This window comes from Panthera pardus, unplaced genomic scaffold (genome assembly GCF_024362965.1).
Source record: "Panthera pardus isolate Hobbes unplaced genomic scaffold, ASM2436296v1 HiC_scaffold_27, whole genome shotgun sequence".
NCBI lineage: Eukaryota > Metazoa > Chordata > Mammalia > Carnivora > Felidae > Panthera > Panthera pardus.
Window position 1 is genome coordinate 112,311,453 of NW_026526843.1, and position 72,089 is coordinate 112,383,541.

Sequence of the window (72,089 nt, forward strand, 5' to 3'; positions counted from 1 at the left end):
ACTGGGCAAAACCTTTGGACGAGGCAAAACAACAGTTGTTCTGAGCAATTGCTTGAGAAGTCAGTGAGAGAATCAAGTCTCCTGATCAGTGGCCTGATGGATGTGGGCTTTTTGAAGGTAGAATCAGTAGTTAATCCATGTATAACCCCGAGTTGCTTAGCTTATTAACACCCATAGCAAAGTTTTTCTTTAACTCATGTAACTGTTCCCCCTCCCTTTTCCTCATAGAAACCCCTTGCTTTTATTCTACAAAGGGGACACTATTTGGGTTTTTATCTGATTCTGTGCTCCCCAAATTGTAATTCTTTACTCCCAAATAAATGTTCGTTTGCTTCTCATTGCACCTCTTTATTTTCAAGTTAACACTCTTGATCAAGAGTCATTTGGCGGGATAGTATAGCAATTTTATAATCAATAAAAATATTTTGGGAATATTTTCCCACTCTAGTTCATCATGTGCCATTTTGAGAGCTTTCCTTCTGGTAGCACAATACATATGTCCTCTTCCCCTTGTTTGTGATCTCAGTTTCAAAAATCAATGCATTTTTGATTGAGATAAAGATAAATTGAATAAATTGATATAAAGATCAGAATAAAGGAAAAGCTGGTCCATTTTATGATGACTTCCCACATTTAAAAGAAAAGATCAGATTAAGCCATCAGAATAGTCAAAATCTTAGAGGATGGCAAAGGAAATTGGGCTTTAGACCATTTACACTGACTATATGGGGCATTTTGCTTTGAGCAGAAAGTACACAAACAAGGCTTATGACTTATAAATGAATAAAAAACTTATATTGTAGGCATGGACTAGGAAGTAACAGCTTGGCAGTATGTTTTTGAGAAATTAACTCGGGAATGATAGCTGCATTATTAAGCATGAAAATAATTTTCATGAGGAGCAAACACATCTATTTTCCTGCATTTTGAAAACTTTCTTCATTAGTGAAACAGCTCATTTAGATTTCCCTGAAGAAAAGCCTGCTATGCAAACTTCAAGAGTCAGGCTTGCATTTCAAAATTCTTAAAAACAAGCCCAAATGATAAAGAAGATGAATCACCCTCATCCAGTGAACACCAAGACAAAGGTGAAGCCAACAGGAAAGCTGGAGGGGGACCACAGGAAGATTGAAGGCAAGTTGAAGCTCACCATCAGGTGCCCGTCTCCATCTTATTTTACAGTGTTACCTTTCCCTACCACCTCCTGCCCCAAGACATCCCCCCAAACTTCTCAGTCCCCAGACATATCCATATGCAGTAGGAATAACACCAAAGGCCTAAAAACCTTACCCTTGGAAATGCAAGACTTTCACTTGCACCGTGCATGTCATGAAAAAGATGGTTATCAAGCCTTCTATATAAATAGAGTTGTTTGAGGGGCACCTGGGTGGCTCACTAGGTTGAGCGTCTGACACTGGCTCAGGTCATTATCTCACGGTTGACAAGTTCGAGCCCCGCGTCGGGCTGTGTGCTGACAGCTCAGAGCCTGGAGCCTGCTTTGGATCTGTGTCTCCCTATTTCTCTGCCCCTCTCCCACTCATGCTCTGTCTCTCTCTGTCTCAAAAATAGATATAAATATTTTAAAAATTAAATAAATAGAGTTGTTCGGGGAGAATTGAGTCCCCTGGGATCTCTGGGGGAAAGGATGGAGCTCTTATGTATGGAAAATGCATATTCATGAGGGCTCCTTAGGACAGTTAATGGGCAAAAATAATTGCAGGTGACTGATGTGAGTGGAGAGCCTGTCGGGATGGCCAAGTCCTTGAGCATGTGGATTAACACTCAAGACAAAACCTAAGCAAAGTATGGGCACCCATGATCAACAGTTCCCAAGACTGATCCCAATGCCACAAATGCAAAATTCCTCCAAATGAATCAAAGATCTCAAAAATATCTTAAAAGAAGACAATAAAAACATGGGTGAATTCCTTTATAACCTGGGAGTGATGAAAGACTTTCTAGTTATGACTTGGAATCTAGAAGCCACAAAGGAGAAGATTAGTTTACATATTAGACTACATTAAAAAAAAAAAAACCCAAACTTTTGCCTGGCATAGGACAATATAATATAATATATTAAATATAATAATAAATATAATAAAGCATAGGACTAATGACAAACTGGGAAAAGCTTTTGTAACTTACATGTCACAAAATAAAGGGTAATATCTTTCCTAAGATCTATATGAAAAAGACCAAGTGCAGAATAGAAAAAATGGGCAGTATAGCAAAAGAAACGTAAATAGATGACCAAGCTCTCACCAGTAATAGCGAAAATACAGATTAAAATACATCAAGTGACCAATTCGCACCTACATATTCCAAATGAGCAAGTGTTTCAGCATTTGACAGCACACACTATAGTCAAGGCTGAGAGGAAACAAACACTCATAAAACATTGCTGGTGGGAAGGCAAACCATAACTTGTATGGAAGGGAGTTTTGTAATGTCTAATGAAATTACAGATGCATTTATTCTTTGAGCCGGGAACCCCTCTTCCAGGAGTCTATCTAAAATATATTTCTGAACATTTATGAAATGACAGATGCACAAGGTTATCGATTGCAGCATATTATTTGTAATAGCAAAAGATTAGAAACAACCCAAACATGCATGATACAGGACTAAACTATTGTGAGTTCATGCCATGGGGTTCTATGCACCCATAAAATGGACCAAGAAAGATACTGATCTGGTGTGGTCTCCAGGCTATTTTGTTCAGTGCAAAGTTGCAAGATGCAGAACCATGTAGCAGCAAGCTATGTTTTGTGCATTTCAGGGGTGGAAGATGAGAATACATCTATACATTTGCTTCTATTTGTAGGAAGAAATGCTGGAAAGATAAATAAACAACCTATTAACAGGTTAGGGAGTGGGAGGTGGAAGGAAAGAGAATGGAGGAAGGAAACAAGACTTATCAGAGTTAACCTTTTCACATAGCTTATGCTTTGAAACACATCAGTGTTTTACATATGCAAAAGATAAAATTAATTCCGAATGTCAACAAATGCCTAACTTGAAAATAGAAGGAAACAAGTGCTCTAACTCAATATCAAATTGATAGCATAGCTGCAGAGAGAAAATATCTTCCAAGAGACTTTAAAACATAGAGCTTGTGCTGCACATCCTCAGTGTACATTCTTTGTCATGTTGGAGAAAACAAGGAGAGCATTGACAAAATGAAGTGTGATTATCAGGATGAGCATATTTTACGAGAGACGGTCCTGGTAATTTTTGTGGGGCCTGAAGCAGAACTATTACGGATGCTTAAATACCATATGTCTGAATATTTGAAAGTTGTCAGTCAAGCTAACAAACTTAAGTAAAATATGTTCTCTCCCTCTATTTTGATAGCTATCCTTTTGTCATGAGCAGAAGGCCAGGTTGGAATGTAGTATTCTTGGACTCCTTGGGTACCACGTCATATTGTGGCAGCAGAGAGGTTTATGCCCTTTCTCTTCCTACTTTGGGATCTGTCCCATGAGAAGACTCCCATGCACACATATGAATACCCCAGTCCACATATTAAGGCTCCACCCACTCCTTCACAACATGGAGCAATTCTTTGGCCACCTCTAGAGCTTAGCTGAGTCCCCACTAGCTGAGGAGTCTTAGGCAAGATGTTTGCCCATACCCTGGGAGTAGGCTTGAGGCCTTTTGGGCAGGGAATTCTAGGATCTGGGGGTCTCCAAAACATGGTCTAGAGCAGGGAGACACAGGCTCTGAGTGAGCACATCCTCTTGACCCTCCCTTAGTCCCCTTGCCTCACGATTGGGGGAGAATATGGCAAGATGATTTATTATGTATGAAGTTTTATTTATTCCCTTTATATTATCCATTTCTTTTCTTTCAAATGAGCCCTAGTATTTCCTTGCCTCAGGGACTTTTTGCAGCCCAGAAAATTTCAACTTGCTCATGTGAGGTAAGGAGAAGCAGGGAGAAATAAGTGTTTTTGAGGACAGCAAGAGGGAGAGGTAGAGAGATTTGCTGTCAACTAGAAAATGGCTGGAAGTTGAACATCCTGGAGGAGTGGGGATCTGTTAGGAAGAAGAGGAGAGAGAAGTGTGCTGAGGTTATCATCTTGAACTGTCTGGTGATAATTCTCAAGGCTGCTTAGAAGGCTAATGGAATATGGTTTTGAATTTGGACCATTTGATAATGGAACTCATAGTAATAGGTAGCAGCTTGGAGGCTTGGTTCTAAAGAGAAAAAATGTATGACCGTCTGCGATAAGATTTATGCTTTCAGTGTGCTTACATTTTGGTTATTTTAATTAGTACTACTTATATAATCTGATCTTCAACTCACCATATTGGCAGCATGTGAGATGCCATACATATATGCAGGTAAATATAAGAGAAAATTCTCTTTTTGTTTCCCCACTGAAAATACTTCTGATATAAATGGTCTTACCTACTAAACAAATAACTCTTTTTTTCCTTGGTGTTACCCATTCCTTCCTAGGTTTTACTTGGGGGATAACGTCTAGTAAAGTATGCATAGGAGTCTTTGTCTGGTTACATAGTAGCTTAGAGTAGTGCCATACAAGTGCAGTCTCAAAGTATCTGTGGACTAATGGTGGTACACTAACTGTAAGTTAACACTCCCAGCAAGTAAATAGATCAGGAGGAACAGCCTTAGAAGCATTTAAAAACGACAACATGAATGAACTTTGAAAACAGTTCAAATAAGTGAAATAAGTGAAATGAGCCAGACACACAAGGACAAATATTGTATAATTTCGCTCACATGAGGTACCTAGAACAGGCAAATTCATAGAGACAAAAAGTAGAATGGTGGTTACCATTGGCTGAGGAGAAGAAGGAATGTCAATGGCCATGCCAAAAATGGTTAAAATGGTAAATTTTATGTTATATGTATTTTACCACAATAAAAATTATTTTTTTAAAAAAGCAATGTACAGAAAAATTTTGTTTATTGAATCTAATAAAAATCTAGTAAAAATCTCATAATAAAAAAGAAAATAAGATAAATAAAAATTTAAAAATAAGCCAGGTCTTGTGGTTTGCACGTCTTTAGGTTTTTTCCCCCGATTTCATTATTCTAGGGATTCGTTTCTCTTGGAATTGTACAAAAGTTTTGGTCCACAGCAGATTAAACTTAAAAACGATACCAACAAAACCAACTTAGTCCTTCAGTAGGGATACTTTTGCTATGCACTATGCTATATACTGGACTGTGTTGAAATCCTAACCGCCCAGGATGGCTGTATTTGGATAAGGAAGTCCTTAAGGTTAAATGAGGTGTAAGAGTAGTGTGTTGATTCAATAAGAGAAGACACGAGAGAGCTGGCTGTCTCTGTCTGCCCTGTGAAGGCATAGTGAGAGGGTAGCCATCTACAAGCTAGGAAGAGATCTTACCAGGAAATGAATTGGCCAGCTCATTGATCTTGGACTTCCCAGCCTCTAGAACTGTGAGAAAAGAAATTTCTGGTGTTTAAGCCACCCGGTTTGTAACATTTTGTCATGGCAGCCCAAGCTGACTTATAGCCACTGGCTTAGAGGATCAGTGTGAAGTCGCTGGTACTGGCATGTGATCTGCCTTCAACAACAAGGGAGCCATGTTGGAGGTGGTGTGTGGAGAATGAAAGAACAGCTCAGTTCTCTAAGATTGAAAAAAGAAATGTCTCTGAAGTGTGTTGATGCTATTCTGGGTCTTAACTTCAGCTTCAAGGGAGAAGTATACTTGGGTAAATTGAGAATATTCAGTGTTTTAAATAGGGAGAAGTGTACTATTGAATAATAACTAGAAGATGTTAACAAATCCTAGTCTTTTAGAAGGCTTGTAATCCTCACTTGAACCAGTGTTTGCAGAGGTTGAAACAGTGAGCTTTTATTTAGGCTGAATGGAAAACAAAGTTATTATTGAAAAATTGGCTGCAATTCTAGAATAAGACATATACTATTATGTGTCACAAAGAAAGAAGAGAAGAACAACTTCTATTTTGATCAAAAGACTCAGGGCACTATGAAGTGATTTAATTTAACTCCATACTGTGTGCATTTGATTTAAAATTGAATGTGAAAATTTCTTCTTTTGGAATCATTTTAGAGTGATACATTCAAACTGAGACCCTGATGACCCAGGGAAATAAAAATGTGTAGTCCGTTGTCTGTCAGGATGCCATCAGAGTAAATTTCCTGAATTGGTCCAAGGTTTGGGGTTCTCTTGATCCTTTTTCCCCTTCTAGCCTGGTCCTCCCTGTGGCCTGTCATAGCATCCATAAGACATTCTCTAGAATCAGGGTAGAGTCTGTAGACAGGAGATAGAGCATTCATTTCACTGCTGAATAGCCTTCCATTTTATGTGCATATATATTATGATTTATGTACCCAATTTACCATATTCATGGATATCTGGATTGATTCCTTTATTTATTGTGTATATAAACATGATTCTATTTATATGATCTAAATGTCTCCTAGTACACATGTACAAGAATTTAACCAGATATATTTCCAGAAATAGAATACATGGGTGGTGGTACATTATACATATGTTTATTTTTAGTAGGTAATGCCAAAGAGTCTTCTAAAGTGGAGAGTTTAATTTTTTTTTTTTTACATTTATTTATTTTTGAGAGACAGAGAGAGAGCACAGGTGGGGGAGGGGCAGAGAGAGAAGGAGACACAGAATCTGAAGCAGGCTCCAGGCTCTGAGCTGTCAGCACAGAGCCCGACGCAGGGCTCGAACCCACAAACCATGAGATTGTGACCTGAGCTGAAGTCGGACGCTCGACCGACTCAGCCACCCAGGTACCCCTAAAGTGGATGGTTTAAAGACTGTTAATTCTTATTATCAATCTGTAAATTATTTTAGGATTTTTTTGTGAATAATAAATAACAGTTTTTCTAAATCCTTACATCTTTGAGTCATTTGCCTTACCTTCCTGCACTGGCTAAGGACCTCCAGTACAATGTTAAGGAAGTGGTAGTAATGGATCCCTCTTGTGCTCTCATAATAGAGGAAATACTTTCAATATTTTGCCATAAGTGTGATATTTGCTGTAGGTTTGTTTTTATAGAGATTGATTATCAGGACAAAGAAGTTTATTTTTATTCTTATTTGCTAAAAATTTATGTTTTCATTTTTTATAAACCAAAGATTTGTCATTTTTAATATATGATACATATTTAGTATCAGTAATTTAAACCATACAGAGTAGTATGAAGAATAATTTTAAAAATTATTGTATTCTCCATCACCAAGATAACTCTGCTAACTTTTTTTCATATTTTAATTTTTGGTATGAAAAAAAAACATAAAGAAAAGCAGACAGAATAGTTTAACGAACCCTATATAGAAATCATGTCATCTGATTGGCATTTGACATGTTAGTTTCATCTGTTTTTAAATTCTGAAGTATTTTTTAAAAAATTTTTAATGTTTTATTTTTATTTTTTGAGAGACAGAGACAGAGTGCAAAGAGGGGAGGAGCAGAAAGAGAGGGAGACACAGAATCCAAAGCAGGCTCCAGGCTCCGAGCTGGCAGCACAGAGCCTGATGTGGCGCTCGAGCCCAAGGATGCAGGTCGTGACCTGAGCTGAAGTCGGGCGCTCAACCGACTGAACCACCCAGGCACCCCTAAATTCTGAAGTATTTTAAAGTAAATTTAAGATATTATATGGTGTTTCACACTTAAGATATTTATTTTGTTATCCAGCCCTTAAAAATAATATTTCATATAAGGCCACAATACCATGATCACTTTTTTTTTTTTTAATTCTTTTTTTTAACGTTTATTTATTTTTGAGACAGAGAGAGACAGAGCATGAACGGGGGAGGGTCAGAGAGAGAGGGAGACACAGAATCTGAAACAGGCTCCAGGCTCTGAGCACTCAGCACAGAGCCTGACACGGGGCTCGAACTCACGGACCGCGAGATGGTGACCTGAGCCGAAGTTGGACGCTCAACCGACTGAGCCACCCAGGCGCCCCCCATGATCACTTTTAGTAAAATTAGCAGCATTACCCTTAATACAATCTAAGAGTTCTTAACAGGTGAAAATTTTTTCTTGGAAGTGTGTGTGATGAGTATCTTACTCTTTTTAAAGCACAGATATACACTTAGTACATACACAGAAATGCAGTATGCCTGTGGTATTAAAATTTCTTTTAGGGGACAGTTAGGAAAACAATGTCTAAAAAAGTTCCTTGTGTGGGTTCCTGTCCAAATTTCCCCAGTTTCCTCCAAAAGATTCTTTCAGCTGATACTTAGGTATGTTGGATAGAAGTCCTTAGTGAGACATATATTGCAAATATATTTTTATATGTCTTGTTTTAGCCTTTTGATTTTTCTAATGGGATACTTTAGAGAAAAAAATAATTTTGATGAAGTTCAGTTTATCAACTTTTTAATATTATGGTTTCTTCTTTTTGTATCCTATTTAAGAAACATTTGTGGTGCACCTGGGTGGCTCAGCCGGTTAAACGTCCAGCTTCAGCTCAGGTCATGATCTCATGGTTCACGAGTTCGAGCCCCATGTTGGGCTCTGTGCTGACAGCTCAGAACCTGGAGCCTGCTTTGGATTCTGTGTGTCTCTCTCTCTCTCAGCCTGTCCCCCGCTCAAGCTCTGTCTCTCTCTGTCTCTCAAAAATAAATAAAAGGCGTAAAAAAAAAAAAAAGAAAGAAAGAAAGAAACATTTGTCTATTCTGAGCTGACAAATATTTTCTACTATGTCTTCTTCTAAAAGTCCTATATTTTAGCTTTTACATTGGGTCTATAATCTATACTGATTTAATTTTGTGTATAATGTGAGATAAGGGTTAAGGTTTATGTTTTTCAGTTGGATATTCAGTTGTTCTAGCATTGTTTGTTGAAAAGACTTTCCTTTCCCCCCTTTGAATTGGCTTGGCACCTGTGTCGAAAGTCAATTAATATATATACGTGCGTCAATTTCTGTACTCTCTATTTTGTTCTATGGATCTATGTGTCTATCTTTACATAAATATCACACTGTTTTGACTACTATAGACTTATAGCAGGTCTTGAAATTAGGAAGTGTGAGTCCTCTAACTCTGTTATTTTCAAAATTGTTTTGGCTATTCTAGATCCTATGCATTTCCTTATAAACTTTAAAATCAGCTTATCAATTCCACATAAAAAGATTTTTGAGATTTTGATTAGTATTATATTGAGTTTATAGATTATTGGTAGAAAATTGAAATTTTAACATTATGGAGTATTCTGTACACTATACATGGTATATGTTCTACTTGTACTTTGATTAAGTTGCTGGTAAAAGTGATAAACAAATCGCAGTATATTTGCCTTTCCTTGTGGCAAGGATGTGCAATTATATGTGAGTCTATTTGGTTCTGAAACTTCTGGGGTACTTCTTGAGTGCCAGCAAAGCACTGTCTGCCCTAAATCATTATGTTGGCGGCTGGGAGCTAAGAAAGAATCAGAGTTAAGGATTTATATCTGCACTGCATGCTGGCTTAGATTTCCTTTTTTATTTTTTAAAGTTTATTTATTTATTTTGAGAGAGACAGAGACAGAGCAAGTCAGCCGGGGGGGCGGGGGGGAGGGTGGGACAGAGAGAGAGAGAGGGAGAGAGAGAATCCCAAGCAGGCTCCTCCCTGCCAGCCCAGAGCCCAACAGGCTTGAACTCCCGAAACCATGAGATCATGACCTGAGCTGAAATCAAGAGTCAGATGCTTAACCGACTGAGCCACCCAGGCACCCTCCTTTTTTAAAAAATATATGTTTAACCCTTTTTATTTTAAGTAGGCCACATCCAGTGTGGGGCTTGAATTCATGACCCCAAGATCAAGAGTCACATGCTCTGCCAGCTGAGCCAGTCAGGCACCCTTAGATTTCCTTTCAATAGATTTTGGAGATTTAATTAAAATAATTTTGAGTGTCATAATTAATCCTCTTAGTGTTAACCTTGCCCAGAACTATTCATTCTTCCCTTTATATAAAATAATGCTATGAAATACTCTCAGAAGCACGTGGTAAGAAACGTGCATGTCTATCTGGATATGTTTTTCTATCTTTTCAGATGCAGAGTACAAGAACTTAGAAATATAATTTGTTTAGATGTTTGATCAAATTCTATGTCATCTACCACTAAGACACACTGATCTCCCACTCAGTGGCACAGGTTATCTTCCAAATATAAAATACCAATTAAATAGTTTTTCTTGGGGCACCTGGCTGGCTCATTTGGTTGAGCCTCTAACTCTTGATTTCGGTTCAGGTCATGATCCCAGGGTGGTGGGATCGAGGCCCACATTGGGCTCTGCACTGAACGTGGAGCCTGCTTAAGATATTTTCTCTCTCTCCCCTGCCACCCCTCTCCCCCTCTCATGTGTGCACTCTCTCTAAAATAAAAAATGAACAAATAAAAAGTTTTTATTTTCCATGAGAAGTGCCTGATTGAATAATATTGAAATGTTAATAGGAACACAGCTCAGCAATCATTTATTGATGTTATTGTTTTTGTCTCCTCCAATTGACAGTGATAAAACAGCTGCTTATTTATTTTCTGCCCTTGCTCTTTTTTTATGATTTCATTTATTTTATTTTAAAAATATTTATTTATTTATTTATTTATTTATTTATTTATTTATTTATTTATTTATTTATTTTTGAGAGAGAGACAGCATGTGAGCAGGGAAGGAGCAGAGAGAAAGACACACACAGAATGCGAAGCAGGCTCCAAGCTCCAAGTTGTCAGCACAGAGCCTGATGCGGGGCTCGAACTCATGAACTGTGAGATCATGACCTGAGCTGAAGTGGGATGCTCAACCCACTGAGCCACCCAGGCGCCCCTTTATTTTATTTTTTTAATTGAGGTATGATTGACATACAACATTATATTAGTTTCAGGTGGACAGCATAATGATTTAATATTTGTATATATTGCAGATGATCACCACAATAAATCTAGTTAACATCTGTCACCACATGTGGTTACAGATTTTTCTTGTGATGAGAACATTTAAGATTTATTCCTTTAGCAACTTTCAGATGTGCAGTACAGTATTGTTAACTATAGTAGCCATGCTGTATATTATATCCCCATGCCTAATTTATTTTATAACTGGAAGTTTGTTTTTTAAAAAAAATTGTTTTTAATGTTTATTCATTTTTGAGAGAGAGAGACAGAGTGTGAGCAGGGGAGGGGCAGAGAGAGAGGGAGACACAGAATCGAAAGCAACTCAATGCTCTGAGCTGTCAGCATAAAGCCTGACGTGGGGCTCAACCTCATGGACTGTGAGATCATGACCTGAGCCAAAGTTGGCCATTTAACCAACTGAGCCACCCAGGTGCCCCTATAACTGGAAGTCTGTATGTTTTGACCCACTTCACTCATTTCACCCCCATCCTGCCCCTTGCCTTTGGCAATGACCAATCTGTCCTCTGTATCTATGAGCTCAGTTTTATTTTTTATTCCATGGTATTCATATATACCACAATTTCCATATCCATTCATCTATCAGTGGACGGTTAGGTTATTTCCCTATCTCAGCTATTGTCAATGCTGCAGTGAGTATGGGGGTACACATAGGCTGAAATGAGGGATAGAAGACATGTTGCATGCAAATGGAAATCAAATGAGAGCAGGGGTAGCTATACTTATATCAGACAAAACAGACCTTGAGTCAAAAATTATAATGAGACAAAGCAGGTCATTATGTAATGATAAGGGGGTCAGTTTATCAAGAAAATGTAACAATTGTACATATATATACAGCCAGCATTTGGCATACCGAAATGTATTAAGCAAATACTGACAGATCTGAAGGGAGAAATAGACAGCAGTGCAATAATTGTAGAGGACTTCAGTACTTTACTTTCTACGAAAGATAGATCATTCAGCCAGAAAATCAGGAAACATCGGACTTGAACTACACTTTAGAGCTATGTGAGATGATGGATATGTTACTTAGTTTGACTGTGATAATCATTTTACAGTGTATATGTACATACAATTTTTGTCAATATTACTGCAAGAAAATTGGGAGACAAAAGAAAGCAAAGAAATTATTTAAGTAGCAGAGGTTCAACCCATTTTTTAAATTAAGTTTTTAATTTTACTTCAAGTGTAGTTAACATACAGTGTTATATTAGTTTCCAGTGTATAATATAGAGATTCAACAATTCTATACATTACTCAGTGTTCATCGTGTTCAGTGTACTCTTTAATCCCCCTCACCTATTTCACCTATCCCCCAATCTTCCTCCCCTCTGGTAACCATCAGTTTGTTCTCTGTAGTTAAGAGTCTTTTTCTTGGTTTGTTCCTCTTTTTCTTTCCCCTTCGGTTGCTTGTTTTGTTTCTTAAATTCCACCTATGAGTGTAATCATAAACTATTTGTCTTTCTCTAACTAACTTATTTCACTTAGCATCATATTCTTTAGTTCCATCCATGTTGCAAATGGCAAAATCTCATTCCTTTTTATGGCTGAATAATATTTCGTTGTACATACATATCACTTCCTCTTTATGCATTCATCTATAAGTGGACAGTTGGGCTGCTTCCATAATTTGGCTATTGTACATAGTGCTGGCATAAACATAGAGGTGCATGTATCCCTTTGAATTAGTGTTTTTGTATTTTTTTAGTAAATACCCAGTAGTACAATTACTGGATCATAAGGTAGTTCTATTTTTAACTTTTTGAGGAACCTCCATACTATTTTCCACAGTGGCTGCACCAGTTTGCATTCCCACCAACAGTGTACCAGGGTTCCTTTTTCTCCACATCCTCACCAACAATTGTTTCTTGTGTTTTTGATTTTAGCCATTCTGACAGGTGTGAGGGGACCTCTCCTTGTAGTTTTGATTTTCATTTCCCTGATGATGAGTGATGTTGAGCATCTTTTCATACGTCCATTGGCCATCAGTATGTCTTCTTTGGAGAAATGTCTATTCATGTCTTTTGCCCATTTTTAATTTTTTAAAAAGTCTTATTTATTTATTTTGAGACAGAGAGAGCATGAGTGGGGGAGGGGCAAAGAGAGAGGGAGAGAGAGAGAGAAAATTCCAAGCAGGGTCCGCATTCAGCTCAGAGCCTGACCTGGAGCTTGATCTCACAACCATGAGATCATGACCTGAGCCAAAATCAAGAGTTGGACATTTAACCGACTGAGCCACCCAGGAGCCCCTCCCCAATTTTTAATCGGATTATTTGTGTTTTTTTGGTGTTCAGTTGTATAAGTTCTTTATATATTTTGGATACTAACTCTTTTTCGGATATGTCATTTGCAAATATCTTCTTCCATTTAGTAGGTTGCCTTTTAGTTTTATTGTTTCCTTTGCTGTTCAGAAACTTTTTATTTTTATTTGTCATCCCAATAGTTTGTTTTTGCTTTCATTTCCCTTGCTTCAGGAGACATATCTAGAAAAATGTTGCTACAGCCAATGTCAGTGAAAATATTGTCTGTTTTGTTTTCTAAGATTTTTGTCGTTTCAGGTCTCACATTTAATTCTTTAATCCATTTTTTAGTTTATTTTTGTGTATGATACATGAGTGTGGTCCAGTTTCATTCTTTTGCATATAACTGTCCAGCTTTCCCAATACCATTTGGTGAAGAGATTGTCTTTTTCCCATTGTATATTCTTTATTCCTTTGTTGGGGATTAATTGGCTGTATAATTGTGGGCTTATTTCTGGGTTTTCTGTTCTGTTCTATTGATCTATGTGTCTATTTTTGGGCCATTCTGTTTAGATTCAACCCATCTTTTACAGTGTGGTGGTTTTTAATGAAGACTTTCCAGGGGCCCTAGCTCTCAATGCCATGTCTCAACTGCTCTTGGTTACAAAGAGAATGTTCTGTTGTTCTTGCAGCATCTGCCCAGACATTCCACATAGCCTTTTTTACTCTGGAGTCTTGCCACTTTACAAGGTTCTGCCCTGGAAAAGTAGGGCAAGGTCACCTTTGCTCTCAGATTCCCCAAACTCATCTTGTGGTTTCTGTCCTCTCCTTTCCTCTAATTATCCCTCAGAGAGGGGCAGGCACAGGACATAGAGACTCTCCCCCTTTCAGAGAACATGTTCATCCCCAGTACATAAGCTGTATTTACTTCCCTACTGGTTCTTTCTTTATTTACATCTCAAGGAATCTTTTATTTAAACATTTTTTATTGGGGTATAATTTGCATACACATTAAAATGTATAGATCATAATTATGAAATTCAGTAAGATTTGTCCAATGTTTATAAGTATGTTACTCACACCCATATTAAGATAGGGAACATTTTCATCACCCCCAGAAACTTCCCTCATGCCCCTTTCCAGTCAACCCATTCCCAACCACTTTCCTAATTTTTATCAGTATATATTAGTTTTAGCCTGATTTAGAACTGCATATCAATGGAATCATATAGTATATACTCTTGTGTCTGGCCTTTTTTCACTCAACATCAGGTCTTTGAGATCCCAAGAGTATTTTTAATTTCACTCTTAAATCATTATGTTTTATCCATTCCTTGAGTCCTTCAAAGCCTAGGACTCTGTGGCTATAAAACCTGAACTTCTGAAATTGAAAAGCGCTTTTTTTTTTAATGCTCTTTTGCTATATCATCTCTTCCCTTTGACCAAGATTCATCCACTTAAGCAGGAAAGGTTCAAGAATGGCCAGGAAATGTGGAGGGAATCTTCCAAAAGCTCCAAGAATTATCCTATCACAGAGTCAAGAGCAAAGTCCGGATTTCAACCCAGGAACCCTGGAACATCTGCTATTAACATTGCTGCCCCCCTTCCCAGGTTTTCCTGGAGGATTTAAAGGTTTAAAAGATTTAAAGAATTGTCTGCTGAGAAGAAGGAGGAAAATGGAAAGTTTTGAAATATGCATTGCTTTTTACTAGAGACAGGTGGCCAAAAAGCATTCCTTTGGCAGATAAGCTGGCAGTGCTGCAACTCAGCACTAAGCAACAGAAGTTTAAGAATCAGGGCACCTGGGTGGCTCAGTCGGTTAAGCGTCAGACTCTTGATTTCAGCTCAAGTCATGATCTCACAGTTTGTGAGTTCAAGCCCCCCATTGGGCTCTGCAACTGACAGTGTGGGGCCTGCTTGAGATTCTCTCTCTCTCTCTCTCTCTGCCCCTCCCCTGCTCTCTCTCTCTCTCAAAAATAAACATTAAAAAACAATTTTAGGAATCATGAGTGACTGGGGTGCCTGGGTGGCCTAGTCATTATGCGTACAACTTTGGCTCAGGTCATGATCTCATGGTTCATGAGTTCGAGCCCCGGTTTGGGCTTTGTGCTGACAGCTCAGAGTCTGGAGACTGCTTTGGCTTCTGTGTTTCCCTCTCTCCCTTTGCCCCTCCCCACCCGTGCTTTGTCTCTCTTGCTCAAAAATAAATATATGTATATATAAAAAGAACCAGTTGTGAAGGTTCTTACTAGTGAGATTAAGCCTTCTTCAGGGTATTCCTGATTAAAAACAAACAGCTGAACTTAGAAGTATGGCTGACCAAAATAAGTACCTTTCCATGCCTTTCCCCTCGTGGTTTGTAGAATTAGTTGAGTTGGGCTCTGCCAGAGACTAGTTGTGTTGCTTTGGGCAAGTCTCATCACTTTTCTGTGCCTCGTTCCTGCAGTGCTGAAATGAGAGGATTACAGATATAAATGGTCACTGCACTTCCTTCTAACTCAAAATTACAATAAATTAATGTTTGTAGTGTCCAGTAAAGGAGCAAATCAGTGTACATATAAACCAAAGATCCTTGCCAAAGATGCAGGACATGCTAGCTGGATGAACATGGAGGCTTATTACTGTGTTTTCTGTTCCCACAAGGAATGGCATCGTCTCCCTTTGGATCCATCATATATGCATGAAATGAAAAGAGGTAAAAATGGTTTTACTATGTTTTTAAGTTTTTATTAGGTAGTGCTAGGTATGGAGTGAAAGAAATGGAACTCTGATCCTCTTGTTTGGAAGCATAATAATGTGACTTTTAAAATAAATTCAGTTTTGGTGACAGCAAAAAATGGTAGTTTGCAGTACCAGTAAAATTTGTCCAATTCTTCCAAAGAACATGGGTGCACCCTAGCTTAATGTTGAGGTTACATAAATGAGAACATCATGGTTTTCAGAGGTATACTAATAAGTCACTATATACCCAGATGTTCTGGGTATAGTACTATTTAGTACTATAGTACTATAGTTTAGAACATTTCGCATATACCATATTGTGTCACAATAAATTATAAAAGTAAGGCTGATATATTATTGTCCCCAGAAAAGATGAGTAACTCACCCAAGGTCAGGAAACTAATTAGTGGAAACTTTCAACTATTACACGTGGGAGTTTACTTGGATATCATTTCAAGATTCGTTTTTATATGCCTTACTGCTTCTGAATTAAGCTTATAATTTTTTCTGTTTTGTTTGTTCAGTCATAAGACTCTGTTTGACACAAGTGTTTGTTCTACTGTTAATATTTTTTTGAAAACTGTCAACGTTGGAAAATGTTACATAAAAAGAATTATGGTGAGGGAACAGAAATGGTCTTGGGGCATCTGGGTGGCTCAGTCAGTTAAGCATCCAACTCTTGATTTCAGCTCAGGTCATGATCTCACGGTTCATGGGATCGAGCTCCGAGTCCAGCTCTGCTCTGACAGCGCAGAGCCTGCTTGGGATATTCTCTCTCTCTCTCTCTCTCTCTCTCTCTCTCTCTCTCTCTGTCTTTGCCTCTCCTTTGCTCGCACACTCTCTCTCAAAATGTATAAATAAACATTAAAAAAAGAGAAAGAAATGGTCTTGCTTTGTGGAGTCTCCAGACAAAAATGACTAAATCAACTTATGCTGAAATCCTAACTTTGGCATTCTGAAGAAGGACACAAATAATAGATGGCAATGGTTAAAATCTAATGATTCTCTGAGATCTATAGGGATGTAGGAGGGGCAGGTACTGAGGTAGTCTTTAAAGTTTCTGAATTTTCATTCAGGCCATTACTTTGCCAACTGTTCCGTGCTTTCTCCTGATGCTATTTGTGAAGTGTTTTCCTTCAGAGAAGGGTCTCCAAAGAACAGCGATCTGGTGAGCAAGCAGCACACTGGGATCTCCATAAGAGAGAACTCCCTACTTGTGTCCTTTGCTCTGACACTCCAGGCAGCTCTGCGCAGAGCTTCACTCCAGGAGGTCTCTTCTGAGCACCATTGGTACAAAAAATTACCAGCTTTCAAAATAAAGGTCAGTTCAGGGGCACCTGACGCAAATTTCATCTCTCCCCTATGTGCCACCAGGTGAGCCTTCTCTGGAATAACATAAAAACCTGATCAGGGCAACTTATAAAATGGTTTGCAATAATAGAATAGCACCCAAAGACTGGAAATATTTCAAGTTCCATGGCAGATGTTATCTTAGGCCTGTGTGGAAAACTTTGGAGAAGACTGGGCCAGCTATTTAAATAAAGTGGGAGTAGCTCTTTTGCATTTGGGAGTGCAGGCTTCCTAAAGAGACGAATCAGCAGAATAACTTGGGGTTCTGGTTTAGAAACTTTAAGATTTTTCCAACATCATGATTATTCTTATTACACCTCCCCAAGGTGGGGACCAAAGTGTAACTACTTATCAGCTTCAAGCAAATGACAAGTCAATACAGAAGAGAGAGTAAACGGTAGATTGTTATGGCCAGAGGAGAATACCTTACAGTTTATTTCAAAACCGATGTCTACGGGATTTTATGAGACAAAAAGATTTGTATAAAGTATTATTTTGTGGGCCTTGTTTGTTATAGTCATGGTATAATACAAAAATAAATGCTTTCAGCTATGATCTGCCTGGGGAAATGGTGAATGGGCAGTGACAGGTAATGTTGATATTTATTTGCTATTTGATATAATGGAAAAAACATTGGATTTATAAATTAGAAGAGTTGGATTGGTTGCAAGTTAATTATGTGATCTTGGATAAGTCACTTGGCCCACTGGATCTCAAAATGTAGTGGTTCTTAAGACAAGGAGGGGTTTTAAAACACAGCTTCCTGGATCTCATCCCTTAGAGGTTCTGGTTCACTAGGCCTGGAATAAGACCTGAGATTCTGAATTTCTAACAAGCTTCCAGCTGATGCCAATGCTGCTGGCCTCGGGGCCATACTGGGAGGAGCAAGGAAGTCTGAGACAAGGCTCTCTTTATTTTCAAAAGGTGACCACTATGTTAGAAAATTACTCAGGTCTCTTTTGGCCCATAAAATTTTCTGAGGTTCAGTTTTGTTCTATTTGCCCTGCTCGAAGTGTCTGTAATTTTTCTTTCTAATGGAGCTGGCTAATGGCAGGGCATAAATTAAATCATTGAAGGAGCAACTGTCTTAGGGAAAATTTGTTGCTTTAAAAGTATTAGCCATTAGCAACAGGTGCCCACTTAAATATTTTATGTTCAGTTTTATGGTTGAGTCTCCTCAGTGAAATAAAAAAAATTCCTCTGGAAGGCTTGAGTTTGAGCATTAACTCTGCCGCTTACTAACCCCATGACCTTAACCTTTCTTAGTTTCCTCATCTGTAAAATGGGGAAACCAAGTCCAAGTCTTTCCTGTATTGGTAGTTCCTGGAATATGCACACGAAAGCACCCTGTAGGTTGCTAGGAGTCATACAAACGTAAGGAGTGACTGTATTCAAGGCACAGTGAATAGGAGTCGCAACGCGGGGCACTCAGCCAGTTCCCGCATGATGCATGAGAGGCCATGTGGCCTCTTAACAGCACTCTACAAGCAGGAGGGATCATTGTTCTAGCTCTGTGGCTTAGTTTGTCCACAGGAGTGTCTGTTACATGCTTTTTACAGCCTGGCACTGAAATAGGAGAAATCCAAGCAGATAACGGTATGAGTCAGGGTAGCAGAACCACGATGAGTATTATGGAAGAAGAAATCTATTATAAGAATTAGATCTCGGCAGTGGGAGAGGAGCTGGGGAAGCAAACATTGGGCAGTGGCAGCCGGGAGCTGAAGGGTTGTGGGAAGGTCACTAACTAACCCTGGCATCAACGAATGAGTCAGAGCTTCCAAGGAAACCCTGGCGCTTGGCACATCCAGTGTCTGCAGTCAGATCAGAAATGGGAGCTGGTAGAGTAGTCATGGCAAGCTGTTGGCTCTTTGTGGCCACTGCCTCTGCAAATTGCAGAGAATTATGTGGTGGTGGGCCTGGGATTGCTGTCAGTCAGCAGGGGCCAGAGAGCTGGAGGGGTGGAGGTGAAGAGAGTGAGGACCAGCCAGAACGTGCTCACACCTGTATCTGTGTCTCACTACCTCTAACCACCTGTGACCTCAGAGCGTAATGGCTGCTGCTTCCTTCTGCCTTCTAAATCTTCTACAAGCTCACCTTTTGTTTAACTTAGAACCATGCAGAGGGGCGCCTGGGTGGCTTAGTCAGTTAAGCGTCTGACTTTGGCTCAGGTCATGATCTTGCGGTTCATGAGTTCAAGCCCCAGGTTGGGCTCTGTACTGACAGCTCGGAGCCTTGAGCCTGCTTCAGATTCTGTGTCTCCCCTTCTCTGTGCGTCATCCCTGTTTGTGCTGTCTCTCAAAAATGAATAAAAGTTAAAAAAATTAAAAAAAAAAAAAAAAACAAGAACAAAAAGAACCACACAGAAAGGGAGATTTTGGAGAACTTAATCCCCGGCATAAAAAGTTGATAGAACAATCCAGCATGATGTCTGACAACATTTCTGAAGCACATACTGACTGAATAATGAGCTATTTCCTTATCCAAAGGGGACAAGTTATCCCTCTCTAAAAGTGAGAAAACAGCACTGTGTTCAAAGACATATTCCGGTCCCAGAATAATAAATTATAGTCATTTAAACGTCTTGAGAATGTTCATGCATATGTAAGAAGTATGTATAAGGCCTTGTTTGTGTTGGTGGACATGCATAAAAATTCACAAAATGCAAGCAATTTCCACATGTAACCAAGAGAAGGTCCTAGGACTCTCATTTATACAGTGTGTAGTAAGAGGATTTGGATTGCAGGGAACAGCACTACATGGTAATGCAAGTGGGAAGAGCTGTGCATGTGGGTCCTAGAGAATGTTTCCTCAGTATGTAAACAGAGGATATGGCAGAAAGGGTAAAAAATGTGTTGTTCCTGTACAGTCGATCCTCATTATTTGCAGATTCAATTTTCAAATTCACCACTTGCTGAATCTTATTTATAAACCCAAATCAATACTTGCAAGACTTTAGTGGTAATTCTCAGCCATGCACGGAGAAGCAGAAAATTTTAGTTACCTGACACACATTCCCAGCTGAAGTCGAAAAAGGCAACGCTCCGCCTTTTTGTTTCAGCTCTTCTACTGTAAATAAGTGTCCTTTCTGTGTTTTTTTTTTTTTTTAATTTTTTGTATTGGTTTTTTGTTTATTTTTTGAGAGAGAGACAGAGAGCAAGCTGGGGAGGGGCAGAGAGAGAGAGAGGGAGACACGGAATCTGAAACAGGCTCCAGGTTCTAAGCTCTTAGCACAGAGCCTGATCTGGGGGCTCGAACCCACGAACCAAGAGATCATGACCTGAGCCGAAGTCGGACGTTCAACCGACTGAGCCACCCAGGTGCCCCCCTGTGGTTTGTTTAGTAGTACAGTTTTCATATTTTTGTGCTCTGTGTTGGCAATTTTGCATTGAAAATGGCCCCCAGGTATAGTGCTGACATGCTGTCTAATGTTCCTATATGTGTGCTTCTGTTTAAAGACACTTTATTTAGTAGGTATTATTGATTCATTAACATTGAACTCATGCAACAGGAGCTTTAAACAGAAGCACACATAAAATAAGGTTACGTATTGACTGGTTGATGAAAATGTTATAATTAGAGGAACCCAATCCTTTATTACCTCCAGGAGCAATGTTCAGTATTCATTAACACAGTATTCAAGTATTCATGGCTACTTTATAGAACATAACGCCTACAGATAATGAGAACCAACTGTACATCTTAAAAGGAAGGGTGGATTACTTTCGGTCTCTCAGAAAAGGCTAGATGTAATGGTGAAAGGCAGATCTCAATCTGTCACCATTTGGTTGATGCCTGAAATTATATTCTTAGTCTAGTGTTTTGGCAGCTTATTGCAGTGCACATACCTGGGGTGATTGCTCTTTTAACCTTCTCAGCCAATCACACTTTAGTATGAATAAACCTCAGTAATTTTCCCGAGATCAAGAACCTATTTGGGATTGCATATAAAGGAATAGTCATGAAAGAAAAAAATGTGCTTTAGATACCAAATACATAATGTTCTGCCCTTCACAGAAGAGGCATATTGAAGAAAAGAGAAGAAATATTAGATCTGGAACTGTTCTCTCTCTCTTTTACTTTCCTATTCCCCTTTCCCCACTTATTTTCTTCGGACGATAGTACCTCAAATCTTGCAATATGCCATATGCTCATTTATCTCTGCGTCTTGCAAAGTTGGCCCCTGATCACTGACCTCTGCTTTCCTACGCCCTTGTCAGCCTCGGAGCTGCTCTTCATCCTTCAGGTCTCAACTTAGATGCCTCCTCATTCAGACTTCTTAGGTTCCCTAGGTCTTCATCAAGTATGACACTCTGTATTCTCGTATAATATCCTTATATGGTGCTGTGTGTTTCTTGTATAATATTCCTCCCATGGGATTAAAATGCTCTGTTTACTCTTGCCCTTCTTTACTGGGCTAAAGTCTTAATGAAGATTTGGGAAAGATTTATCACGTTATCATTGTAAGCAGTAGTCACGTGGAAGAAATAACATATATTGTGGTTGAATATATAACTAGCTAGCATGTCTCTTCAACTTTTGAGTCAGATATAAGAGAAAAATTCCAATATGGGCTTTTCTGACAAGAACCTCTGAATATTAACTTTTCCCATACCTTAAGTCTGTGCATGTTAACTTAAACATCTTAACTGTATTTAGCAGGCAGCTATAGCTCTGTCATGAATGATCACAAAATCTTAGTGGCATATTAACTTAGCGGCATTTATGTTGCTCATGGTTCAGCAGGGGAAGCTGTGCTTTTTGCTCTTGTTCTGAGAGTTGGCTGCGGTGAATTCTCCGTGTGGCTCATCGTGGGACTAGAGCTAAATGGTTAGCAGTTATGTAGGACAACTTGGCTCCTGGCAGTGGCAGAGGCATGCTCAACAATGCAAGCAAATTTCAAGTCTCTGCTTGTGTCATGTGTACTAATATTCTATTGGTTAAAACAAAGAGGGGGCGTGTAGAATGGGAGCTCTTCTACCCCTCTGGGCAAAGTTGACAAATCCCACTCTTTTGGAAGAAGGACATAGACAAGATTTTCCAGGCTAATTTTGCTTCAGGTCTTGGGAGAGTGTGAAAGAGGACATCAGATGTTTTGCAGTAGTCTCAGGAATTGCTGGTCCCCGTCCTACCTGGAAATGTTCAGCACATCCCCTCTCTGGGGAAGTTAAATCTTTCTAAGCAACACCCTTCCAAAGAAGTAGTGTCATTAAATATAAAGACAATGAAGAACTGCTTTACATGATAGACATCACCCTTTAAAAATAGCTCATCAAGCTTTTAATTCATTTTTTTAAATTTTTAAATGTTTATTTTTGAGAGAGAGAGAGAGAGAGAGAGAGATGTTGCGCTAGCAGGGGAGGGGCACAGAGAGGAGACAGAGAATCTGAAGCAGGCGCCATGCTATCAGTGCAAGGTCTGATGTAGAGCTCAAACTCACAAACCACGAGATCATGACCTGAGCTGAAGTTGGACACTTAACTGACTGAGCCACCCAGGTGCCCCAAGCATTGAATTCTGATGATGACTGGTATCTTATGGAGATGAACAGAAGGTCTCCCCATGGCCATGGTGATGTCAACAGCAGGGCTTTCCAAAGGATTTTTGAGATTGCTGAGGAGATTAATGGCAGTAATGTCCAATAGGGAGATTTCATTCTGTGGGTTTTACTCTATTTTTTGTTGTTGTTGTTGTTGTTGTTTTTGGTTTTGGTTTTGTTTGGTTTTTATCATTACTGTTTTTTACATTTAAATCTTAAATCCATTTGGAATTTAGTTTTGGATATGGTGTGAGCTAGGGATTCAATTTTATTTTCTTTAACCTATATAGACAGATGTGCCAGTACCATTTAACAAATACACTATTCTTTTCCTCTTGAATTTGAATGTTGCCTTTATCCTATATTTTAATGTATTTACTGGAATCTATTTCTGGGATTGCTACTTCACTCTGCTGCTTTATTTGCACATTTGCACATTTTGTTTTAATTTGAGAGAGAGAGAGAGAGAGAGAGCAGGGGAGAGGGGCAGAGGGAGAGAGAGAGAGAGAGAGAGAGAGAGAGAGAGAGAGAGAGAATCTTAAGTAGGCTCCACACTCAGAGTGGAGCCCAATGTGGGCTTGATCCCATGACCCTGGGATCATGGTCTGAGCTGAAATCAAGAGTTGGGCGTTCAACCAACTGAGCCACCCAGGCACCCCGATTTGAACATTTCTGTGCCAAACTATAGTATTTCGATGGTAGTGGTTTTATAGTATGTTTAATATCTAAGATAAGCCCTCCCAAATATACTATAATCTTCTCTTTAATAATTTTATTGGATTGGGTGTTTGGACTTACATGGACTTTATATGTACTTAAAAATTCTCGTTGGGATCATAATGAATATTTTACTGAATTATATATTAATTTTAAGAAAATGACTTTTTATGATAGTTAGTGTTTCCATCAAAGAATACCTTACCATTTGTTCAGATATTGTTTTATGCATTCAGTAAGAGTTGGAAAAGAGCCAGGTATGATTTAAGACAGAGAGAAGGCCAGTATGGCTGGAACAGAGAGCCAGGGTAGAAAGGAGATGACCAATCATAACCTAGAGGGCATTCTCACTCTTCAGCATGACTTTATTGAAGATTTATGTGTTGAGGTTAAAGTTTACTTCTCAGAGGATATATATTATTTTATCTTCCTTATTTACAAGTCCTCGAAGAAGCCATTCTATATATTTTTTGCTGCAGAAGAAACTCTTGTTTTCATAACTTGTTAAAGCACCTGTTAAAGATTATCAGTGGGTAGAGACAGAAAATAGAATGGTGGCTTCCAGGGACTGAGGAGGGGGTGGGGAATGGGGAGCTTTGTATTTTTTTTTAAGTTTATTTTCAGTAGCCTAAAGATTTGTTTATATCACTGTTTAGTACAGATACAAAATGTACAAGTCTTCAAAAGTGATTTATACTAAATAAGAATAAATTTGACCTAAGAAAATGTTAAAAGAAAAAAAAAGGATTCCCATTGCAATGAGAATTCCCATCAGCAATAAGAAATTTCAAAGATTTCACTGATTTCTGAGAATATATCCGTAGATCTCAGTTTAGAAACTCTATTTCTTGTTCCTGCTTTAAGATACACCTTGGAAGGGCACCTGGGTAGCTCAGTGGGTTAAGTCTCAGGTTCTTGATTTCAGCTCAGGTCATGATCTCAGGGTTCATGAAATCGAGTCTGCTTGGGAATCTCTCTGCCCCTCCCCTGCTCATGCTCTGTCTCTCTCTCAAAATACATAAATAAACATGAGAAAATTAAAAAAAAAAAAGATACACCTTGGACAAATGGTAAAGCAACAGACACCATTTGTTTTTGGCATCCTCTCACTTCCTTTCTGTGTCCACTACCCCCACACTCTGCCACTCCTTTCCTTATCCTTCAGGTGTCCAGTGTCTCTTTGTGCTCCTTTGATCACTCAACCACCCCCGCCTTCCACCACCAGTTAATTAAGTTATGGTTGACATACAAAAAGCTGTGCGTATTTAATATATACAACTTGAGGAGTTTGGAGATAAGTATATGGCCATGAAAATATCACCACAATCTATGCCATAAACATACCCATAACTTCCAAAAGTTTCCTCTTGTTCACTTTATTATTGTATGTGTGTGTGTGTGTGTGTGATAAGAACCCATAATAGAAGATTTACCCTCTTAGTAAAATTTTAAATATATGCTGCGGTCTTTTAAACTACAGGTGGGGCCGTGGGCCCCCCCCCCCCCCCGCCTCCCCCCGGTGCTGCGGGGGCTGCCGGGTGGGTCTGCAGTGGGCGGGGCTCAGGCTCTGGCGCCTGGGCAGCAGAAGCAGATCACCTCCACGGAGGAGCAGCTGGACCACTACCGGGACTGCACCTTCTTCGGTGAGCAGGACATCCTCACGCTCCACGCGCAATTGCACGGTTCTACCAGCTGGCCCCCAGCCCGTCCCAGTGGACTGTCGGAAAAGCCCCGTCGTCCATGTGCCGATGAGCCTCGTCATCGTGATGCCGGAGCTCCGGGAGGACCCATTCAAGGAAAGGATCATAGAGGCTTTTACTGAGGATGGCAGGGGGAACGGGGGAACCGCACCTTCGGCGACTTTGTGGGTATGTCCTCTGTGCTCTGCGAGTTGGCTCTCCGGGAGCTCAAGGCAAACTATTCCTTCAACACCTACAACTTCGTCTGCAAGGAGGATCTGGAGCGGAAGCTGGCCGGGCTCACCCAGTCGGAGTTGGACGAGGAGGAGGTGATGCTCGTGTGCGACAAGATCATCGAGGAGGCCGACCTGGACAAGGAGACAAGGATGGTAAACTGGACTTTGTGGACCTTGAGGACATGATTGCCAAGGCCCGCGACTTCCTCAGCACCTTCCACATCCGGATCTGAGGACGCTGCTGAGGGTGCGGTGGCCCAGAAGCTGACCATCTGGCTCTGCTGCTGTCTACATAAGTGTGACCTCCAAGCTGCCCAGAGAAGGGGCTGTGGCCTCTGGGGTTATTCCCACCAACATTTCCTTGGGCCCTTTCAGCAAAAGACCCTTACCCAGGGAAGGGGGATGTGAGGAGCAGGGACCTTCCCAGACCCCAGGGCCTCCAAAGGCCTCCTATCTGTCCCCACCCACTCCAGCTCCCCAGACCCCGGTCCTCTCCCTGTCACAAACGGCCCCACTGGGAGGGGAAGGTGGAGACCTCATGGGGCAGGGGATACCCACGTGTCCAAGGGCTGGGCAGGCATCCCAGTCGTGCAGGGAAAAGTGAAAAATGAAAGAGGACAATGTTTTATGAGCTATGCGGTCTTTCTCTCAAACCCACAGCTGGGCCGCACACCGGTCTGCCGGGTCTCCGTCTCCCCCAACCCTCCCATCGTGAAGCTGTGAGGAGAGTGGGCCAAGGGCTCTGTCCCTGTCCCTAGCTCTGAGTCCTGGGCACCCCTTCTCCTCCACCCTCCCCAAGACCTGGAATTCTCACTGGTGTGTGCTGGCCACACATTTGTGAACTTCTGGTAGTAAAGCACTTTCATGTCCCCATAAAACAAAACGGAACAAAAACCACAGGCACTGTGCTGCACTGTAGATCTGTAGGACTGTTTCATCTTGTGCACCTGAGGCTTTGTGTCCTTTCACGAATACCTCTGCATTTATCCTTCCCTTGAGCGGCTGCCAACCGCCACTCTGCTTTCTGCTTCTGTGAGTTTGACTAGATTCCTTGCGTAAGGGAGATCATGTATTATTTTTCCTTCTGTGTCTGCCTAATTTCACTTATCATATCCTCCAGGTTCATCCATATTCCGGCAGATGGCAAGATTTTCTTCTTTTTAAAGGCTAAATAATATTCCATTGTTTGTATATAGCACATTTTCTTTATCCCTTCACCCATCAGCAGACATTTAGGTTGCTTCTGTATCTTGGCTATTGTGAACAATACTCCAGCGAACATGGGAATGCAGGTAGCGTTTTGAGATAGGAACCTTATTTCCTTTAATATATACTGGAAGTGGGATTGCTAGATCATATGGTAGTTCTATTTTTAATTTTTTGAGGAATTATTCCATAGCTACTATTCTAATTTACATTCCCAACAGCGTACAAGGGTTCCCTTTCCTCCATATGCTCACCAGCGCTTGTTACATATAAATATTTTTGATAATAGCCACCTTAACAGGTATGAGGTGCTATCTCATTGTCATTTTGATTTGCATTTCCCTGATAATTAGTGATGTTGAGCTGCTTTTCGTATACTGGCCATTTGTATGTATTCTTTTTTTATTTTTTCTTTTTCATTTGTACATATTCTTTGGGGAAATATGTATTTAGTTCCTTTGCCCATTTTAAAATTGGATTTATTTTTCCTGTTGTATTGTAGGCATTTTTAATACATTTTGAATACTAACCCTTTATTAGATATATGGTTTACAAGTATTTTCTCCCATTCTGAAGGTTGCCTTTTCATTTTGTTGATCAGTTTCTTTGCTGTACAGAAAGTTTTTACTTAAATGCAATCACATTTGTTTTTTTTCCTTTGGTCGCCTGTGCTTTTAGGTGTCTGCAATATTGTGATTTATAAGAAATATACATTTGGTCATCCAGATGACCAAAATACACATTTCTCATATATTTATTGGCTGTTCAACCACAGTTCCTGGCTCAAAGCTCCCCAAACCCATGGAATTGCCTAAGTAATGATGGCAACAAGAGTTCTTTTGTAATGTTAACGAGGTGACCTTTGGACTGCACCTCAGGATGGGGCATCCCCTTGACCTCCTAAGTGGGGAGAGGGCCTGGAGGTTTAATTGATAGCCAGTGGCCAGTGATTCAATCAATTGTGCCTATGTAATGAAACCTCCATAAAACCCAGAAGGATGGGATTTGGAGAGCTTCCAGGTTGGTGAATGTGTGGATAATGGGGAGCATGGCACACCTGGAGAGGGCATGGAAGCTCCATGCTCTTTCCCCATACCTTTCCCTATGGATCTCTTCCATCTGACTATTTCCGAGCTATACCCTTTTAGAGTAAACCAGTAATCTAGTAACTAAAATGTTTCTCTGAGTTCTGTGAGCCACTGTAACAAATTAGTTAAATCTGAGGATGGGGAGTCGGGTCATAGGGTTCATAACCAGTTGTTCAGGAGTACAGGTGACAACCTAGACTTGCAGTTGGCATCCTCAGTTGGAGGGGGTCATTGGAACCTTTGATCTATAGCCAGTTGGTCTGAAGCACAGGCAATAACCTGGGCTTGCGACTGGCATCTGAAGTCAATTTTGTAGGACTGAGCCCCTGACCTGTGGGACTTGGTGCCACCTCTGGAGAGGTTGTGTCAGAATTGTGTTGAATTGTAGGACATGCAGCTGATGTCCAAAGAATTGTTTGCTTTTGTGGGGGATATCACCTCACACACACTGGAATTGGGTGTCAGAATCCCTTTAGTATCCTATCTAAATCATTGCCAAGGCCAATGTCAAGAAGCTTTTCCCCTATATTTTCTTCTAGTTTTATGGTTTCAGGTCTTATGTTTGAATCTTTAATTCATTTTAAGTTGATTTTTGCATATGCATATGGCTTAAGAGAAGGGTACAATTTCATTCTTTTGCATTTGGATATCCAGTTTTCCCAAATACCATTTATTGAAGAGACTATTCTTCTATGTGTTCTTGGCACCCTTGTCTAAAATCAGTTGATCATATATGCATGGGTTTATTTCTGGACTCTCCATATCCTGTTCCATTGGTTTATGTGTTTGTTTTTCTGCCCATACTGTTTCTGATTACTGTTGCTTTGAAATATTTTGAAATGAGGAAGTGTGATGCCTTCAGCTTTGTTCTTCTTTCTCAAGATTGCTTTGAATATTTGGGGTCTTTTGTGGTTTCATATGAATTTATGTATTGTGTTTTCTGTTACTGTGAAAAATGCCATTGAGATTTGGATAGGGATTGCATTGAATCTATAGATCAGTGTGGGTAGTGTGGACATTTTAACAGTATTAATTTTTTCCTCAATCCATGAACACGAGATGTCTTTCCATTTATTTCTGTCTACTTTAAATCCTTTCATTATTATTTTAAAGTTTTTAGTGGACAAGTCTTTCATCTCCTTGATTAAGTTTATTTGTAAATATTTTATTCTTCTTAGTGCCATTATAAATGAGATTGTTTTTTTATTTCCTTTTTGAATTATTAGTTGCTAGCATATGGAAATACAGCTGATTTTGTATCTTACAATTTTGCTGAATTTGTTTATTAGTCTTCACAGGGTTTTTTTGGGTATAGCTTTGATAATTTTTGTTTGAGAGGCAGGCTAGCATTGAGGAAAGAACATGTGCTATGAGTTAGAAAGCCCTGAGTTTGAATCTTACTTTGAATTGACATATGATTCTAGGACCTTGAGTCACTAACCTCTCTAAGACTTGGTTTCATTATTCATGATACGGGGATGCTCCTTTTACCTACTTTTCTATTACATAGTGTTGTTTTGATGATTACATGAGATAATGAAATTGAAAACATCAGAACAGGGCCTGCCATTTCTAAAGCATGTGATGTGATCAGTAAATGGTATTCCCACCCCCTTTCCTGCTCAGTCTCACCTAGACCTGGCTTCCCCTAAAGACTTGGACCATTAATTTATCTCTCTTCTCCTCATTTCCAATTCAGCTCCCAGCAAAAATGCAGTTTCTTCAGTGCACCTGATCTTAACCACTTGTTTGTTAAAAGTGATCTGGACTAAACTAAAACACAACAAGAGGAAAGGGACATACATTGTTTGCTAAACTGCTTGTTATGGTTGTTGCATATTAAAATAAGATGCTTATGGGGTGCCTGGGTGGCTCAGTTGGTTGAGTGTCTGATTCTTGATTTTGGTTCTGGTCATGATCCCAGGATCATGAGATCAAGCCCTGTGTCAGGCTCTGCATTAAGCATGGAGCCTGCTTAGGATGCTCTCTTTCCCTCTGCCCTCTCTCTAAAATTAAAAAAAAAAAAAAAAAGATGCTTGTTAGCTGACTCTATCTGTAATCGCAGGTGTAATGTAAATATCTCTTACAAAAGGATAACTTCTACTCAGTTTTCAGAGCTTCTCCTGTGTTTGCAGTTTCTTAAAAATAATAAGCCTAAAATAATCCTTATGCCAAGGAAACATATTTTGGGGTAGCAAATTCTGCTCCCCTACAGGTGGTTACTGCAAGGTTAGTAAATAATAAGTGACATAAAATGAATCTAAAAACATTAGGTAGCTGGATATTTGATGGGAAGAGGAAGCTTGGAGCAAATTCACTGAGAGAGGGAAATGAGTCTTGTATCAGAAGAACAGGAGAAGAGTGAGGAGACAGGAGGTCCATAGCTGTCTCCATTGGTCAGGAGAAGTGAGAATGTTTCTGTGAGGACTAAGAGGTGATAATGCAGTTGGGAAGAAAGGGCTTATAACACTCATGGCTCTGTCATGGCCTTCATGGCTCCTGCTTATCTTTTTGAGACAAAAGCATATGCCTCTTTCTTTAATTTTTTTCTAGGCCTCCAGAGTGTTCAGAGGGCAATTTGCTACCTTTCAGCTTCCTACTTCGAGAAGTCTTTCCTCATGATACACTCAGCTCAAGGGTCAATGGGACTATATTTTGGAGAGGAGATTTCCCAAATTTCACAGGACTGAGAACCCCTTTCTGTCTGGTTTTCAGTACCCCATTTAGGTGAAAATGGATAAAATTAAACATTTAGCAGGCTTATTTCAGTTGCTGAGAAATGAGAGAAGTACTTTTCTTAGAATCAACAATAATTCAAAATGGAATAACTACATAATGTGTTTTGAAGAATATGGTGCTAGATAAGTGTTTTTGCCATTACCAGACCTTATCACTCACATATAAATACGGAAAATAGCAGTGAGCAAAGGGGCAAATGTCAATTTAGAGGAAGATGTTTTTGCTTCCATAATGGGTCCTTTCTCCTTGGTGGAATTTACTACAAGCGCATCTCTCTGACTGAAAAAAACACACAAATCTATTGCTTCTTGGTCATCCATTCAGTGATGACGCAAAGTCATCCTTGGAAACTTCCAAAATAGGGGATGACCATAGACCTCCTGTCCATGGGCCTTTCCATATATACTTTCATTTTCTAACTTTCATTAAGAATCTGGAACCAGTGATTTTGAAGGTTTTAAGAACAATCACATTTTTGGCTATGTACTTTATAATCTTTATGTGAATTATTTTTTTCATCAATGATGTGACATTTTATTATTAGTATTTACTTCCAGTAATAGTTACAAAATTTATGGGAACTTTTCAATTTCTTCCATATAAAAGATGAAAGTGAAGAGGCTAGGAAGACATATTTTTTATTTTTCTATTTTCTTGGAATTTTATCATCCAAAGGTAATTGTACTGAACTCGAATCATTAAATATTAAATTTCTCTACTAACTATGTGCAGGATAATGTGGTGGAATTTGAGAGAATTTCATAGAAATATAGATAATATGTCCTCTGGTCTAAGCTAATCACTGTTAGATCAGAAATCCATAAAACAAGATACTAAAATACCAACTTTCCTCTTGAAAAAATATATTTCACTCATTTAATCTTAACAGTAACTTTATGAGGTAGGGTTATTATCATCCCATTTTATAAATGAGAGGCCTCAAGAGGTTAAAGTCGATAGTGGCAGAGCTGGGATTTGTTGGGGAGGAAGAATTTCCTCTGCCCTTCAAGATCCTTCTAGCTGAACTTAGAATCAAATTAATATGCAACAGATTAACAGGAAAAAATGAAATTTAATAGCATAAGTACAGGAATCCATATAGACATGAAAATTCCAAAGACAGTCAAGTAACATGAGGCTTATATGAGCTCAGGAGAGGGGTAGAGACCTGAGGATACAAAAGAAAGACCATTAGTGGGAAGGTAAAAAGAGATATTTGGAAAACCGAGGTGCCCTATTTTACAGATAAGTTTCTTAGGTAAAGAGGAATCTCTGTTAATAGCTCTCTTCTGGTCCCTGCAGGCAGTTGAGAGGGAGATAAAGACCTTTCCCCGAATCTGCTGGGTTTGGATTGCTTTTAACTCAAAATAATGCTCAGGTAAAGTGGCTGGTCTTGGAGTGAGTTGGCCTTGGTTCCTACAGATTCAAATCCAGGCAGTGTTCTCTACTGTCTAAACTTTTTACCACTCTGCAACACTCTCACTAAAAGAGGCAAAATCCAAAACAACAATGACAACAACAAAGAAGATAGCAACTGAGATTTAATCAGTGTTTTGTTCTGGGGTGGGTTAGGAATCAGTACACTTTCAGGTGAATTTCATGTTCTATAGAATGTTAATGTAAGGGGAAACCAAAAACATCATCTAGTATAGTTCTACCACTGCTGGGTGAATAGTTCAACTTGACAGCAAATTTAGAGCATTGCTTCCACAAGTAAATGGACATTTCTAGTGGTAGACTGAGACTGCTTGCATTTCCTGAGAGCAACTTGAAAATTCATAGAGTTATTTTCATACGGGCCAGGGGAAGAAGCAACCCTGCTAAACAAATTTAAAAGGTGAATAAAAGTTTTTCGACCTCAGCACTACTGACATTCTGACTCAATCATTGTTTGCTGTGGGGAGGGTCCTATGCATTGTAGGATATTAGCAGCATCCCTGGTCTCTACCCACTAGATGTCAGTAGCACCTCCATTCCTTGTGACAACCAAAAATGTCTCCAGACCTTGCCAAGTGTCCCCTGGGGGGCAAAATTGGCTGTTGAGAACCACTGGGCTAATAAGAGACAAAAATAAAATTGCCTCATGATTATATACTTGTTGCTCCTCCCATTAAAATCCCTGTAAAAGCCCTCTTCTTTGCCTCCTGGGCTCCTGTTAAGACTCTCAGCTTCTCTCTTATAAGACTCTTTTCATCTCTTCTCTGTTCTTCCTTTTCCCAGGCCCCCTACCACCTCCTCTTAGGGGATATCCAGAAACTCTGATTTTCTCTTTTTTTCTTTTTTTAATGTTTATTTCTGAGAGGGAGAGAAACAGAGTGCAAGTGGGGGAAGGGCAGAGAGAGAGGGAGACACAGAATCCAAAGCAGGCTCCAGGCTCCAGGCTCCGAGCTGTCAGCACAGAGCCCGAAGTGGGGCTTGAACCCACGAACTGCAAGATCATGACCTGAGCCGAAGTCTGACGCTTAACCGACTGAGCCACCCAGGCGCCCCGACTCTGATTTTCTCTTAATTTATTGTGCAGAGCAGTTCGTTCAGCTGTTTTTTAGAAGTCCAGGAAGTTGGGGCACTGTGTGTATAGGGGGATGGGGAGGTATGTAGGGATGTGTGGTTGTGGGGTGGATGTGTAATCTTCAATTCAAAATACCTCAAGTAGTCTCCCCAAAGAGCTGTATGTATTAGAAAGCAATCATGCCAGTCCTCCAGTAGAAGCCCCTGTGATTGTTAGAAGTTTTAAATAGGAAATCTTCCCCTACCACCTTTTCTTTACCCCTACCCATGGGGATTATGGAAAATGAGAGGGTAAATTACAGAGCCAGGGGCCCAATGCTCTGATTTTAGAGGAGTTGTCTATAAATGCTATACATAATCAATTAAAACTTTCACCTCTTATTGATAAAATGTGTATATCAACCCGACATGAAGGGATGCAAACTTTCTAAAGTACAAGTAAATAGATTATAATTAGTCAAATAAAATCATATTAAATATACTCTTATGTACTGATGTACAGAATACAGTTTTATGATCCCACCTTATTTTGATTTCTGCCAATAAGAAGAAAAAAATTTGGGGGCACCTGGGTGGCTCAATCAGTTGAGCATCCAACTTCAGCTCAGGTTATAATTTCACAATTCATGGGTTTGAGCCCCACGTCCGGCTCTGTGCTGACAGCTCAGAGGCTGGAGCCTGCTTCAGATTCTGTCTCCTCCTCTCTCTGATCCTCTCCTGCTTGCTCTCTCTCTGTATCCCTCTGTCTCTCTCTCAAAAATAAACAAACATTTTATAAAAAAGAAAAAAAAAGAAGGAAAGAAAAAAAATTTACAAGTATGTGGAATTAAAATTGACAGGCATTTTTGAGGAAGGTCTTTTTTTTCTTAAGAACTTTTTGAGAAATTATTGAGAGATGTTGGTTTTAGGTACCCTTTTTGTTGCATTAGAAATTTCTTTGTCAGTGGCATAAACATTGTAGAAAAAACATCTTTGGTCATGCTGTAGTCTAAAAACCAGGAAAACATTCTGTTTCTTAAGCTTCCATGTAAATAATAGTAATTTTATCTACTAATACATAATTCATCAGACTTGCCTTAAAATGTACAAACTGTCCTCTATTTTTCATGGACTTTTGCATCCTCTGATTCTTATTTTTGTCCTTTGAGGTAAAAAAATACCTCAAAGAAATGGCTGTCAAAGTCCAGGCTAGTACACTATGCTGATCTTTACTTTGACTATCTTTAGTAAAAAGTCTTTCTGATTTTAATTGCACCACCTGTTCCTTTTCTTTTAACAGTGGATTTCAACCATCATAAGAATGCTATTTGTTTGTTTACTGCCTACCCATTTTAAAGGATTTTTGCAATGTCTGAACTGCATGTTTAGCCATAAGGGAAAAACACCCTGGTATTTGTCTCTGTAAAAATGTATGTATAAATGTGTGTGTACATTGTTATTTTGTAATGCTAGCTTTGTTTTGACTTCACCAGTCTGAGATACAAACAATAACAGTTCAGAGTCTTTACCCAAAGTATAACATTTGGGTTCATACCTCCCAGGAAGTCTACTGTCCCCATACCCCCACTCTCAAACTTTTCAAAGACAAAATTAAAAATTTCTGTTTATCAAAAGAACACCCTAATTAAAGTTTTTAAAGACAAAATTAAATTGGTTAGATAATTGCTACACATACAATGCATAAAGGATTAGTATCCTGTATATATATGAAGAACTTCTGCATATCAGTAAGAAAAAGACAAGTAACTCAGTGGAAAAATTGGTAGCTAATGCAAATGGGTATTTTACAGAAAAAGAAACATGTATGGTCAATAACCAAAGAGATGTTCAACTTCGTAACAATTGGACTGATGAAAATCAAGGCTAGTGTTCATTATTTTGAACTTTATATATCACAGATATGTATGATAAAATGACTTAACACACATTTATAACAAAGGAAGAATAAACATAATATTCAAAATTATGTTTATTTAGAGAGGAGGCAGAATTATGGAATTGGGGAGGAATGCATATTCATATTGGTTGCATATTGGATGTAAGTTATTTGTAATGTTCTAGGTTTTTGGCTTGTTGATGGGTTCATTGTGCTTATTATATTATTTTAAAAAATAGATTATAGCCAGTTAGCTAGCTAGCAAGCTATACTTGGGCTATAGATGTTGATGGATTATAAGTCAAGGAGAATGATTCCAATTCTGAGCAACTGAGGTTCTTTAAAAAGTGAGTTGGGTTGGGTAGTAAACCTTTGTTAAAGACATTTCAAAAACTTGACATGGTAGAGGGCTTGCAGCTACGGGAACTAATATTAGGGTGGGGAAGGTTATGCTACAATAACAAACCTCTAATTCTCAAATCCCAGTGATCTGCTGTAAGAAAGGTTTATTCCTCATATCCACAATTTGCTCATTGTAGAGATCCAGGGACCCAAGTTGATGGAGGCTATAGTATCTAAAATACTCTGACTCCTTGATTGTCACAGAAGGGGGAGAAAATGCTGGAAAGTCTCAAACATGTAATTAAATCCTATAGTTTGAAAGTGACCCATGTAATTTATGCTCCCAGATTATGATTACAACAAATGTTAGGACCTTGACCAACTGCCCAGAAGGAGAGAAGAAATATATTTATGTAAGCACTAGAAGTCTTTAACAGAGCTGATTTCAATAGAGACAGAATGGCAATGATTTCATGTCTACATGACAAAGTATGGCAGACTGAGGTAGGAGTTTTAAAGTTGTGATGCCCATGCAACACATCTCCAGGGATTCCCAGGAATACTTGGGCTAGGCATGGAAATGAGGAAGATGCAGATTTTATACTGACCGCTAGAAACAGGGATCAGAAAATTGAGGATTATTATTAACGTGAACACATTTGAATCGGAGGCAAGTAAAACTCAGGGAAACACCTGTTACATACAGAATGTTTCAATTCATATGGATGCAAGTGTTTCCTTTGGCTCCCATTTCTCTCATCGTGCCCCAGGAACAATGTTAGATTGGGGCTGCCTTTGAGGTCACCAGAGTATGTGTACAATCCTTCAAACTTTTAGGGGGCTAATTGAAGGGATGCTGAGAATTCAGTGTAAAATCAGGACTCCTTTATCTTGCTCATTTTCTTTTCTTCAAGAATCCTCTGACATTTTTGCAATTGTGATACTACAAATATTCTTAGAGTTGGACATGTTATAAAGTGTATTCTGGCACTAGGCTCCCACTATCAAAATCTGCTGTGGAAAATATTTGTTTGGCTTCTCCCTGGGTGTACTGCTGTAGAAGTCTCATTCATCACTTCTCTCCCTGCCTCTTTGGCAACTGGCTCCTGGGCAGAGTATAAGCTATGCTTATATGTGAGCCAACTCAGAACATAGACAATAAAATGGATTCCTCAGTATTGATGACCTCATGTGAGTTCTGCAGCCTAACACCCTGGAATCATCCCAATGCAGGCCAGCCTTTTTTTCTCTCTCTGTTCCTACAGACTCTGGGATTCTTTTTTATTGCTGCCAAAGCATATTCTACATTGAGAAGTCTGCAGGGTGGGATGCCATCTCCCAGATCTCTTCCAGGAAAACACAATAATGTAATTGCCACTTAAAGACTATACAGAAAATCACTTCAGGAAAAGAGACCAGGGATAAAGAAAAGAAGTATTGGGAAGTTTCTAGAATTGATGTTACATTTGTCAGTTTTCATTAGGAGAAACAGAACTACTAGGAAATTTGGTATATATAAAATCTCCTTGTGTGTGTATACCCACACACAGATACAGACAGACAGACAGACAGACACACACACACACACACACACACACGCACACACACATCCTCCTATATATATTTAAGGGCTTTATTACAGAGATGTGATTTGACACAACTGTGGAAGCTGGTTAAGCAGTCTTTGTAAGGCTACTGTTATTACATCTGATGCTAAAATTTGAAGTCTGCAGGGCAAGCATTCGGGAAGGGAGAATGGATGTAAGTTTGGGCTGAAACCCCACCGGACAGAAACCCATGTCAGTTCTCGTTGCCCCAGACCTCGTTGTTAGTGTGGGTATACTGCAGAAGCCAGGGTGTTTCATCATGCAGCTAAACACACACCTGGATCATAAGTTAGAGAAGCAGAAAGAAGACCCTAGGGGAAGGTGAGCAGCTGTAGCCAATCAGCTGGCCAGAGACAACCTGTGTGAGCTACAAAATGGCTACTGCTTCTCTTCTGCTCTCGAATTCATAAGAGTTTCTCCCATGGCCCACCTTAAGGAACATACAGGGAAGGAAAATGTAGAAATGTAGTTCAGCCTAGCCAGGTTGAAAAATTACAGTGCCACCACAACCAAATGAATCCCCTGGTATGAAATCTCTGGTTTTATTGATTGAAGATACCAGAAGCAACCCTGCCCTCAGGTTCTCTTTCATTCTCCCTGGAAGACCTCAGAAAACATCTTTGAGCTTCTGGACCACCTATACTTTTTTGTTTACAGGACTGTACTTTCAAGCATGAAAGATTAGTTAGAACTACACAATAGGGTCTTCCTATACTTAGAACTGGTGACTTTCTTCTATTTGACCTCCTGCCACACATAAACAAGACAATGTTAACTTCATAATAGTTTAACATCTGTTGTGCTCAGTTATGTGCCAGGCACTGTGCTGGGTGCTTCAGGAAACAATGATGAACCAGGCCCTTGAGGAACACACTGTGTAGTGGCGGAAATAGACGCATAAATAGAAAGTCATGCAGTATGGTCAATGCCAAGGTAAAGGAATGCAGGGTGTGCTGTGGGAGTAAGGGGAAAGGGCAATCTTGGGTTTGAGATGTGGATCTTAAAGAATGAGTTTCTTTGCCAGGCAAAGAAAAGTGCAATGTGCATAGCAGGCTAAGAGACGTCATAAGCAAAGGCCCTGAGGGTTGAATCAATAGATACTTGATGGAAATTCTTAGAAATTAAAGTATCATGAGCATAGAGTGGATAATAGGGAGTGGCAGAAAATAAGCCAAGTCATGGTTACTGCATTTGCTATTCTAAGGAGCTTGAACATCATTGTTTGGAGACACTGAAGTGTTGTACCTGTATGTTCAACAGAAAATCCTAATATAATAGTGTAAACAGGAAAACAATTGTGAGAAGTTGGAGGAGAGTCTATAAAGTTTCCTCCAGACTGAGAAAACACTTTCAGACCAGAAAACAAAGGAAGCCGCTCCGTACCATTTACACAGAGTTGTATTCAGGGTAACTTACTAACGAGGGATTGAGCAAACTATGCAGGCAGCACACAGCTATTCTCTGCCCCCATTTCCCACCCAATATGGACCTTAATCCCCAGCTTTTATGGAGTGAGGGGCATGGTAGTGAGGTCACAGAGTAGTTCTCTGCAGTGGCACCATCTGTGCGCCAGAGGCTCTCTACTAGTCATCTGAAGTGGGGCCTTCTGTGCACCACTTTAGGGAAGATCAGAACAAGCCTTCCCACATTCTGGTCAGGGCATACATTAACCTCCATGGGGCCTGGAACATGTAACCCCAAGGAAGGTCATTTCACATCCATGAATAAGAGAGAGACAACATTGTCAGCACTCCTTCAGGAGCTCATTGGTTTTCTGCAACAAAAAATTTGAAGGTGGGAAACCTGGGTATGGTATGGCCGCAGAACCATGTTAACCTTGATTTGGGCTTTTTCTGTTTCCTTGCTCTGAAAACCTTAGTGTCATCCCCACTGTCCTAGGATGGCTGTTGCTACACCTCCAAGATTCATGTCCATATTCATATTTATATCCTCATGGCTTCTGGCTCTACCTCATTGGCCAGAACTTTGTTGCATGGCCTCACCTAGCTGCTGGGGCACTTGCACATGGGATCTCTCTGGACCCCTAATACTTACCTACACTCTCTTTCTCGTGCTGCACCATATCCTTTACCTTGAACTAAAAGCCTTATGTGACTTCTTTGTGGAGTTTGATGAATCTTTTCAAGTATGTGAAGTTCTTACCATGGCCAGAAAGCCTCCACGATCTTGCTGCCTGGTACCTCTCTGACTCCATTTCCTTCAACTTCATCTCCCTTTCTCATTCTGCTCTAGTCCCCTTGGCACTCTGTGCTGGATCATACCCAGAAGGCTCCACACTTATGTCTTGGTATTTTGTTTCTTTTGTCTAGAACTCTCTTAGGTATCTATAGGGCTCCATCCTATCCTCCTGAAAAGTCATAAAGACCTTTCCAGACTATACCTTCCTTTCTAAAATGTAATCATGCCCCTGTTACTTTTGATTCCTTTGACTACCCCCCACCCCACCCCAGTGCCCCACACTAGAATGTAAAATGCACAAGAGATTTTGTTTTTATACCTGGAATGATGTCTGACACAAAATAGATGCTTAATAAGTGATTGAGAAGGAATAACCAAATAAAGAGGGAGGCGGAGGTCCAGCTGGGAACGGAGGGGCACACAGCCCATTTGTTACCTGGGAAAGATTTCAAAAGAAAAGCAGGAATCAGGAGCTACTGGAGTTGGGTACAAAGGAAATGTAGCATGAGCCAGGAAGGGGAGGAGGTAGTTCAAAAGCATGAGTATTGAATGTCCTCCAGGAGAAAGCTTAGATCAGTAAACAAAATTTTATGTTGATGTTGAATATAAGCTGAGAGGTTGAATAGACTCCTGATTGGGGTTTTCTAGGGTTTACCAAACATCTCAGTGTATTTTTTTTTTTTTTTTTTTTTTAGTTTATTTATTTTGAGAAAGAGCATGAACCAAGGTGGGGCAGAAAGAGAGGGAGAGAGAATCCTAAGCAGGCTCCACCCTTCCAGAGCAGAGCCCAATGTGGGGCTTGAACTCACAAACTATGAGGTCATGACCTGAACTAAAACCAGAGTCAGCCACTTAATCAACTGAGCCACCCAGGTGCCCCTCAGTGTATTTCTAATTAACCTGAAATGTTGCTAATGATGTGTGTATGTGTTCCATTGACTTTTTTGGAACATTAGATATGAATTTGGTCTTTCCTTTAACATAACCCCTATCCATGTAGCTTGAAAATTGATTCTGTAATTTGTAATGAAGCTTGTGTTGAACATATAGACAGAGAAACTTAGATCAACGCAGATCACTGTGTTTCTTGTTATTCACAAAGGGACACCTTCCTATCTTCTGCTAGGAGGGGTGTGTGTGTGTGTGTGTGTGTGTGTGTGTGTGTGTGTGTTTAAGCTTGTGGTGAGAAAAAACAGAGAGGAGGAATATATTGAAAATGAAGAGAATAAAATATAGAAAAGCATATAAAATAAGTATATTCTTGCAGATAAAAGTTAACACCTTTATAAAAGGGAGATATTTTTTTCCACTTTAAAATATCAGATTCATTTCGACAAGACAGAATCGATGCATGACTATAAAATAGTTTATCTCCAGTTTTCCAGAACTCTTAAGGTGACCTGATAAAGTCAGATAGGAAATCAAAGAGGTTGAAATAATTTCCACCAAATATGAGGCATCTCTTGGGATGTTTTGTTCTGTTTTGGTTGGGAATAAATAGTGTTTTGTTTTGTTGGTTTCTTTTTTTTTTTTTTTTTTTGGCTTCTTTGCTTGTTAATTTACACTTATTTGTCTTTAAATTGATGATATATGCACATGATAGAACATTCAAAATGTACAGAATAGAATAAAAAAGTAGACTCCTTACCACACTCCTCCCACTCTCCACCTACACCCAGTTCCCCTTCCTGGAGACAACCTTGATTACCCAGTATGCATGCTTTACTGAACCTTGCTTTTTTCACTTAATTATTTATTTTGGAGATAGTTCCATATCAGAACATAGAGACTTAGGTCTTCCTTTTAAGAACTGCATAGTGTGTGTGTGTGGGGGAAAGAATTGCATAGTGGGATTATGAATTTTAATAGGAAAGGTACTTCTTTCTTCACCTAAGGAAGAGATTAATGCTTAGCTTAATGAAGATGCAATCATTGATATGAGGAATTAAGATCTCACAGGGAGAGATTTTTAACTGAGTGAACTTCTGAAGGAGCCTTCCAAACTCTTCTAGAAATAGCCAGATAAAATACAGGACATCCACCTGGTTAAATTTGAATTTCACATAAACATATAAGAATGTGTCATGCAGGGGTGCCTGGGTGGCTCAGTTGGTTAAGCATCCAACTCTTGACACTGGCTCAGGTCATGATCTCACAGTCATGAGATCAAGTCTCTTGTCGGACTCTGTGCTGAGCATAGAGCCTGCTTAGCATTCTTTCTCCCTCTGTCCCTGACCCTCCCTTGCATGCTCTCTCAAAATAAATACACTTAAAAAAAAGAATGTGTCATGCAATATTTGGAAAATACATAAAAATATTTGCGTGAAATTCAGTTGGAAATATTTTTACTCAGCAATGGTTCATTGTTTATCTGAAATTTAAACATAATTTGGGGCACCTGGGTGGCTCAGTCGGTTGAGCGTCCGACTTTGGCTCAGGTCATGATCTCGCCGTCTGTGAGTTCCAGCCCTGCATCAGGCTCTGTGCTGACAGCTCAGAGCCTGGAGTCTGCTTCAGATTGTAATTAAGCCAAGTTAAATGTCTTATTGGAAAATTAAATATCGACCTTGTAGATTTCATATTTTGTTTTCTTATAAAGCCCTTTGGGAAACTAAAAGTCAGTACAGTGTGATTCAGAATGAACCACATATAGTTTGTTTTCCTCAGACTCAAATAGATGCACAATCTTCTCTAATGTCACCAGCTCTGATTTCTTACTTTATTGTTGCTCATGGGTATTCTCCCAAGACATCCCCCACACTAATGTGCTGTTCCTTCTCATCTAAATCTAATAACACCCTGGTGATTCCATCCAACTTGGAAGTAGTGACTATTCTGCAGTTGAGAAATGTCTTCTGGAAAGAATTTGGAGCTCAGGTATATACTTGCTCTTGGCTTCTATGTCTACTGATGGGAATTTATTTCTCTTCATATTAATAAAAATAATATCCCAAGGATCATGGAAAGTATTGTCTAACTTTGAAAGGCACCACATTTTGAAGAAAAGTAGTCTTTCAAAATTTTTATTGACTGTTTTAAACAAAAACGGTGTGCACTACTTGGCCACTGCGAGTCCCCAGAGATTGGAGTGTTATTCTATCCATATCAGTGTTTCCTTGTAGCATTAAAATGCAAGGAGTTAATGATTGCATGCTTAACTATTGGAGGGAAATGTAATGGTGTCAGTTTCCCTTGAAATGAAACGAATCAAAAAAGGAAATAGGATAGATTGATGGGTGGATGATATGTACTGAAGCAAATAGAGTATAATATTAATGGTAAAATCTAGATGGTAGGTATTCACTGTAATATCCTTTCAACATTTTGTATGTTTGAAATTTTTCATAATTAAATGTTGAGGAACAAAATTCAAGCAGTGTGTTCTAAAGGACTAGAGAGACTGGTATACTTAAAGGTGTGTTTATACTGTAGGTAAGGAAAAATATATTTCCCTCTACCCTTCTAGATTCTTGGCCAAGACTCCCTATAATAAAAGATATCAACAGGAGAAACACAAAAATTTAATAACATGTATAACTCCTGTATACATGGGAGATATCCAGGAAAACAGAGTAACTCCCTGAAATGTCCCACGCCTTCATCACGTTAAGTATCATCTTCAGTTAAAAACAAGGGTGGGGGGCAGTTATAGGAGATAATCAGGCAAAGCACAGGAAGCTAGGGTAAGAGTGTTATGCACATTACGTCTATGTCTTCTCAATTGATAAGAATTTCTGGAACTTTAGAGTCATCTTTTTCTTCTTGGTACAGAGAGGGAGACCCCCTTACAAATGGAGATTTCCTTCATAAAAGTAAATGTCTCTTACAAAAGGATAACTTCTACTCAGTTTTCAGAGCTTCTCCTGTCTCTACTGTTTCTTAAAAATAATTAACCTAAAATAATCCTTATGCCAAAGAGACATGTTTTGGGGTGGCAAATTCAGCTCCCCTTCAATATAGAGTCATCTTGGGCCAGTACTTCACTTCTCTGTGCCTTGGTTTCTTAATCTGTAAAAGCCTACTGCATAAGGTCATGGATTCTGTGAGACAATCTGCATAAAACACCATAGTGCCAAGTTCATGATGTTCAGCTAATGTTAGCTGCTGTGAAGATGACGAAGATGGAAAGGTTGGTCTATAAGATGCATCGTGGCCCAAAAGGAAGATGTGATGAAAATATATTAATGGAGAGAGGTTCAGTGTAAGCAATAAATGGGGGGGAAAAGGAAAGGAAAATAAAGAATGAGAGGTCAGAACACAGAAGGAAGGTGTGCATGAAGTCATGGAGGAGGCTGGCCTGGTTGTGTTTTGGAGAGTAGGATTAGACTTTAATTCATTTGGAACTAAAATACTTCTGTCATATTCCTTGTAATGGTAGACTCAAATGTTCAAGCTGGGTAAGAAAAAAAAAAAAAGCCCCAAATGTAACTGGAAGCTGCCCTGGCTTTTGAAGACAAGATGTAGAATTTGAATGAATTCTTTTGTGGCTGGTCCTAGGATAAAAAGAAAGAAAATAAAAATTAAACATAAGAATAAACATGCTGGGTGGAAATCAATTTCATAATTTAAAACCAGTTTGAATACCCAGGTTTTTCCACCATTTTAAAAGTTCCCCTTAAAAAATCATGGTTTCATTCTTCTGCACCTTGTTCACCGGTACCCTTCTCTCCCCTCCCACCCCACCCCCTACTTCTATTTCTTAGTTACAAGGTACTAAAACAAGGCTTCCCTTCTTGCCTAGGGCAAAATGCCCTTTCCTTCTGCAGAGACCAGCGGTCTTGTTTTTGTTTTTTTTTTTTTTTAAATCTCTGTGGTGTCTTGAAATCATTGGAGATGAGAAGGGCTGACAGATGCACTTGAGTGCAGGACTTTTGGGCACAGAAGCCTAGTAAAGCCTTAAAACTCTGTCCACCTCCCCCTCACAATAGCTCCAGAGAGAATGGCAGGAGCTGGCAATGATGATAGTGTTGCACCAACCTCTTGTTGCCCAAGCCAGACTCCATCCACCATTTAAACCACAATAAACAATTTGGAAATTTAATTTCCATCGGAGGTTAATCTTGTAGAATCCAAATATTTTAATAGATCCCAAAAATAAGATTTTTTTTTTTTGCTATTAAAAAATATACAAGTTGACTTTCTTAGAACCATTAGCAACTCAGCATACCTTACTAGATTTCTGTGTTTGCTGGCCTGTTATTACAAGGGGAGATTCATAGTATTTCTTCTGTGGCACTCTAGCAAGATGTTTATTTCCCTTGTAAATATAGAGAACATGCTTCTTTTGGGTCTTTGAATACTCAGTTTTATAATTAAGTGCAGCTTTATGTATATTTTTTTTAATCCTTTGTAGGTTGGTTAACATAACTTTGAGCTTCTTACATAACGGGCCTAAGCCAAAAAGAAAAAAAAAATAAAATTAAAGTGTATAAACACTTTACTTTCTTCTGGCATATTGAGAGGGCCACTCTGTATAAATGTATATATTTGGCCTGGGTTAAAAGTAAGTTCTAGATGCATCCAGAGAAGGAACAAAGACTATCATTGTTTCAGAGAATTAAGAAAGAACTTGGTGCTATATTCATAATCCTTCTGATGAGGTTTTGGGGTGATGGTGAGGTTCGGAGCCGACAGCCAAGAACAAATTCTTGAAGATGTCTTTGATGCAAAAAGGTGATTTTATTAAAGCAAGGGGACAGGGCCATGGGCAGAAAGAGCTGCACTGGCTATTGATAAGATTGCCTTTTTCTTGTAATTTACTAAGATATTTGTAGACTGGTGGAGACTCTTAAACAGTTTAACCATTTGTTTTCTGTCCTTTCCTTTGTCCTTGGGCAGCCTGGAGTGCCTGAAGAATATCACACATATCCCACCTTGGGGAGGGGGAGGTAATGCTAGCTTGTGCTTGGCCCTCAGCTTGCCTTATGGGCCTTCATCCTATCCCCCCTGAACAATTTTGAACCTTAAATCTTTAAGGTTGCTGAAGGTAGAAGGTCTCATCTTCTGTAGCTTCTTCCTGCTGAGTAGGGATGTAGAGATGTCCCTACCTATGGGTCAATATTAATCAGTTGGGGAACATATAGGGGAGTTACAAAAGGCAGAGGCAGCTGAATCCAAGGTAGACAGTGTGTATGAACCTCCTTGAGTAGAACGGATCATCTATTGGCTTGAAGTTATTGTAGTGATGGAGTCTTAGCACCAGGCAGAGAGACATGGGAGAAAAGAGCAAAACATAATTACAATAACTTGAAAGATAAGCCCAAATAAAAGTCCTTTGATAGTTGACAAAAATCCTCTAGTCCAGGAGTTTAACCGATCACTAAAGGAAAGAGATTGTTTAAAGCATCAAATCGAGTATTCATGTCAGTAATCTAGAAGTATTTTCGTGGTAATCTGGAGTGTATACACAGCATTTTGTTTTTATGAGAGCACAAGTTCCACCTTGTGCAGCACTTAAAACATTTAATGCTATTCTATTTTGTAGAACTGTTTTATGTATTTGAGTTATTTTAATATTTAATATTATATAATAAGTATTTAACGTTTAATATATATTTAATAATATATCAGTTATATAATATACTCATATTATTATATAATTTAATAATATAATATTAATAATATTTAATAATATAATAATATAATGTTATTGAGAGTCATTGAAGGCCTTAACTCTGTAACAGGTGGTATATAGCCATCATATAGACTCTGTTTTGTTTTGTAATAAATCAGGTAATTTATAAGAGGTGCTTTTATAGAAACAAGAAACATATAGATTAATGATTAGAGAAAATTACAAACTCAGTGTCTACCAGTGTTGCGAGTGAGGAGATGTTTAGATGTCAGGATTGAAACATCCTCAGATGGAGTGGGAACAGACAGCAAGAATCAGATGGGTTTTTCTGGTTTGCAACTCAAATGTCTGTGGTGATCCTTTTGAATGGCCCCTTGTAAGAAGGAATTGTCGGTATAAATTGGGGAAAGGAGAATGAAAAAGAAAGGTACAACCACATAAGAGAAGTTTGCGGTCTTCTACAGGTTCACAGGAATAAGAAGGCACTTTAGTTCACTCATTGATTTCCTGTGAAGGAGGTACAGGTTTTATTCCAGATAAAAGAGCCCATGGAGAGTGCCCCTCTAACTTTACTGCAGTGGGAGTGCATAATATGACCCAGTAGGGGCCCTTCCATTTTGGAATTAAATCCCTTGCTGTACTAGACTTTTAACTAGGTCTCCTGGGTTTATATGGATTGGGTAGGTTTCCAGTAATTGTCAGATCAGGTTTAGGGAGGATATGATTTGCATATTTAGAGACTTCTGAATTAACCCGGCCTCAAGTGAATAATTTAATAAAGCAATATAGTTTATCTGTTGATAGGTCTACAGTGAGAAAGACCTTTGGTATATAATTGTTGAGGGAGTCCATCCTATTTTCTAGTTGTTCAAATAATCACATGTCCATGGGGTCCTGTTACTATCTGCACAGAATAACAAGCAAGAAGATTGTCCACACCTATGCTATGGTGACAGTTTTTCTGAAGTTTACCTCAAGTTGTCTAGTTTAGGCAAACAACATTTAAAGACAGTCAGAATTTGGGGTGCCTGGGTGGCTCAGTCAGTTAAGCGTCTGACTTTGGCTCAGGTCATGATCTCATGGCTCATGAGTTCGAGCCCTGCATCGAGCTCTGTGATGACAGCTCAGAGCTTGGAGCCTGCTTTGGATTCTGTGTCTCACTCTCTCTCTCTGCCCCTCCCCTGCTCACTTTCTGTCTTTCTCTCAAAAATAATAAACATTAAATAAAAATCCTTTAAAAAATTAAAAAAAAATTTAAAGACAATCTGAACTAAAATTGAACATCCATAAAGGTGCATTATTGAAACAGTTTTCTCTCTAAAACCCCTCATTTCCAGAGATAGCCAAATGAAGACTAATTTGCTTGAAAAACAAATTCAGTTTTAACAAATTTAGTCTGATTATTTACATAAGCTCAGCAAGAATGGTGATTGATCATATAGATCTTTTAAACTTTGCCTTGCTGGAACTTTTTATAAGGAATCTAGATTGAACTTTTTTTTTTTTTTTTTTTTGAGAGACAGAAACAGTGCGAGCAGGGGAGGGGTAGAGAGAGAGGGAAACACAGAACCCAAAGTAGGCTCTAGGCTCTGAGCTGTCAGCACAGAACCCGACGTGGGGCTCTAACACATGAATGCGAAATCATGACCTGCACCAAAGTCAGACGCTCAACCAGTTGAGCCACCTAGGTGCCCCTAGATTGAACTTCTTAGTAGCCTCTCCAGGCCAGAAGCTAAGCCAAGTACTTGCCGTCAGACATGCCTGCCATACCTGTAAATTAGGGCGAATTCCTCTTCACGAGGTTCCCGAGATATCGAGGTTCCTGCACCTGCCAGGAAGTGACATTCTTTACTCACCTGGTGAAGCTGCTGGGAACTCTGTAAACAAGGTATCAAGCCAACATTTCCAAGGGGCTTTATTGGCATCATGCTTCATAAAGTCAGCCTTAGTTCTTTAAAGCTGTATGGTCATATCTGAGTCTATGAATGTCACTCTCAAAAATGACGTTCCAGTCAAAGCCTTGGTAAAATAACCAGTATTCCAATGGTGCCCTTATTGAACTTATGCAAATAACTGTAATTGCCATGAAAGAAAAAATACTCACTGAGAGTTTTTGAATTCCAGAGGGTTTAAGTAGAGAGAAAAGTTAAATGCTTCAATTTGTTTACAAATGAATACTTTATCACATTTTTGCATGTCCTAGATACCTTAAAAGAAAGTTCTTTAATCTGAAAAAGCAAACATTCAATAACCAGGAATATTTTTAACAACAGTCACAAAACTGTAATCTTCCTCAGTTCACTTAGTCCTATGTTCCTAATTCTTGTTCGGTTTGAACGCAGCTTTTTAAAAAGTTCTAGAAATTTTTACTCATTTTAGTTTTAGGATTTTAAAGATGCCAAATACCTGTCTTTGTCCTAAAGGTTCTTTTTATAAATCTCCTTAAAGATGAAATACGTTTTGTAAGAGAATAAGTACAATAATTATAAATTACAAAACTCAAAAATGGACATGGTGAACAATCTGATGAGAGTTCATTATGATGAAATTGACAAGGTAATTAGGTATTTCTGTGACACTAAAATTTTGATAATCAGAATATCAAGTGATGACCTTATTACAAAAACATATTAAAACTTTAGGAATCGCACTTATATTTGATCAGTTACAGCATTTACCCAAGCAATTACAACCTAAGGTTTACCATTATTTGACAGTGCTTTCCAAGTAATTTAAGATCTCAAATAAAAAGGCCTAATTGGTCAAAAAGACTTCATTTACAATTTAAACCTTGGGAAAATTTGTTTAAAACCTTAGAAAGTTATAGAGTACATCCTAAATAAGATCACAGATTATTACAAATCTTAAAACTTTAAAGTATTTATTCAACCAAGATGGCAATAAGAGATTTCAAAAGCAAATATGTCCAGTTGTATAGTTGTTAGCAAAACTTGGCTTCGTTAACATTGAGAAGTTTTAGCTAAGTAATCAAAACCTGATAAAGACAAAACAGAAGCTTTGTTTTTCTCAGCAGACAAAAGAGGAGAAACCTTTGCATTTTATTTTATTTTTTATCAAGAGCAGATCAACAATCCAAGAAAACTTTTTTTTTTAACATAGAGAAAAACAGAATTTTAATCTTATACCAGTGCATTTTTAAAACCCATTCATTGCAACCTTAGTACATCCTGACCAGACATAAAATTCCTTTCCAAAGATTTCCCTTCACAAACCTTCTGCAACTTTTCCTTTGCCTTCAAATTTTGTCCCAAGCCATTTCTCTTCAAACAACCAATCTCATTTAGGACAAAATTACTTCCTTTTACCTTCAACAAAAATGTATTTTCATTCCTTATATTTTTCTTATAGATCTCCTACATACATACAGGGTTGCTTTTCTTATTTCCATCAGTCTAAATTACATTTAGCAGAATTTTAACTCTTAGAAACCTTAGTCTCCAGTGAAAACTAAATAGTAACCAATTGTGAACTGTTACATCAGAATTCCTTAGATGGCAAACTTATGAACCAATTAAGCACAAAGCATGTTTACCAATGGATCCAAATATCCTTAATTTCTCTATGATAAAAAGTCAAAAGTGCAAAGCTGCGTTTAGTAATCAGTGCTTTAGTATTTTATCTCATTAGATATCAAATGAATTCAATCCTATTTATCATGGAAGCAAAACTTGAAAGTTTCAGGTTACCAAAGACTGAAAGCTATCTTAACAATTACCCATGAAAACCTTGAGAAAGAATTAACCATCATTATAAGTCATCTTTTGCTAACAGTTTGGAACAGAGATAACCTGAGATTATTTGACCTTTAGCAAACCTAGGTAGAATAAAAGTTTCATATTTAATGCTGATAACTCGAAGACACGTCTGTCTTAATTAAGCCAACAAAGTTAAATTAGTTTAAATACTGAATATGTTCCACTTGGGTCCACTTAAGACAATTTGTTACCTATTGTCAATTTTTCCTGGGACATCAGTGGGGGGGATCTGAAGTGAGTAGTCCAAGTAGGTGTGCTTTGCTCCTTGATACCGAGGGTGGGAGAAGGAGTCCATGGTGCCTGAGGTACCTAGGATGATGTAGAAGCCAGTTAAGGCAGAAGGCAGGAGCCAGGGGAGGGCAGAAGAGTGAGGTGCCAGCAGAAGGCAGAGAAGGATGATTCCTGGTTTTAAACCTGGTCAGCTCAGAAAGAGGAACAGACGCCATGTTTGGTGTTTTTTTTTTGTTTTTTTGTTTTTTTTTTTTAATCACCAAAGTGGTAATATGCAGTCCAAGTCAGGCTGGAGAAGACAGGGAATTTCCCCAAAACAAATGCAGTTTCGGCAGCTGCCCCCCACCATCACCCAAAACCCCAACACTACCACCACAAAGTAGTGGTCTCTTCTCCCAGGTGAGAAGAGGATCCCCTTTGCCTCTAACAAAGGTTTTTTTGTTTTGTTTTGTTTTGTTTTTAATTAGCTAACTGTACAGGTGATGGGGGTTGGAATGGTGGGGGTTTGGAGCTGACGGCCAAGAAATAATTCTTGAAGGTGGCTTTGGTGCAAAAAAGGTGATTTTATTAAAGCATGGGGACAGGACCCGTGGGCAGAAAGAGCTGCACTGGGGTTGTGAAGAGTAACTGATTACATACTAAGGACTTGAGGGAGGTAAAGTCAAGAAGTTTCATAAAGGGCTTTCCATATGCTAAAGAAGACTCACAGATTACTGGAGGCCTAACTATTGTCAAACTAAGGTTGTTTTTCCCTCTAGCAAAGCATTATCCTTAAGACAGTAGGAAGTTCCTGGAGATTAGGCTATGGATAAGATTGCCCTTTTCTTGTAATATTACTAAGGTATTTGTGAACTGATGGAGACTCTATCAGTTTAACCATTTGTTTTGTGTCGTTTCCTTTGTTCTTGGGCAGCCAGGAGTGCCTGAGGAATATCACACATATCACACCTGGGGGCGGGGGTGGTAGGTGGGTTTTAGCTTGTGCTTTGTCCTCAGCTTGCCTTGTGCTCCCTCATAATGGGGAAGGCCTTACTCTTTAACTTTGGGCTTATCATTTATATTGGGCAGTTACATTTTCCATTGTCTTAGGGTTGTGAAATTACCCACAGGGAGAAATTTTCAGAATGTCCAGACTATGTGGCTTTTATTGCCAGAGGGAGTGGGTGTTGTGGTTTTCTTTGAGTTGGATCTTATGACTCTTTTTATGACTTGCTGACTTTTAGGTTAAGGGTCAGCCTAAAATCAAAATCGCTTTACTTTGGTTGATTTGTCTCCCTAGTCACCTTTCCCTGTTGCCTCACCAGTACCCAAAATGTAAGTGTGAGGAGTGTTCATCTTTGTAAGGTCTGGGATTTGGTTGAGACCTTCAGTTGTCCAGGAAATCTATGTGGAATCCTGCAACTCCCTGCAGGAAGGAGCAAGTTCTTGCTCTGTTACCTTGCTTCTTTCCAAGATAATAATAAAGGCATGTCCTTACTGGCTTGTCTTACTTTGCCAATTTTGGAGTTACCTGGGGGGTTATGTAATTCAATATATTTTTATATTGAAAATAAGGACAGCTAATTTAGGTATGACAATCATCAAAAGACTACTTGAACACTTTTCACTAACGTGTGTAGTTGAGCTTAAAAAAATAAACTGTGGTTTGTATATAGACATAAAATCCTTGTTTTGCATACACCCTTGAGTATGTAATTACATACATACATGCATGGCTCTGAATTTAAAAAGGAACATGTACCAGGATGTTAGAATACAGTCAACTGTAGGCAAAGGATAGGAAATTAGTATGAAGAATCAGGGACCAGAGAGATAGGTAAATAAAAAATGTGTTCATATTCATTTTAAAGAGGGTACTTGTGTGAATGGGGATAATATATTGAGAGAAGCTTAATTAACTAAGGCTTTGAAGTAGCAGAGATATTTAATGAATGTTTGGCATACTCAAAATTGATTGAGGAAGTCTTCTCTCATGAAAATTTCTTGGGAAATCATACTGTATCCTTAAATAAATGAAATTCCAAGGAAAAGAATCATATAATGATTGAGATTTTCAGTGCAACTTATTGAGTAACACCCATGTGGGGGTTTGGGGGGAAATGTTATTTCTCTCTGACAAATATATCTTGTCATTTCCAAAGAACTCTGAAAATGGGGTTCTCGTCCTCAGCTACTTCAACCTTAATGGAGGAAGAGATGAGATGGGTAAATAACCAAAATAATGCAGCAATGGTTACATTTAATTTGAAATCACTTATGCTAATTATAAAGGTGGGTTAGAATGAAAGTTTGTATAAAACAAGAGGAAAATTTCCTGGAAAACAATGTAGATATGATCTGCTTGTGAATTTTATGCCTTACATAGATTTGTAAATAAGAATAAGAGTTTTGGGTTTTTTTTTTTTTTAATAAAATGAGAGGGAAAAATCCAAGCTACACACTACATAAAGATTTGTTTATGGGGAGCCAGTACTCATTGTTGTTTAAATGTTTCTTCCAGTTTTAAGTTCTATGGTGTTCCCACATTACATTCAGGATGGAATGTGAATATTTGGTGGCATATTGTGCCCTGGGTTATGGAGCCCTGCTTAGCCTTCACCATTTTCTCCTTACACTGAAGGTTAGAGCTACATTGAACACTTAGCATTCCCTAAGGGTGCCATGTTCTCTCACCGGTGCTGTGTTGACATGGGTTGTTCCTGCTGCCCGGAAACTTGTGTCCCTTCTTCTTTTCATGAATGCTGTCTCATTTTTCAAGACACATCTCACCCTACAGATTTTGATGATTTTGGTTTTGAATTTTTTACTAAGCCATTTTTCTTTTGATCCATTTTTTAAATTTATTATTTTTTAAAAGTTTATTTATTTTGAGAGAGACAGAGAGAGCATGCAAGCAGGAGTGGGGGGAGAGGTTGAGAGAATCCCAAGCAGGCTCTTCACTGTCTGCGCAGAGCCCCATGTGGGGATAGATCCCACAAACCATGAGATCATGATCTGAACCCAAATTGAGTCATATGCTCATCCAACCGAGTCATCCAAGTGGCCCTTGATCGATTTTTTCAATGAATAATTTTTAATTTCCAAGGGGTTGGATATTTTCATTTTGTTTGAACTTATACTATTGATTTCCAGTTGTCAAACTTATATTTAAACAAAGATGACATTATGGTTAGTCTGATTATTTCTCTTTTATTTTGAAACTGCCTACATAATGGTCATACTTTATAAAGTGTTATAAATTATGCATTTACTGAAGTTATAATTTAGAGCAATATTCTCTGGCCAAAAAACCTTAGAGTCATTCTTGACTCCTTTTTTTCTCTTATGCCCTGCATATCTGATATGTCTGGAATCCCATTATCTTGACCTTCAGAATATATCTAGAATCCAACTACTTCTGTCACGTCTATCTGGGTCTCAGCCCACATCAGGCCTTACCTAGGTCCTTCTGGTAGCCTCTCAATGACAATTTCAGCTGTGGTTTTGCCCCTACATGAGCCAGTCTCTTTTTCAAGCAGTTATCTGTAAATTAGTAAGATGCTAAGTCATCCCTGGAACCCACAATTTTTGGTAGTTTCTCATTTCTTTTTTTCTTTTTTTATGTTTTTTTAATGTTTTGTTGTTGGGTGTGCTATTGTTGATGTAGCACTGGCTGTCAGTTATGGAGACATTTTTGAAAGAGAGAGAGACAGACGGTAAGCAGGGGAGGGGCAGAGAGAGCAGGAGACACAGAATCCGAAGCAGGCTGCAGGCTCCAGGCTCTGAGATGTCAGCACAGAGCCCAACATGGGGCTTCAACTCATGAACCACGAGATCATAACCTGAGCTGGTCAGAGTTCAATCGATTAAGCCACTCAGGCGCCCCTGTAGTTTCTCATTTCACTCAGCATCGAAGCCTGAGCCCTTAAAACTCCTTGTAGGCCATGAACAGTCTTGTTACTACCCAGCCCCCACCTCCCTTCAGTGACATTAGTTCCCACTCAGTTTGCTCTTGTGGTCCCTGTAACACAGGAGGCAGGCTCCTGCCCAATTTTCTCCATCTAGAATGATTTCCCTGATAGCCATAAGAATAGCTCCTTCACCTCCTTCAGGTCTTTGCTCAAATGCTACCTTCTCACTGAAGATTTTTCTGACCACCCTTAATTGCAAATTAAGTCTCCCCAAAACACACATAACCGTCTCACCCTTTTCCTGTCTTGTTTTTCTCCATTTTGCTTATCGCTATCTTACATGCAAAATATACTACTTATTCATTTGCTCTTTGCTGATTGTTTCACTTTGGAACATTTGTCTCCATGGAAGGGCAGGGGATTTTGTTTCTTCTGTTCACTATTGTATTTCCTGTGATAAGCATAGTGCCTGGTATGTCATAGGTACTCAAAGATATTTGTTGAATAGTGGAGGGATAAATAAACATGAAACAATAAATGAATTCAATGACAGGAAGACATTCTCATAACACAGAGTTAAGTCAAAAATTGGGATTTAAAATTTATTTTTAGGGGTGCGTGGGTAGCTCAGTAGGTTGAGTGTCAGACTTCGGCTCAGATCATGATCTCATGGTTTGTGGGTTCAAGCCCCAAGTTGGGCTTGGCCTGCTTCGGATTCTCTGTCTCCCTCTCTTTCAACCCTTCCTCTCTTCATGCCCTCTCTCTCTCAACAATAAAGATTTAAAAAAATTTTTTTTAATTAAAATAAATTTTTATATTTAAAAATCTTTTTTACTTCTAAATTTTAACATAAGCTCAATTTTGTTTATAGAATATGTAGAAAAGGGCTAGAAGGAATAAAATTAATAATTATTATCTCAAAATGGAGCATCCTTTTGTTTGTGTATTTTCAGAATTTCCTACAATAAGTATCATAACTTTATGATCAAGAAAAAAATGAAATGTTATTTCTTAAAATGCATTAAAAGTTTTTTTAATGTTTATTTATTTTGAGGGAAAGAGAGAGAGACAGAGTGCGACCAGGGGAGGGGCAGAGAGAGGGGGAGACACAGAATCCGAAGCAGGCTCCAGGCTCTGAGCTGTCAGCACAGAGCCCAACGCAGGGCTCAAACTCACAAACCGTGAGATCATGACCTGAGCCAAAGTTGGACACTTAATTGACTGAGCCACCCAGGTGCCCCTGAAATCTTATTTTTTAAAAAGAAAATGATGAGTGTAAAAAAGAATGCCAAAACAACTTCTTATCTTCATGATATCAGATGATAGACTGGGCTGTCTTAACAGTTCTTTCCTTCCACCATTTTTCCCTACTTCTCTCTACCCCATAAAAAACCCAATCATTGACCATTTTTGATGCTACAGAGTTCATGCACTAAGGGAGTCACTTGTCAGGATTCCACAGAATTAAAAGTTTTGTTGAAACAACACTTTCATGATTTTTTAAAAATACCCATTTTATTTCCACTTTTATTATCAATTTATTTTAGTTATTTAGGCTCTAAAATAGTATTAGATGCCTGCTTGACTCATTCTTGAGAAATTTAGTGCCAATTTGAAGGTTGGTTCTAAGAATTATATGATTTTGTAGTAGAGGAAAAATAATTTCCCTTTACCCTGTTACAGAACCAGGCTAGGTCGCTGCCAGAAAAGCCAAGCTCACTCAGAGATCTTGGTGGATCAGGGTTTTATTTTACACCAGTGGGCTCAGAGGAGATCCTTCTCCAGCGATCTGAGTCCCGAGCACAAGCATGGGGGGACAATTTATCATCTGTTACTTATGTATTCCGCATTAGTAGTAATTTGGCCAGCACGGCGGGCAGGGCAGGAAGAAGAACCCGGAAGAAGGTCTCTAAGCTAGAAACTAGAGCTTATGTTAGCCCCGTCGGCCATTTTATGGTGTATAACCTTACTTATTTTCCCAACATTCCCCCCTTTGATGCCTTTTTTAAAAATCTTTTTTAGTAGGAATCACTCTTTAGCTCTAGGGGTTGGTACCCTCGGAGGGCTAAGATGCGTGTTGCAGTTTCCAGGTAATGTTGAGGGACCTGGTCAGGCATTGTATAATGTCCGCCACAAATGCGGGTCCGTTTTCACTGTGTATGGTTAAGGGCAGACCAAACCGAGGCACGATTTCCTGTATAAGAGCGTTGGCCACCTCACAACTTTGTTCCCTCTTGGTTGGGAAGGCTTCGACCCATCCTGAATATGTGCAGATTATTACAAGAGGGTATCTGAACCCTTGGCTTGGTTGTATATTTGTGAAGTCCACCTCCAAGTCTTTGAAAGGGGTGGCCCCATCCTTTGAATAAACCAGATCTCCTGGGTTTATATGGGGTGGGTTTCTAGTAACTGTCAGATCAGGTTTAGGGAGGATATGGTTTATATATTTAGAGATTTATGAATTAACCCGGTCTCAAGTGAATAATAAAGAACAGAAGTCTTTATCTATTGATGGGTCTACAGTGAGAAAAGTCTTTACATACAATTGTTGGGAGAATCCATCCCGTTTTCCAGTTGTTTAAATAATCATATGCCCATGGGGTCTTATTATTATCCTCACAGAATAACAAGCACAGGAGATTGTCTGTACAGTAAATACTGTGACAATTTTTCTGAAGTCTACCTCAAGTTCTGTAGTTTAGGCAAACAACAAACATTTAAAGACAGTCAGAACTAGAATTTAACATCCTTAACGGTGCATTGTTGAAACACAGTTTTTTTTCTCTCTCTAAAAACCCCCATTTCCAGAGATGGCCAAATCGAGACCAATGCATTTGTAGAACAAGTCCAGTCTTAACAAACCTGGCCTAATCATTTACATAAGCTCAGCAAGAGTAGCGATTGATAATGAGGATCTTTTAAAGTTTGCTTTGCTGGAACCTTTTATAAGGAAACTCCAGATTGAACTTTTAGTAGCCTCTCCAGGCTGGAAGCCAAGCCAAATACTTGCCATCAGACAGGCCTGCAATATCTGTAGAATTGGGCGAATTCCTCTTCATGAGGTCCAAGATATCCTGAGGTTCCTGAACCTGCCAGGAAGTGACCTTCTTCACTCACCTGGTGAGGCTGCTGGGAACTCTGTAAGCAAGGTATCAGGCCAACATTTCCAAGGGGCTTTATGGCTCCATGTTTCATAAAGTCAACCTTAGTTCCTTAAAGCTGTCTGGTCATATCTGAGTCTATGAATGTCACTCTCAAATATGACATTCTAGTCAAAGCCTTGGTAAAATAACCAGTATTTCCAATGGTGACCTGTTAACAAGATGAACAGATTCTTATCAAACTTATGCAAAGAATTGTAATTGCCATGAAAGAAAGAATACTCACTGAGAGTTTTTGAATTTCAGAGGGTTTAGGTAGAGAGAAAAGATAAATGCTTCGGTTTACAAATGAATATTTTATGACTTTTCTGTATATCATAGATATCTTAAGAGAAAGTTTTCTTAATCTGGAAGAACAAACATTAGACAACCAGCAATATTTCCAATAAGTGTCACAAAACTATAATCTTCCTCAGTTCATTTAGTCCCATGTTCCTAATTCTTGTTCAGTTTGAATGCAGCTTTTTAGCTCTGGAAATTCTTACCCATTTTAGTATTAATCTTAAAGATGTCAAGTACCTGTATCTGTCCCAAAAGTCCTTTTTGTAAATCTACTTGAAGAAGAAACATGTTTTGTGAGAGAATAAGAACAATTATAAATGACAAAATCTCAGAAATGGACATTGTTAAAGATCTGATGAGAGTTCATTATGATGCAGTTGACAAAGAAATTCAGTTATTTCTGTGACACATAACACTTCAAGTAATCAGAATATTAAGTGATGACCTTATCCCAAAACATTAAAACTTTAGGAATTGCATATATATATTTGGGCAGGTATAGCATTTACCCGTGCAATACAACGTAAGGTTTACCATTGTATGACAGTGCTTTTCCAAGTAACTTAGCATCCCAAATAAAAGGGCCTAATTGATCAAAAAGACTTCATTTACCATTAGATCCTGGGAAGTTTGTTAAAACCTTAGGAAGATATAAAGTACACCCTAAATAGGATTACAGATCATTACAAATCTTAAAACTTTATTTATTCAGCCATGGTGGCAATATAAGATCCTAAAGGCAAATGTATAGCATTATATAGTTGTTAGCAAAACCTATATCCTTTAACATTGAGAAGTTTTAACTAAGCAATCAAAGACCTGATAAAGATGAAACTTAAAGTTTTGGTTTTCCTGGCAGACAAAAGAGAAAAAAAACCTTTGTTTACATTGTCTTATCAAGAGCAGATCAACAGTCCATGAAAACTTTGTCTTTTGAACAGAGAGAAAAGCAGAATTTCAACCTTATACCACTGTACTTTTAAAATTCCATTCATCTTGGGGTGCCTGGGTGGCTCAGTCGGTTGAGTGTCCGACTTCGGCTCAGGTCATGATATCACAGCTCATAAGTTCGAGCCCCACATCGGGCTCTGTGCTGACAGCTCAGAGCCTGGAGCCTGCTTGGGATTCTGTGTCTCCCTCTCTCTCTGCCCCTAACCCAGTCGCATTCTGTCTCTGTCTCTCTCAAAAATAAACATTAAAAAAAATTTTTTTTTAAATTCCATTCATCTCAACCTTAATCCATCCTGAGCACACATAAAATTCCTTTCCAAAGATTTCCCTTCATGAACCTTCTACAATTCTCCTTTGCCTTCAAACTTTGTCCCAAAGCCATTTATCTCCAAGCAACCAGTCTCATTTAGGAAAAAATTACTTTCTTTTACCCTTAACAAAAAATGTATTTCTATTCCTTATATCTTTCTTACATACCTCCTATTTTCCTACATACAGGGTTGCTTTCCTTATTTCCATCAGTCTTAAGTACACTTTGCAGAATTTTAACTCTTAAGAAACCTTAGTCTCCAATTGAGGACTTAGTAATCAACTGAGAGGTGTTTACACCAGAATCTTTTTAGATGGTAAATTCATGTACCAATTAAGCACAAAGTATGTTTTCCAATAGGTCCAAATAGCCTTAGTTTCTCTGCAATAAGAAGTTAAAAACACAAACCGACATTCAGTAATCAAAGCTTTAGCACTCCATCCTATTTGGAAAAGACCTAGATGTCCAATGAATTTAATCTCATTTGTCATGCAATCAAAACGTTAAAGTGTCAGGTTACCAAAGACCTTGGAAGCTATCTTAACAATTATCCATGAAAACTTTGGGACAGACAAAATTAACTATCGTTTTAAGTCATCTTTTTGCTAACAAATTGCAACAGAGATAACATGAGCTTATTTGACCTTTAGTCAACCTTGGTAGAATAAAAGTTTCATATTTAATGCTGATAACTTTAGAGACAGGTCCAACAAACTTAAATAGTTTAAACACTGAATATGTTTCACCTGCATCCACTTAAAATCATTTTTTCCCCATTGTCAGTTTTCACCTGGGAGACCAGTGAGGGTATTTGAAGTGGGTGGTCCAAGAGGGTGCTCTTTGCCCCTTGACCTTGAGGGTGGGTGGGGAGGAGCCAATGGTGCCTGAGGCACTGAGGATGGTATAGGAACCAGTTATGTAGACCACACCCAGTCTGATGCAGAAAGAGGAAGGGAAGGGGAAGGCAGAAGAGGCAAGGTGCCAGCAGATAGCAGAGAAGGAAAACCCAACTCAAAACCTTAGCTCAGACAGAGGAGCAGACACCATGTTTTTTTCGACCAAAGTGGAAATATGGAGTCCACATCAGGCCAGAGAAGACTGGGAATTTCCCTGAAACAAATGGAGCTTCAGCAACTGCTTGGGAACATTCCTTAAAGTCCCCATCCTGAGGTAGACTAACCATAGTTGGCTCCAATTATAGCTGTTAACCTGGGAAATGAGGGAAAAGCCCTCACATCTATTAGGCAGAGGAACAGAGAGAGAGAGTCAGCTTCTCCTTCAGTCTGATTCTATCTCAGCCAGACCAATAAGGTCCCCTTCTCAAGGTTCCTCCCGATGTCGGCTGGGTTACTGGGACTTTTCCTGGTTGGGACATTTATTCTTTTAATGTCCTTTCTCCATGCAGTAGGCTCACTGATACCTTGCTAAGGAGGTTCTGGGCCTCCCCCCTTTTGGCGGCTAGACCTTCCTTTTGTTGTGGCAGTCTTGTGCCTCAGGATCAAACAGGGTGTAAACCTTGCATAGCCTGTCATAATAATCCCCTGGGGATTCCCCTTGCTGCTGGGCATATTCATGGGCTTCTCAGCCCCTGCTTGGATCCCCGGGAGGAGAGGACAGCCTCTTGGTACTGAAGGATGTAGACCGGCATCTGGAGAGCGCCTGTGCCTGGCCAAGGGCACAATCTGGCCACTGGTCCGGGGGAGAGGATCTGCCAAGTCTGGAGGTGGTGGGGAGATTGAAGGTGGCAGAGTACCAGGAACCAGGAGGTTCATGTGGCAGGGGCAAGATTGATTCTTCTTCTGGATCACCGGCAACAATTTGTGGAGGTCAGGACTTCTGTTGACCTTTCTTGGGCTGCTTTGTTGAGGCGACTAAGACCCTAGCCTGTCCCTGTTTGTTGCAGGTAAATTGCACCCAAGGGGAAGGGTTTGGGCAGTCTCTAACCAGGAGTCGATATACGGGAACTAATCAGGGTGACCTGGGTTTCTGGTGACAACACACCAGACGCGGCAGACTTTTGGGACATCTAAGCTTCTGAGGGCCATCCTACACTGAAACGCCCAGAGTCTAAGAGACCCCCCAAAATGAACCACCAGAGTCCAGAGTCAAAGCTAAGCAGCAAGGGTCATTTATTGCAGGTTCGAACCTGGACCTCTGCGCCCCCGTTGCCGGTGACGCCAAGAGGCCCTGAGAGAGGTTTTTACACCCCTTTTATAGACAGGTACAAACAAGTCATGGGGAAATCAGGAATTTTCCACAGTTACAGAGCTGCGATTGGTTGGTGTTTAAAGTTGGACACTTAACAGTATTCGATTGGTTCCTGCCTTTAGGTCAGACCACAACCGGGGGTACGGGTATCACAATGATTGATCAGGAATACACGGATGTGCCAGGCAACAATGATTGATCAGGAGTACACGGATGTGCCAAGTAACAATGGTTGATCAGGAATACATGGGCGCGCCAAGCAATTGTACAGAAGCAGAACAAGCTGGTTAAGCTTGGTTAGGTTTCAGTTTCCCGTAACTTAAGCTTTTAAGTTTCAATTTTCTCAGGCCTCTCAACACCAAAAGTGGGCCATTCTAACTCCCATAGGGTCATGAACTTCCTTGGGGTTATCTTAACTCCATAGTCTCCTGAAAACACCTTCTTTGCTCTGTTCTGACCCCATAATATTCCCGTGAGACCGAGTCGCAAAGACAGAGGGAGAGGGATGCTCCCTCTAATGAAGAGACCAGTCACTTGTCCGTCTGGCTGTGTCCCGAAGGAACTTAGGTAATGCTTAGCAGTCTCAGCTTTGTGACATGATCAGAAACTATTACTATGCCGTCATAGACTGTATGCCGTTCACCACGGAATTGCAGACAGGTCCACTCAGACTCCATGGCTTTTGGGAACTTTAAGCGTGCCCACCCGTGGAGCCACAGAATCGAACTTGGCAGGCGAGCCAGACTAAGTCGCACATTCACACTCACATACACACCAGAGGTTATTACATTCCCTCCCACAGAATTCCTACCTGAGACCTCTGAGGTCTCTGGGGAGTGATCAGGTCCCCCTTCCGCTCTTTGCGAGTGGGCCTGACTAGATTGGGCCCCAGCTTTACCGGTTCTGACGTTGGGTCCAGGTCCTCACCTGCCAAGTCTCCTTGAGTCCAATGGGAATGGCAGAGCAGGGCTGACCTGAGGTGACTCAGTGGGAGACTGCTGAAATTCAGGAAGGGCCCGCCTTCTCCCTTGTGATTCCTCGTTCATCACCGCCTCATTGTTCTCCCAAACCGGTGGCAACAATGAACCAGCGCAGTTGGGTTTCCTGGCCAGGGAACCAAATATGTTACAGAACCAGGCTGGATCGCTGGTGGAAAAACCAAGCACCACTCAGAGATCTCGGTGGATCAGAGGTTTATTTTACATCAGCGGGCTCAGAGGAGACCCTTCTCCAGAGATCTCAGTCCTGAGCACAAGCATGAGGGACAATTTATTGTGTTACTTCCGCATTCCATATTAGTAGTAATTTGGCACGCTAGGCAAACAGGACAGGAAGAAGAACCTGGAAGAGGAGTCTCAAACTAGAACTTAGGTTAGTCCCATCGGCCATCTTATGGTGTATAACTTTACTTATTTTCCCAACAACCCTTCTAAGTTCTTGGCTGAGACCCTGCTGTTATAAAAGACAGATTAATAGGAGAAAAACAAACAAGTTTAATAACGTGTATACACCCTGTATATGTGGGAGAGACCCAGACCCAGGAAAACTGAGTAAGTCCCTGAAATGACCCAAACCATAACCTTAAACAGTCTCCCCAACTAAAGACAAAAGAAAGATGTTGCTGGGGGTGGGGGGCAGAGGGGGGTGTTGGTGAGAGAACCAGTTATGGGAGGTTACCAGGAAAAGCCCAGTAAATAAGGGTAAGATTGTTATACAGATCTAAGTCCTTGTCTTCTCCATTGATAAAAGTTACTAGAGATTTATAGTCATCTTTCTCTTCCTGGTAGAGAGAGGGAGACATGTGACCAATGGTGATTCCCCGTATAAATGTCTCTTACAAAAGGGTTAACTTTTATTCATTTTCAGAGCTTTCCCTTTGTTTGATGTTTTTTAAAAAAATAATTGGCTCAAAACAATCCTTATGCTAAAGAGGAATATTTTGGGGCTGCAAATTCTGCCCTCCCTCAGTTTCAACAAGTATTTTCTTCAGCATTTATATTCTTATAATGTGGACTAAATATCCACATATAAGTATGTGTATATTTTAGGTGCTAAACATAGGGTATAACCTTTTCTTCTTTCTACCTGATCCTCATGGTCACAGGGGAGAAAAGTAAGTAAGCTGGCATTTGGCCTTTTTATAACAACGACAACAACAAAAATCCTAGCAATCCCTATCAAAATAACACCAGCATTCTTCATAGAACTAGAACAAACAATCCTAAAATTTGTATGGAACCAGAAAAGACCCCAAATAACCATAGCAATCTTGAAAAAGAAAACTGAAGTTGGAGGCATCATAATCCCGGACTTCAAGAAGAATTACAAAGCTGTAATCATCAAGACAATATGGTACTGGCACAAAAACAGACACATAGACCAATGGAACAGAATACAGAACCCAGAATTGGATCCACAAACGTATGGCCAACTAATCTTTGACAAAGCAGGAAAGAATATCCAATAGAATAAAGACAGTCTCTTCAGCAAATGATGCTGGGAAAACTGGACAGTGACATGCAGAAAAATGAACCTGGACCACTTTCTTATACCATACACAAAAATAAACTCAAAATGGATGGAAGACCTAAACGTAAGACAGGAAGCCATCAAAATTCTAGAGGAGAAAGCAGGTAAAAATTTCTTTGACTTCAGCTGTAGCAACTTCTTACTCAACACGTCTCTGGAGGCAAGGGAAACAAAAGCAAAATGAGCTATTGGGACCTCATCAAAATAAAAATCTTCTGCACAGTGAAGGAAAGAATCAGCAAAACTGAAAGGCAACCGATGGAATGGGAGAAGATATTTGCAAATGACATACCAGATAAAAGGCTAGTATCCAAAATCTATAACGAACTTATCACATTCAGCACCCAAAGAACAAGTAATCCAGTGAAGAAATGGGCAAAGGACATGAATAGACACTTCTCCAAAGAAGCCATCCAAATGGCTGACAGACACATGAAAAAGTGCTCAACATCACTTATCATCAGGGAAACACAGATCAAAACCACAATGAGATACCATCTCACACCTGTCAGAATGGGTAACATTAACAACTCAGGCAACAACAGGTGTTGGTGAGGATGAGGAGAAAGGGAATATCTTTTGCATTGCTGGTGCGAATGCAGGCTGATGCAGCCACTCTGGAAAACAGTGTGGAGGTTCCTCAAAAAATTAAAAATAGAACTACCCTATGACCCAGAAACTGCACTACTAGGTATTTATCCTAGGGATACAGGTGTCCTGTTTCAAAGGGGCACATTCACCCTAATGTTTATAGCAGCACTATCAACAATGGCCAAAGTATGGAAAGAGCCCAAATGTCCATAGATGGATGAATGGGTAAAGAAGATGTAGTGTGTATATATATATGTATGTATATATATATATACATATATATATACACACACACACACACACACACACACACACAATGGAGTGTTAGTTGGCAATCAAAAAAGAATGAAATCTTGCCATTTGCAACTACGTGGATGGGACTAGAGGGTATTATGCTAAGCGAAATTAGTGAAAGACAAATATCATATAACTTCATTCACTGAGGACTTTAAGATACAAAACAAATGAACATAAAGAAAGGGATGCACAAGTAATATAAAAACAGGGAGGGGGACAAAATATAAAAGACTCTTAAATATAGAGAACAAACAGGGTTACTGGAGGGGTTGGGGGGGGATGGGCTAAATGGGTAAGGGGCTTAAGGAATCTACTCCTGCAATCATTGTTGCACTATATGCTAACTAACTTGGATATAAATTAAAAAATGAATTAATAAGAAAAATCCTAGAAATCATTTTGATTGGCAGGGGTTTTGTTTTTGTTTTTGTGTGTGCTATTGTTCATGTAAACTTGGCTGTCAGTTATCGAGACATTTAATTTTAAATCATGGATTCTTGGCTGTGGATTATTTAGCCCCGAAGAGACATAAGGTTCCTAAACATCCTACAGTGCACAGGACAGCCTTTACAACAACGACTTAGCCAGCACAAAATATTAGTAGCCTTGAGGTCGAGAAACCCTATAATCTAGATGGAGAATGGGTTAAAACAAGCACAGAAAGGATTGGCCACTCAAAGAATGCTAACAATTGAGGCCCTATTGTTGAGGAGGTGAAAATTTTCCCTTCCCCCCTTCATTTTCTGGGGTTTTTTTGGCTGGTCTAATAATTATTAATAATATTAATATTAATAATTAATAATTATGTTCAAAGACCTCATAGATAGGAGACCTAAGAAATGACCAGATCAGGCTGTTTATATACCTTTTAGACAAAAAACAATAGATTTGTGAAGAACTGACAAGACAAACAATCTTTGGCTTAGGTACAAATTAGTGAAGAAACTAAGCCAAGTTTGTGTTACCTACCCTTCTTGGCTCTGAATTCCCTATCTCTGGTGGTAAGGATGTTTGCCTCCTGGTGCAGGGAAGGTAGCTTTCATGCTGGAGATTTATTTCTTACTTAGGTAAGTCAGGTAAGTCTTAGTAGGTCAGAGAGGAGGGTCAGGGCATCCTTCTTGTACTGGCTGTTTCCCAAGTAATTTTGACTCAAAACAATATGCCACATTTCATATATTTTGGAGTGGCCTGCCCTGAGCCCCCTCACTGTTCTTGAGCTGTTTTCTGAGCCACGCATCTCATCCTTGCTTTAGCTTGTTTACTCTTTTTGCTTTAGTGGTAGAATTTTTAATCACATCCCAGCTGGGTGTTCTAGCTTTGGTACAAAGAACAAAGTCTCAGCTCTAACCTCCGGGCTCAGTTCTACCCAGGAAGAGAAGCTGAATAAATACTTTGTGATCCAGGGGGTTCAGTTTGGCGAGCAGAGTTACTCATCGTATTGCAATATCATCTCACACGTGGATTACTCTGGAGTACTTGAGCTGTACTGGAGGCTAAGAAAAGCTGCTGCTGACCTGAGCACATACCTACAGAAGCAAAGATGAATCAATACAGCTATTTAGGCCAGTTCTGCAGGGACTGTCTCTGAGACAAATGGAGTTGGGTGTGGAAGGCATTGTAGGAAGGGTTATCTGGAGAGGGGTAACGCAGGCATGGAAGGCAGCCTTAGGAGGCAAAAGTTGGATCTGTCTCACTTTTCTAGACCATCCAGGGTCTCTCCATCTCTTTTTGTTTCCACTCCCTCGTCCCCACAGCCACAACCTAGTGTCTTAAATTTGTGATAATAAGGATGCAGTGGGTTTGAAAGATCAGTTGCAGTAATTATGAAAGGACATTGAACTTTGTTTTTGCCTTTTCATTCGTTTTTCAAACACTGTTTATTTTCACAGTGTGTTAGAAAGCAACAGGGTTTTAATTTATATGGATGCTTTTAAAATTAAAGTTTCCTTTTTGAAATCTAAATATTCCAGGCTGCTCCAAGCTGTGAGGAGATTCACAGTCACATTAACAGTAATGTCCATTTTGTTGTTGCTGTTTCCCCTAGACCTTTTTTCTTTTTCTAAAGCTCTCCAAGTCATGTGGGAGTTTCTGGGGCATCCTTTTACAAAGCTGGCCCTGACTGGCTCTGGCGCAATCATCGTTGTCTGTGTCTTAGCCACTCTAGTCTTTATGTGCCTCTGCGGCTTCTTAGCTGGGCCTAACTGCTGCTGTGTGGTCTCTGTAGTTCGCTGCTGTTGGGTCCCAGTGTTGAAGTGAAGTGAAGGACTTGTCCATCTCTCTTCATTGAACTTGGTGCAGGAATAACCCAGTCATAAAACCTTGCCTCAACACAACTCTTTTGGCTTATGTGCCCAATTCGCCTCTCCAGTGATACGTAAAAGTAGCCCATCTCGCTGGGTGTGTGTTTGGGTAGGAGAGAACAGAGAGAGGGGGATAGGGAAAGATATCCTTTTATCTCTTCACTGACTCTTCCCCTCTTCTTCTAGGGGTCACTATCATAACTTACCACCTTAGCGTAAAGAAGGAAAAGAGAAAAAATGAGTACCATCCCCAAACATAATAACCCTTACAGGTGGGCATAAAGTATCTAAATATTCTTGTTAATAGGGTGGCGACACCTCAAAACTCCTGAGGAGTACAGTTTACATCATTGTTTACACAAATGGCATCCTAAAATTGAATTCTAGGAATATATATCCTCATTCAACTTTGTCACTCCTTCATTATAATTTAACTATAATTCTAACAGATGTTTCCATTGGTTTGCAACCTTTCCAAGTGTAGTCTGAAACTGGCCCCTATACTCAGAGGGCAGGGATGACCAAGGACGGAGGTAGCCACTCCAGGTTGGTAGATGGCAGTTTTAATAAAGCAAAGGGAACTTACATCCGAAGTTTATCTTGGGTGGCACTGAGATGAATGGGTCCCCACACCCACCTACCAAATCTTAAGTTTATAAAAAGTCTCTAACTGGGCTGGCTCAGTTATATGTACTGTGCAGGTGTTTTCAGTATCACATTACCATGTCAATGCGGTGTCCTTGGTGCAGCCTCTGGGAATGGGAAAGGCAAGCAGAACCCACATTCCAAGGACAGGACCGGTCAATCAGCAGTTGTGTTCTTTTAGATGGTGTTCTCCAACAGTATCAAATAGCTCTAGCATTTCTAAGTTTTATGCTTTTATGTTGAAGAATTATTCTTCCCAGTGTTAATACTTTGAAGCACAGAATATGGGTTGTGATATGATGATCATTATGGACAACTGCATGATCTGCTGACAGCCCATAGCTTAATTTTCCCCTCCTCAAGCCCCCCAGCAGTAAACCGTCCAGGGCTTGGTAATGTAACATTTGCTTTGCCTACATTTCTGTTGGAATTGACAAGTAGAAATTGAAATAACATTCCAGGAGAATGTTGGTAGGTATCATGTTTCTGGCTCAGTGTTCAATTTAAAATCTATATAATGGTAGAAGTGGTAAGGAACTCTGGTGGGAAAAGAAGAAATTTGGAATCTCTGCAAGAATGTCAATCAACTAGATATTTTGACAACCTGACATGTTATCTTATTTATTTTATTTTTTTTAATGTTTATTTATTTTTGATTGAGAGAGAGAGCGTGAGCAGGGTAGGGGCAGAGAGAGGGGGAGATACAGAATCCGAAGCAGGCTCCAGGCTCTGAGCTGTCAGCACAGAGCCCGATGCAGGGCTTGAACTCACAAACCACGAGATCATGACCCCAGCCGAAGTTGGATGCCCAACCGACTGAACCACCCAGGTGCCCCATGACAACTTGACATATTATCTTAAATGAAAGCATCATTCATGGATCTTCTATTATTGGATTGAATACCTTGACCACAGTGTAATCTCATTTTAGGTCCTAGATGACTTACAAAAAATTGTTGTGTTAAGAATATTTGTAGTCTGGGGGCACCTGGGTGGCTCGGTCAGTTAAGCATCCGACTTGGGCTCAGGTCATGATCTCGCGGTTTGCGGGTTTGAGGGCTGCATTGGGCTCTGTGCAGAGCCTGGAGCCTGCTTCAGATTCTGTGTCTCCCTCTCTCTCTGTCCCTCCCCTGCTCGCCTTCTCTTTCTTAAAAATAAACATTAAAAAAATTTTTTTAAATAGAGACTCTTACGTCCCTTTTCCTTATCAAGTGGATATCAGTATGGACATGGTCTTGAAGGAGAGCAGAGGTTACCACCCAAAAATAAATGACTTTTGTATAAGGATTATTTTGAGCTAAAGACAATCAAAACCAAGAAGAATTAGGAAACTCTTTATCTCTCCCCTCAAATGCCTAAATTTATATTGAAAAGGGAGCCAGTTCTAAAAAGATAGTTATTACCAGAGATACCTTTTTACCTAAGAAACTTATCTGCATAACAGGGCAACCTTTGTTTTCCATACATCTCCTCCCACTTCCTGTGAATGGCCTTCCTCCTCTTTGTATCTTCCTACCCCTACCCTTCTTTTTCGCTCACAGTGTTATTTAAGTCTCAATTACCTGCCTGTCTTGGGTCTCATATTTTTATGTACATATTACATCAATTTAATTATTAGGCAAGTTAACCTAAAAGGGAAGAAGGGAAAATTTTTCTATCTTTACATCCTTAAGCCTGCTTTATTCAAAACAACACATACTCAAATTGAATCACTCTCTTGATCTTGAACCTACAAATAAATGGCAACTATGGTCAAGTTATGTGCAGAAAAATATGAGCATATATTTGAATTTTTTGTTAGCCCTAGATGTCATATCAGGAGACACTTGAATCCTTTTACAAGTAGAACACATGTTAATAAGTGTATACTAACTAAAAATTTCTCTTTCCATTGTATTGAATATGTAAAGCAATTATGACTAATTTAATCTCTAATGATAAGCAAATGAATCATTTTATCTGTGACAGAGTACTAATAGTTTTACCACCTTGGCTAATTTTGGGTATTCTGGATTCTTTTTTTTTTATGCTTATTTACTTGTTTTTAATTTATTTTTAATTTTTTTTAATGCTTATTTATTTTTGACAGAGAGACAGAGCATGAGCGGGGGAGGGGCAGGGAGAGAGAGAGACACAGAATCCGAAGCAGGCTCCAGGCTCCGAGCTGTCGGCACAGAGCCCGACGCGGGGCTCAAACTCACAGACCATGAGATCATGACCTGAGCTGAAGTCGGACACTCAACCGACTGAGCCACCCAGGCTCCCCAATGCTTATTTATTTTGAGAGAGAGAAAACGTATGAGTGGAGGAGGGACAGGGAGAGAGGGAGAGAGAAAATCCCAAGTAGGCTCCCTGCTGTCAGCACAGAGCCTGATGCAGGGCTCAATCCCACAAAGTGTGAGATCATGACCCGAGCCGAAATCAAGAGTCGGATGTGCAACTGACTGAGGCACCCAGGCACCCTGGTATTCTGTATTCCTAATTGTATAATAAAATAATCATTGCACTGTGACTCCACCATTTAAATTGAAAAAAATTAAACCAACATTTTAAGGATAATGCTATTAAAAAATGAAAGATGGAAAAAAAAAATGAAAGATGGCTTGCCATTAGTTAAAAGAAAAAATCTGATTTTAAGGAACCAAGAGAGAAAAAGAAATCCTTTTAGGATTCAATTTATTATTCTCAGGAACAAAATGGATTTCCTTTCAATGTGTTGGAATAAAAATGGAGTTCTTTCTAAGATCATGACAAGTTTTATCTATGGGTATGAAATTTTAAATAGGAAGACTGATAGCAAGAGATAGGTCTTTATCTAGTAACATGGAGATAAATGATACTCCTAAGGGTATGGGGATATAGATAATGAATCATTTTTGAACATGCTTAGGTTTGCAATTCAGGAAACCTGAGGATGGTGGGTTCCAGAATTTTTGTCATAGAAGGTATTTCTTAATAGTAAAAATTTTGTGGACTCTTCTCCACATGGATAATAGTTGTATTTCTAATGTCTGTTGATTAAATAAATCACAATAAAACAGTTAAGATGCCAAAAATTACTTGAAAATAATGTCTATTTAATTAATAAAGCATTTTTAATACCTTTGAAAGACAGTGGTTAAAAAATGTTTGAGATACTATTTAGCCATTCTACATAAAATGTTTCTTGTACATATGGGTTCATGGACCCTCTGGAAAAATTCTTAACTTATGGGGTCTTGATTGCAGATTGAGAACCACAGTTGAGACTTCTAAAAAGTGATCTCACTTTCATGAAAATTATTTTTACTGTGCTTGACAGGACACTTTTATCATTCCTTATATATGATGTTGTTTATGATCATCTTTAACTCTTTTCATAGTGTTTCAGAAGTTCAAGTTGTTCAATTTTACTGGACTTTAAGTGAGGTATTTGAATATCCAAACTGAAGACATATCTTGGACATAGCTAGATTGCAGACTCACAGGCATAGAGAGTTCATAGGCAGGGATAACTTACCTTTTTTTCTTTGTTTGGTTTTGTTTTAAAGTTTATTTGTTTATTTTGAGAGAAGGGGAGAAAGAGAGAAAGAACACGAGTAGGGGAGGGACAGAGAGAGAGAGAGAATTCCAACCAGGCTCTGCACTGTCAGTGCAGAGCTTGATGCGGGGCTCAAACTCATGAACTGTGAGATCATGACCTGAGCTGCAGTTAAGAGTAGGATGCTTAACCGACTGAGCCACCCAGGTGCCCCACAACTTACCTCTCTGTCTTTTTAATTTATTATGTGTTGTAATCATTTCTGAATTCATTGAATTTAAAATGCCTTTAATTGTAGGAATTTATTTCATATAACACTTATAATGAAAAAAATGTTGCAGATTCAACTCAGACATGATACTTTCAACATTATTTGGTTTTTAAATTTTAATCCTATTAAAAGAGCTGTTTTACATTTATCTTCGTCATATATCACTATCGTACTTTCATAAAATGAAAAATATATGTGAAATAAATTGGTCAAAATATTCCTAAAACCTTTTTTCATTCCAAATTTTCTAAATCATTTGCTAGTCAGAGGCATTCATGTCCATTTTCCCTTCCCACAGGATTGTCCCATCAACTGCAGTTGCTCTACTAGTGTCTCTGGATTTTCTTACAAGCCCCTGTCATCCATCTGCTACCTCTAGGTACTGAAAAAGTATTTTCAGACAACTAGGATTCATCTTCCTCCCTCAAACTGTACTTAAATGGTTTGGCCACTAATGACAAAGGATTGTTGGGGCCAGTCATACCCCTAGGAATAATTACAGGCAATGTAGTAGACAGCTTCTAAAATGACTCTCAGTGATCTTCACCTCCTGGTATTCACAGCCTTGTATAGTCAGTCCCCTTCCCCTAGGTATGGGCTAGACCTGGTGACTTGGTTCTAATGAATGGAATTCTGCAAAGTGATGGGATGACACTTATGAGATTAGGTTTCAAAAGACTGACTTCTCTGGCTATCTGATTCTCTCTCTCCCTCCCTCCCTCCTTCCCTCCCTCTGTTTCTCTCTCCCCGTCATATCAGGAGCTACTCTATCAGGAGACCACTAAGCAAGCAATCAACATAAGTCTCTGGCCCAGGAGCTCATGAGGAACCAGGGCCTCAGTTGAATGGCCTGTGAAAAACTGAATCCCGTCAGCAATCAGCTGAGTGAGCTTGAAGGCAGATCCACCCCCAGTTTAGCCTTCAGATAATCACCACCCCAGAGAACACTTTGATTGCAGCCTCTGAGAGGCCTGGAGCCAGGGGACGCAGCTAAACTATGCCTGATTTCCTCATCTACAAAATCATATAATAAATGTTGTTGTCTTCAGCCACTAGGTTTTGTGGTAATTTGTCATGCAGCAGTACATAACTAAGGCAGGCGATACATTATGAATACACAATGGCAATTGCCTCATGAATGTCACCTGGCCGATAGCAGTTATAAATTGTCATTGATTGAAAGACGCATCTCAATTTTTAAATGATAAGTGTGAATAAATAATCTACACTTCAGAATAAATGGAAAAGTAAAGTGGTTTACCTGTTTGTTTTTGCCGTTAGCACGAGAAGTCCTCAAATGAGAAAACTGTGTTTTATTCAGCTGTGAGCATCCATGGTGCCCAAAACACAAATGTTTTATCGATGTTTGCTGAACTGAATTATCCAGATAATTATACCATTGGACAAAAAGGCCTAACACGAGGCAAATCTTGAGAAAAAGAATTTACTCATCACCAGGCTTACAGACGTATGACTCACATCCAATGCCTTAAAAATTTAAGTCTGTTCTCTTTAAAAAAATTTTTTTTTAATGTTTACTTGTTTTTGAGAGAGAGAGAGAGAGAGAGAGAGAGGGACAGAACATGACAGGGGAGGGGCAGAGAGAGAGGGAGACAGAAC

General features: G+C 39.4%; 1 pseudogene; it reads left to right on the forward strand.

Moving 5' to 3' along the window:
* Positions 1-1,040: 1,040 nt before the first annotated feature.
* Positions 1,041-25,601, forward strand: LOC109248359 (calcium and integrin-binding family member 2-like; annotated as a pseudogene).
* The last annotated feature ends 46,488 nt before the right edge of the window (positions 25,602-72,089 follow it).